Raw genomic sequence first — 72089 nt, 5'->3', positions numbered from 1 at the left:
TCCCTTGGCTTGGGCATCGTCCCAATATTGCATCACTGTTTACTTTTATTCTTGATGAAAAAATTTGGAAAATGGACAACTATAGACTATTTGAATCTTCTAGGCCTCAAAGAGAATCTGGTTTATCACTTCTCTCTTTTCCAATGTATATAGAATCTTGCCACTGGCAGAATACATTTGAGAGTGGTCATTTACATTAACTAGGGCTGGGTCTACAAGTCTTAAGTCTTGTTTAATTGCTTTAAAATGTTTTCTGACAAAAAGAAAAATTAACTCATACCATCTTCTCCACAGTTTTAATTAAGATGACTTTCCCCTTGAATTTTTTTCATAAACCCTTTTGACTTAAAAAGCAATAGGAATAAATCATCACCACTTCAAAAATTTCACTAGTAAGCAAAATGTGAAATGCAATTATATATTTAGTTATTTGTGAAAATTATTCTCTGAGGTTCAGTTACTTTATTTTGGGAAATATATCTTGTTTTATAGGATTAGGAGATCACTCTAGTATATGTCATGGGCCACATCAATATTTTGAAACAAATATATAAATGTAAAATGCTGTCCTTCAAAAAGCTTACCATGTGAATCCCACAGACCCATAAATCCAAATTGATCAAGTAATTTAACAAAATTAAAATATGATTTTCCAATTATGAATACTCATCACACATAATACAATAACACTTTGAAAAAACTTTATATTATGGAAACTTCAAACATACCCCCAAATAAAAAAAATAAGACAGTGAACCCCCATATACACACCACTCAGCTTCAATAATTATCAGCATTTTGTCCATTTTGCTTTATTCTCCAGCCCTACTTCGGGCAATTTTAAGAGCTGAAAAAAATTATATGCGTAAACTGGTAGTTATTTTGACGTTAACTGTAAGATTGCTCTCATTTCTAACACTATTTACCTTTTTATAGTTCTCTTATTTTTATCACAAGTATTAGATCTAGACTTCTGGAGTAAAAATTTAGGTCAATTTAAGTAAAAATTTACCATATTTTTTTCACAGCATCACATCTTTGAGTGCCTTGTGGGAATTCAAAAAGAAGTAAGTACTAGTTGTTTTGATGTTTCCAGATTTTCTATTTCAGAATCCTAGTGGTAAGAGGTTGGGGTGGGGGGCGGTGGGTGGACGAATGTGCAAAGGAGTAAGATAATGCTGATAAGGACAGAACAGGAACTACTTTATTGTTTGATGATACTTGATGGATTTAGATTGAATGATGTTAATGATAGGAGAGGAATTTCAGGATCTGGGAATCACTGTATAAGAATAAAATTCTTCATGGGCTTGTGTCTAATGAATAATCTTAGATTTGTTTCCCCTACCATAGAATCCAGTCTTACCAATCTCCATATCTATGGCCATTCTTCTGTTTAAGGTTTTTACTTCCCCCATACATTTCTGTGACTTCCTCTTCCTGACTCTCCTAACTCCAGTACATTTTCCACTTCATCTACCCACAGTCAGGGAAATATTTCTAAATATGAACATGTTGGAATTCTCCAGTGGTTCCTCACTGACTTCAGGATAAGGCTATCTCTCTTTTTTTTTTTTTAAGATTTTTATTTATTTATTTGACAGAGAGAGAGAGATAGCGAGAGCAGGAACACAAGCAGGGGGAGTGGGAGAGGGAGAAGCAGGCTTCCCGCCGAGCAGGGAGCCCGATGTGGGACTCGATCCCAGGACCCTGGGATCATGACCTGAGCCCAAGGCAGACGCTTAACGACTGAGCCACCCAGGAGCCCAAGGCTATCTCTTTAGTAGGAGAACTTAGGAGAACATTATAAACCTGACTCCAGGTTACCTCTTTGCCACCACAGTATTCTGAACTTGTTACATGAACTAGGATGACTGGCCAAGGTGTCACTTCCTGGTGAAAACTAACTTCACACCATCTATTTATTCTTCAAATTGTCCTCTCATTAGAGTCCTGAGCTTCATCTGTATGAAGTGCTTCTCCCCTGCTCCCATAGCACTGATGTTGTAAAGTTTGTTGACATCTTAATTTCCCAACTAGACAAAAATTCCCTGAGGCCAGCAACCATGCTTTGCTCATCACTGCACCCTCAGTGTGTTTCCCATTGCTCAGCACATACCAAGTGTTTAATAAGTGTTTGTTCTAGAAATGGCTGAGTGAGTGAATGAAAAATACACAATTCTGCTTTTTTTTTTTTGTAAAATGATTCTGCCAGAAAGAAAATGAAAGAATTATCATTTGGAGTGTAATTTGCTATATAAACCATGGTAGAAAATTACTTCTAGTCAAGTATAAAATTCTAGAGCTATTTGCATAAATATATTAATATTCTTCCTATATTCTTAATTTTTAAATCTATTTTCTTAAGTAGGTGTATTCTAGATCTATAATCTTTTTTTTTTTAAAGATTTTATTTATTTATTTGACAGAGAGACACAGCGAGAGAGGGAACACAAGCAGGGGGAGTGGGAGAGGGAGAAGCAGACTTCCCACCGAGCAGGGAGCCCAGTGCGGGGCTCGATCCCAGGACCCTGGGATCATGACCTGAGCCGAAGGCAGACACTTAACGACTGAACCACCCAGGCACCCCAAGTGTATTCTAGATCTATAATCTTAAAATATTATTATTCCTTGTTATCAAATCCACATTAACAATATGCCTCAGTGGGGTTTCAATGGCACATTGTCATGGTGAGCTAAATGTGGGTCCTCCACCTTTCCACCCCACATGGGTTACTATCCTTTATTAGCAGCAACCTGAATAGCTCTGTGTTCCCTAAGAGACTCCAAGGGAATAAGAATGGATGAGAAGAAGTTGAATCTATTTTTCGCCTCAAGAAAACAAACAGACATTCCCCCAGAAACTGATAAGCACAGGTTACTTAGGTTTTTGATGGGATTTATTGATTTATTTGTATAATGTTTCAGTGTTTTATTGCAACTTTAATCCATTTGTATTCTATACACCGAAGTCCTTCAGAAACAGATGGAACATAAATTTAAAATAAATAAAAGTACAATTTAATCTATATATAACTACAGAATTGTCAACACTTATGCCACATAATATGTTGGTCTATTTGTTTTATGTTTATGAAATGAAATAATTGATTTTGTTACCTATAGGATGAATTTAAACCTTATTACCTTATTACCTTATGGAGAATGTGCCTGACTGTTCATTTAAATAGCTCTGATCTTAATGCAGTGTATAATAAAAAAAAGAAATAAAAAATTATGCCCCTTTTAAGTGCCTGGGGAACATACAGTCCTTTCAAATACACTTAAGAATGATTTGTCTAAGAAGTTGTAATTCAAGCTATGATTTATTTTTACTTTCAGCATTTTGCTATCATTTTTTTTAATATTGGTTCTTCTGCCAAAAAAAAAGTTTGTGTCTGTCTCTAACAACATGTATTTTTAATGAGACTACGGAAGAACTTTCGGCTTTAAAGCACATAAGATTTTGTAAAGGTCCTCCAGTCTTATTTAAAAATTATAGGGAAAATTATGTGATTCAGATTCAACAAACATTTACTGAAAAGCTACTATATGCTGACCATAAGCCAAGTGCTTTATCATGATATCTCATTTGATCTCTATAACAAGGTGGGGAACGTGGTATTATTAGCATCTCTGTTTTACAGATGGGCAACTGAGACCCATGGAGATTGAGTAAATTACTTACTATTACGCAAATAGAATGGAAAGTCTCTCTAAACAGTTTGATACATGGTAGACATTCAGTAAATGCTTGCTGAACCTGAAACAATACAGCCTTTTAAGACAAATGCTGTTTCTTTTCAGCATTCTTAGATCCTACCATACGAAATGAGTAAACATGAGGCTTGGCAAGCATTCTAGCTTATTTATGTATTCATTTTTTAAGTAACCTGTTCCTTTATCTGAACAGAATATTGAACTGTCTGCCATTTTTTTAAAAACTCTTTAAGCATGATTGAGGCCAAGCTTCTCAAATTATATTGTATTATTAGCTCAACACATTTCTCCCCTTTATTATTTTATTGAGGTATCGAAGAGAAAGTTTTTTCAGTGGAAGTAGTTTGAGATTCTTTTAGTCAATCTAGAAAACCATCTCCTATGTTTAATCAATGCTTATATGTACTAACATTGAAATTTGGGCTTTGCAAATGACAAATTGCTTTAAAGTCAAGCTTTATGTTTTCTTGATCATTTTCCCCCAGCACCAGATAATGCCTTGTACATCAGAGATACTCAGTAAATATCAGATCAATGAAATAACAGATGAACAATTTCTACCTTGAATGCCTCACACATATAAAACAAATAATTCTTCCCTGAAATGTTTCTTTGGGTTGATTCAATATGGCTAGTTAGGACAGTGTTCAAACTCCCATCACTTGCTTGCTGTGAGAACTTGATCTAATCATACAACAACCTAAGCCTCAGTTTTCTTCTTTTTTAAGACAGTAACAGTGAATTCTATTCACAGAGCAAATTATTAAGGGATAAAGGTGGTTCTTGAAGTTTATACCCAATATGGGTTGGATCATGCCTCTCCTCATTATCTCAAAATGTGACTCTACTTGGACAGAGGCAATCAAGTTAAAATGAAGTCATTAGCGTGGCCCCAAATCCAATATGACTGGTGTCCTTATAAAAAGGGGAAGTTTAGAGAGACACACACGGGGAGAAGGAACACCACATGGAGGCAGAGATTGAAGTGATGCTTCTACGTAACAAGGAATACCAAAGATTGCCAGCAAACCACTAGAAGCTAGGAGTGAGGCATGGAACAGATTCTCTCCCATGACCCTAAGAAGAAATCAGCTCTGCTGACACCTTGATTTTGGACTTCTAGTCTCCAGAACCATGAAACAACAAATTTTTGTTGGTTTAAGTCACTCAGTTTGTGGTATTTTGTTATGGCAGCTCTAGAAAACTAAAGTAATGCCTGTAATTATTTCCTCCATTAAGAAGAAGTTCAAATCATGTTTTGTGGGGAAAGAGTTGGCATGGAGTGGAAAGCTTGAGAAGAGAGAGAAATTTCTTCATTCATTCCACCTATAATGTGGTGGAATTCCATGTATCAGCTATTGTGCTTATCAGCAGAGATATCACCGTGAGTAGACCTTCACAACCACTACCCTCATGAAGCCAAATGACTAGTAAAGGTTTGGAAATGCTGTGGGGGAGAACAGATAATGGAGGCAACTTAGGATGACTGAACTGATTATCTCACTTGATAAAGAAGATCATTTATTATGGATTTTGCCTGCTTCTTTGCCTTTAATTTTAACTTCCAACCTCCTTTTTCTTCCTCTCCACCCCCACTGCCCATGTACTGTGTATACACACACACACACAGACACACGTACACAAACACACACACACCCCATGCTCCAGCCATACTCACTTGTGTTTTCCACAAACTCCAATATTATTCTTTATTTCATGAATTTATGACTTTACACATTCCATTCTCTCTGCCTGAAAATCCCCTGCTCCGCTGTATTTATGTAGTAGGCCCCCAGGTCTTCTAGGAGTCTAAACTCAAGCATTACCTTCACATTTTTAAGACTTTCCCAACCAAGTTTAAGTTGGAAGTGCCTCCTCTGCTCCCACAGTACCAGATACTCATTACCATGCTGGACTATAATTGGCTGTGGACTTGCTTGAGAGCAGAGACTGTGAGTCTTTCATCTCTTTCCCTCATGCTGAGCCAAGTTACTAGAATAAAGTGGATGTACAATACATGTATCTTGGATCAAATATGTTAATTAATGTAGAGAAACATCACATGCAAAAACATTCAACAACCTATACAGGCATGGCAAAGTGGCCTAAGAGCTGATTTTTGGTATCACATGCACCTGCTACCTGGCCATATGTTACTGTGTTCTATAAGACAATGCTTTCCACCACCACCCTGCACATCCTCACCCACCATGAAGACACCACCCACTAGCAGCCCAGCTTGCTATGTGACGCTAACTGTAGGTTTACACTCAGTAGGAAGTCTTTGGAATATTGGCATTTATCTTTAGAACACAATCCTAAAGCTGTGTTGTATTTTCCTACTGCATAAATTTTATTTAAAAATGTATAACATGGACACCCTGAGAAGTCACTTAGCATTGAGTCCCTCTACAGTGATATATCAATCTTTTTGGAAATAAGTAAATACATAAAAGGGAAATTAAGGTAGTTGAAAAGTCTTAATTTTTATGCAACCATGTAACTCCAATGGTATGGATAAATGAACAAGTACTATTTAATATATTCTTATAAGAATTAATAATAATAAATCCCAATTTTTACTGAACATCTGCATTGAATTAATCTGCCATTAATCTTGGTTTTAATTTAGAATTTCTCCTGTTTATAAAATGGAAATGATTTAGGTGTTTCTACTATAACACATGTTCACTTTCTGCAAAATAGCAGACCAAAAATAAGAGAGCTCATGGGAAGAATAGGATAGGGGCAGATCATTCAAAAGCTGTAGAACTTCATAACCAGAGCCCTACCAAGAGCAATTAATAATCCTAATACAAATATAAGCACAGTTAAATCTCTACTGGTATTTATACTTAATCAGTAAATCTTTGCAGCCTTAACTCCTGTTGCTGGTGCTTCCCTGTGAGGTAGATATGCTGGAGACAAATCATTCTAATAGATCATTTAATGAAAATTTACAATCTAATTCATAGTGTAACATTTTCTAACTTTCCATTGTTTTAATACAAGAGAGCTGTCTTTGCACCTTCTTCGTCTACACTCACGGCTTCTCAAGGAAACTCTATACAGTAGAAAGTACAGCAGTTCTTGAAGCCATTAAACCAACCCTACCTGAGATCCTTAGATCTCCATGGTTCTTCCTAAGGCCTCTGCAGATTGCTAAGGCTGCCCCTGCTGACTTCAAAACATTAACCTGATGAGAAAAATCATATAAGAACCAATACGTGACTAACATGTTAAATAGACATTGTTCTTCCATTTACCATGAGCAAATGGGATGATTAGTATCAAGAAAGCACATTTTGAAGTTGATCAGAGTGTAGTTTTAAACTTTAATTGATGAACAAAATAATGAGATGATGTCAGAAAACTTGTTGAATTCCATGGGGCAAATGCATTATGTAGCAATATCCAATATCTCTTTGGAGCCTTACAAATACTTGTTGCAATCACTTTCACTTTTACATTTAAAGGGAATGTGTTGTTAGTTAGGGAAACTCCTACCCTGGCTACCTTCCCAGAAAGTTGTGTGCTAAATATACTCAGGAAAAAACAATGAAGACTTGCTCAAATTTTGCTGTTGGAGTTCTTTTGTGGTTTTCGATGAACACCTTACTGACCAAATGATTTGGAGGACATACAAATCACCCCTTTCCAAAGCTACCAACTTGAATCAAAAACTGTTGGAATATAAGTAAGTGTGATACTAGAGTGTATTGGAAAAAAAAATAAAAAGGGGTGTTCCATTACAACCAGAATACCTGTAATTTTACTTTTTAATACAAAACTATGTTTTCCGGAGTTGGATGACAACTATGTAGCAATTATGCAGTATTCTTATGTGAAGTTATTGTTTTGCAATAGATATTTGGAATTCTTATCCTTCTGGATTGGTCCTAGATAAATTTCTATTGTATTGATGTTATATGCTCTTAATCCAACTACTCATAAAGTTATAGATTTGTAGAATGTTAGGATGGATTGAACCTCAGAAATCAATTAGATCATCTGTGGTTTCTTTCCATGGATCACAAATTTGATGGGAGAAATGAATGGTGAGCTATCACAGGGTATTGCAGGAGCTATTTTAACTAGGACAGTAAGGCGAAGTCTTTATAAAATGACATCATTTTAGCTGAGACTTCAAATGAGAGGAAGTAGCCATTTGAAAATCACAGAGAAAAGTATTCCAAGGGTATGGAATAGCAAGTGTAAAGTCCCTGAAGCACACACAAAAAGGGAAGTATCCTGGAATGAAGTGAAATGGAAAAAGAAGGCAATGAGTTCAAAAGGGAAGGCTGAAACCAGACCACAAAGGGCCTTGAGAACAGGGTAAAGAGTTTGGATTTCCTTGTCAATTCTATGGGAAGCCATTTGAGGGTTTCATGGAGGGGAGTAATATGACCTGATGTATACTTTATTTATTTTTTTTAAGGATTTATTTATTTATTTTAGAGAGGGAGGGAGAGAGTGAGCAGGGGCAGAGGCAGAGGCAAAGGGAGAGAGAATCCTTAAGCAGACTCCCTGCTGAGCAAGGGAGCCCAACGTGGGGCTTGATCCCAGGATCCTGAGATCATGACCTGAGCTGAAATCAAGAGTCGGATGCTTAACCAACTGAGCCACCCAGGTGCCCCCTGATTTATGCTTTAGATCGAGAACTCTGGTATCCATGTGGACAATAAACAGCAGGGTAGCCAGAACAGAGGCAGAAAGACAGGTTTGAGATGTTATTGCAGTAGTTCAGGAAAGATAAAATAATGGCTTGGACAAGGGTGCATGGAAAGTACTGGGGAAATAGAGGAATCAGATGAGATATCTAAATGTTTGGTTTGAGCAACTGGGCGGGAGGTGATGCCATTTGCTGATCTAGAGAAAGCTAAGAACAGAGAAGATTGAAGGGACAAGCTCAAATGGTCTTGTTGATCATATTAAAGTGTAAGGTGCCTCTTGGACATCCAAGTGGCAAAGCTGAATAGAGAGGAAATGCCATGCTTCAAGGTAGAGGTCTGGAGTGGGGATAAAAAATTGGGGTTCTTTATCATGTGGGTAGCCTTTAAAGCTGAAATCCTGAATGAGATCACATAGGTAGAAAGTATAGCTAGAGGAGAAATGGACAATGATTAGGTCTTTTGGGGACTCGGTAGGAGGTCTCGTAGAGAAAAAGTAGCCAGCAGATGAGGCAGATATGGGATAGGCAGTGAACTGGGAAGAAAACGGAGTGTGATATCATTGCAGCTAACTGAACTAAGCATTAAATCCAACAAAAGAAAAAACAAAAAGAAAGAGCAATCAATTATATCAAATGTATCAAGATGCCAAGTAAGATGAGAACAGAAAACAGAGAGTTTGCTTTGTTTATACCATATCTTTGTAGTCTTAAACAGTGTCATTTCAATGGTACAGTGGAGACAAAAAGTTGATTGGAGACCACCAAGGAGAGAAGGGAATGAGGAAGTGGAGACAGCAAATATAGACAACCCTTTGAGAGATCTTTTACGAATAAAGACATAGATTTGTAGCTGATCTGGTTGACATAACTTGCCCAAGTGTACACAGATAGTAAGCAAGCAAATCCTTGCTTTGATCCTCAGATGTTCTGACCCCAAATAGGACAACCTCTTAACCAAATATACTGTCTTAATTTTTACCTAAAGAGCATTTTTAAAAGTATTTTCTTCTTCTTTTTTTAAATGATGACTTTGTTAAAGCTTTTTTTTCTTTTTAGTCAAATCTATACCCAACATGGGGCTCGAACTTATGACACCAAGATCAGGAGTCACGTGCTCTTCCAACTGAACCAGGCAGGCGCCCCTGGAAGTATTTTCTTAACATTTTTTTTTTAATTTTCATCTTTAATTAAATGTTGCTACAGTCAATTAGACAGTTGCCTAGTACTGAGATGCTGTGAGAGCCAATTCTTAGATAAGAGGTCTGAGAAGACTAGATAGTTGGAAGGGGCCCAAAGAACGTTGAAATGGAGCACAGATTTTATCACTGAAGAGATCCGTACCTGTCACAGGGGAGAAGTAACTCTTTATTGCATACTTTTGGGGTCCCATTTCAGAGGAGAAGTATTTCCTGTTTCCCAACAGCTATATTGTGTAGAAAGAGTAGAGCCAAAAGTGATTTCATCATGGATTCACCTGAAAGCCTATATATGACACACCAAGAAAATGATTTCTCTTTGGTTTGTATTTAAGGTCAGCCAACATGTATAATATAGGAAATGAAAGTCACATGAGGTAGGACTGACTCAGAATAATAAAATATATTGTTATTTAAGTTTGGGAATATGGTTCTTGAGGTAAAATTTAAAAGCAGGCTTTTAAAGACTGCATGTGATGTTATTGATAATAGGAACTGGAAAGGAAGAAGGGAAGGGAGGAAGGAAACCAAAGAAATGAGCAATTATTGATCAGTCCTGTGCTAAGCACTATGCTAAGTACTTTAAAATGCATTATCTTTTTTGATTCTCACAAGGTCTTTTAAAGTTATTACCTAGCTTTTTCAAGGTGGCAAGAAATTGAGGCTCAGGGAAGTTAGTTCCCTAATATAATGTATCAGGGAACCAATGCATAGTCTAACCAAATTCCAGCTCCAGCAGTTAAATATAATATCACTATCCATGCTAACAAACACTTCATCACAGAACTATAATGTATCACTTTATTTCTTATTTCAGTTTATTTTGAAGAAGAAAAGCAATGACATGGTGTGGGAATTCTTAGAATTCTGGTAAATACCGTTCCGTTCCTTCTTAGCTGTGACTGTATGTCTCATGTCACTCATGTGAGCATGACACACGAGGGAAGAAATCCTTGCACCTCTCATTCAAAATGTATTTGTAATCCATTTACAAAGCCTTTTAGGAATACAAAAATCAAAACTACATAGTTTTGCTCCTATATTCATGGAAGAAACACATTTAAGTGGTCTCTTGTTTAGATTTTGAAAAAAGAACAATCCATAAAAGGTTTCTTCTGTGCACTCCTGGAAGACTGGAAGCTTTTAACTGAGAGCTCAGCACCTAATAGGAGGGGCTTGATAAATATTCACAGATAAATCAATTTCTGTGTATGTCAGACACTTTGGATTATAAGAAGGAAAGAATAACTTAGGCTGTCTGAAGAATAGGGAAGCTAAGAACAGGACAGAGACAGAGATCCAGCTCTGGGGACCAGCTTCTCCCTCTTCTCTTTTGGGCTTCCAGAACTTTGTGTCATAGACCCTGTGTGCTGTTTTCTTCCCCTTTCTCTATCAGACAATCCTCTTGTAGTCTCTAGTCTAGTTTGTAAAGAAGTCTGCCTGATAGGTTCACCTACTCCCTATTATCTCTTTTGGGCAGAAATCTTTATTCCAGGGCATTTCTTGGTCCAAATTTGAGTGGGTCCCCTCCTCCATCCAGTAAGTGCTCATTGGTAACTCAGAATACAACCAAGAGCTTCTTTTTTGACCAGTACATTAGTTCCTATGATCTTTAACCTAAGGATCTAGTTTGATTTGTATCAACAGCATGGAGTTTGGCTAAGCCTCTGCCCAGGTCATTTCAGGATAAGCCTAATGCTTAGCTGCTTGTCCTTGAAGAACAAAGGAAAATTATATGAAGTGTTGATTGAGAATTCTTTTTTTAAAGATTTTATTTTTAAATAATCGCTATACCCAATATAGGGCTTGAACTTACAGCCCTGAGATCAAGAGTCACATGCTCTACTGACTGAGCCAGCCAGACACCTCGATTGAGAATTCTTTTTAAAAGAAACATAACTGAAATCCAGATTGCCAGCACATTGGACACTGAATAAAGAAGTTTGCTCAACACCAAAAAATTAAATAACCCAATTAAAAATGGGTAGAAGACCTGAATAGACATTTAAAAAAAAATACATATGGATGGCCAATAGATGCATAAAAAGATGTTCAGCATCAGTAGTCATTAGAGAAATGCAAGTCAAAACCACACCAGTCAGCATGGCTTATATCGAAAAGTCAAGAAATTACAAATGTTGGCAAGGATGAAAAAGGAGCACTGGTTCACTCTTGGTGGGAATGTGAACTGGTGCAGCCACTATGGAAAACAAGATGAAGGTTGGTTTTTCAAAAAATTAAAAATAGGAATATCATACAACCCGAGTATTTTTGACAGCTAACAAAGCTGTTAGAGCTTTATTTTACCCAATGATTTCAGGGGTGCCCGGGTGGCTCACTTAGTTAAACATCTGACTCTTGATTTTGGCTCAGGTCATGGTCTCAGGGTTGTGGGATCGAGCCCCACATCAGGCTCTGTGCTGGGCATGGAGCCTGCTTAAGATTCTCTCTCTCTTCCCACCCACACAGGCACTCGCATGCACTCTCTCTCTCTGAAAAAAAAAAAGAGAGATTACAAAAATTTGACACACTGGTGGTAGTAGGTCATATTTTGAGGCGTATAGAAGTAGCTTTGCCCTCGTAAAAGAATATGTCTTGTAATTAAGACCCTAGAATGACAAAACATGCTGGTAAAACACAGAATATGGGCAAGAAATTCGTTGTTTCCCCCCAAAAATGAAGCTGTTAATAAAATACAGTTTAAGACATCAGGGACATGAGTATAGCTTGATAAGTGGGTTTTTTTTTTCAGTTTGGCACCTACACAAATATGCTGTAAAAATTTCTGCTTCTTGTCAAAGACAGATTTACATACAATATAAACACATGGGGAATGTAGATTGTGCATTTTCTCCCTTCTTTTAAGGTGATGAAAACTTGTCATATATATTCCATAAAATCCTTTAGCAGGAAGTAATAATAAATAAAGTATAGGCCCAAGATATTCAGGAATTTCTGAAGAATATAATTTTGCTTTGCCATATAACACAAATCTTATATAAAAGGATATTTGAATGGCGTTATGGGTTGAATTGTGTCCCTCCCCCTCAAAAAAAGATATGTTGGAGTCTTAACCCTCCATTCCTCAGAATGTGACCTTATTTGGAAATAGGGTAGGTACAGATATAATTAGTTAAGATGAGGTCATCCTGGAGTAGTGTGGGCCCCTAATCCGATATGACTAATGTCCTCATAAAAAGGGGAAATTTGGACACAGACACACAGGAAGAACCCCTGTGGAGATTGGAGTTATACCAGCACAAATCAAGGAACTACCAGAAGCTAAGAGAGGTCCTGGAATAGATCCTTCGCTAGCTCCTTTAGCGGCCCAGACAACACCCTGATCTTGGATCTCCAACTGCTGGAACTGTGAGGCAACAAAGTGTTGTTTAAGCCACTCAGTTTGTGGTACTGTGTTACATTCAAAGAATCCGTAAGAATGCTAGGCTTGCATGCTCTGGAGGAGCAGAGCTGGACAATACCCAACATGTCGGTTAAAATAAATTAGTTTATATAAGAGCTGAAAATCTCCTGTTGAAAAAGACACAGGAACACTGACTCCATTGGGATTCAAGTCTATAAAAACTTGTAAAGTGAGTGGCACATGACTAAAACCAGACTGAACCATGAAAGGGAAGGTACCACAAGGTAACACAGTCTGGACCTTAAGCTGCCCATAGTTTGAGGGCCAAATGGCCCCAGTGCTGAGGAAGCATTCTAGAAATGTGTGTGTACGTGTACGTGTACGTATACGTATACGTGTGTGTGTGTGTGTGTGTTAAAAAAAAAAAACAAAGGGCGCCTGGGTGGCTCAGTCGTTAAGCGTCTGCCTTCGGCTCAGGTCATGATCCCAGGGTCCTGGGATCGAGTCCCACATCGGGCTCCCTCCTCGGGGGGAGGCCTGCTTCTCCCTCTCCCCCTCCCGCTGCTTGTGTTCCTGCTCTCGCTATCTCTGTCTCTGTCAAATAAATAAATAAAATCTTTAAAAAAAAACAAACAAAAAAACAAAACTGTGCCTCTCAGCATTTTGGAGTACCGAAAGCTCTTGGGTGGGTGGGGCACCCCAAGGAAGTATAATATGTAAGAAAAAGTGATCACCCCACCTCTTTTTCCTAAGAGCATCACAACCTGTGTGAGTTGAAGAAGGCCCACGCTAAGGCCATGCAAGTATCAGAGCTTAAGCTGAAAGCCCTGGCAAGGTTAATACTCCAGTTATGTGAGTGGGTTCCCAGCCCCAGTTGCAATGGCGGCTCTCCCGTTTCCTCACTGGTAGCAGCGTGATAGAGGGACAGAGTCAGAGCCCCAGGGGTCCCTTACCTGTGGAGTCTGCCCACAAGGGATGTCTGGTTTCCTCTCCATCAGCAAGCAAAAATAGCCAATTATGTCTAAGGAACTTTTTTTTAAAATAAATTTTTGTACTCAGATCTGAAGAAATACTTGGAGAGAAAGAACCTATCTCAAACCAACTTTCTGCAATTCTGTCAGGTAAGATTGGAATATCACAAATTTCAATGTTAATATATATGTTTCCTAATTTGTATACAAATTTGGATATAGCAATCTTACTAGTATACATTTAAAGTCAATCTATTGTCTTTTATACAGATATAAAATTAACTATTTCAAGGACAATGGCATTTTTTAAAAATGTGTTGCAACTATTTTGTAATTACTCAGTACATTTACCTGAAAGACAAGTAAATGAAAGCAAAGCGTATAAATACACTGAAGACTTGCTCACTGGTGTAGTGGAAAAGGCTCTGGAAATGCTTGAGAATGCTCTTCAAACAGTGTTGCTTGAGCTCTATTGGACCAGTTGTAAAAACACAAAAAACTGGTGAGCCTGTCAGCCCTGACAGCTCTATCTCTACAGAAGGAAGCATCAAATACTTGTGTCTTCATAAACTCATTCCAGGACTGTCATTCCACGGGTGATGGACCGTTTATCTGAATGGTGCCCATCTTGGAGATGTCACTGTGGGTGTTCCTCAAGTTACACCTAGAAGAATCAGACATTCCACTGGGCTTACAGCATGACCTAAGCAACTTTTTCAGAGTCACACAGTTGGACCATAAGTCTTTCAGCCCAACTCTGATGGCTGTATTTCCTGCTCTAAACGTCCTTCTTTGATACAAAAAAAAATTATTTTTATTTGTTTGATACGTTACCTGTTAATCCCTGCTGGTAGTAATGATGTATATGAAATACCTTTTTCCTCACAGCTGATAGTTATATTTTCATGTCACATCAAGACTAAGCTAAGCTAAGAACGTGCTCTCAGTAGTAATTTCCCGCAGAATGGTCTTATATTAAGTAAAACAAGTAAAAAATGTCAGTCTGAAACAGATACATCATCTCCCTTTCAAAAAAATAAAAATGAAGGCCAAAAGGAGAGAAAAGGAGACGAAATCTTGAATGCTTGAAGCTTGTCTCTGATACCACCTTGCCTAGGAACTGTGGAATCATTCTGCTGGTTCCAATGGGAGAAACTCAAGTGGGACTTACTTGACCAATAACCACTTTTAAAATATACCATTCGAGGTATTTTGCAGAAGGCACTGCAATAAGAAAGCAACTGGATTTTATTTTCTGGTTACATAAGGGTTTTCTAGACGTTGAAGCAAATAGGAAAAATGCTTGTTCTTCATCCATCTAGTCTTTATTGGTTTCTGTACATAAAAAGACTTCACAGAAGGATCACAGCATAAATTCTTGGGGGGCTTTATCCAAGAGTGCAATGTAGAAATACAGCTGCTACCTAGGCACCAGAGATCAGAAAGAGAGGAAAAATGATAGATGAATTCAGCCACTGCTGTGTGAAAGCAGCGGCCTGATCTGAATTGGACTCATACAGAAGACTCTTCATTTTTAGTCTCTTTTGGGGTCCACAGCTCTTCCTACTCGTCGTAGCTGATTGTTGGGGGTGCTTTCTAAGCATGGTAGTATTTGTTTGACCTGGATTAGCTCGCAAGAATCTTCTGTGATGGCTGGCATTCCAATCCTCATTTGACAAAGGAGGAAATGGGGATATAAAGAGATTAAATAAAGAGATTAAATGTCCCAGTTCATGCAGCTAAGAGACAAGAGGCCAGGCATTGAATATAAACAGCCTAATTCCACACCCCCTTATGATCAACTGCAGCGTTTGCTACCCCTTCTATCTGGCTCATGCTAGTGCCACAGGCTGGTATAAGGCCCTGTCCAGCTTTTAAGTGGGATTTGTAAGTATCCAGTGTGTGCAAACCATGCCTCTATTCAACTGACAGGGAAGAAGTTAGTAACACAACAGTGGATAATGTAAAAGTAATTTACATTGGAGTTTTTTAAAAAACTGTGACAAAATTTTCCATTTTAATCATTTTTAAGTTTACCGTTCAGTGCTCTTAAGCACATTCACATCATTGTACAACTGTCACCAGTGATACGTCTCTAGGACTTTGCATTACATTGGACATTAAAATATATTTATTCATTCATTCAGTAATATCTATTCAAAGTGTAGCTGAGCTTCTGCCCTGAACCAGGCGCTGTGCTGGACAAAGCCTGGCTCACTTTGCATTCTCAAATTCTCCCCCAAGTCTAACCAGCTGAGCCTGGTGAGCCCTATTCCTTGTGGAATGGCCCCTGAGCCAAGCAGTTTAGAGAAAGCGCAGGGCTGGGGCTGGGGAGTCGATATGGTTAGAGAGCAGCACCATCAAGGATCACCCTTTACATTGTATCCTGGAGGGCAGGAACGCAAAACTTGCATCTGCATCCTCTTTTTGCCACATTTGCTGTGGGGACTTCAAGATGTTTCCTAGTCCCTCTGATTCCCCAAGGCTTCATCTGTAAAGTGGAAATAACTTTTACTTTATTCTGTTGAGAACATGAAAGAAAATACAGGTAGGGTAGAAGAATTAAAAATACTAGTGACAAACTCAATCTCAGGAAACAAACTGAGGGTTGCTGGAGTGGTGGGGGCTGGGAGGGATGGGGTGGCTGGGTGATAGACACTGGGGAGGGTAGGTGCTATGGTGAGCGCTGTGAATTGTGTAAGACTGTTGAATCACAGACCTGTACCCCTGAGACAAATAAGACATTATATGTTAATAAAAAAAAATTAAAAAGAAAAATAAATATTTATAGGGGCGCCTGGGTGGCTCAGTCGATGGAGCGTCCAACTTGGTTGCCGCTCAGGTCATGATCTCAGGGTTGCGACGTAGAGCCCTGCATCAGGCTCCACACTCAGGAGGGAGTCTGCATGACATTCTCTCTCCCTCTGCCCCTCCCCCTGCTTGCACACACACAGGCGCGCTCTCTCTCTCTTTCTAAAATAAATAAATCTTTAAAAATAAATGAATAAATACATAAATAAATATTTATAATTCTCCTGCTACTTCTATGAAAAGGAGATCTTAAAACTGGAGGCACTTTCCTTTGCTGGCCTTTAGCATGCTTAAGTGTAATACACTATCAAGGGCTGGATATGTGTGCGTGTGTGTGCAAGTGTGTGTTCATGTTCATGTGTTCGTGTGTGTGCATACACTTGTGAGTGTGCACATGTGTGTACTAGAAGGGAGGAGGAGGGGAAGATGGAAACTAAATTACTCAGTTAGAAAGAGAAGAGAAAATGAGGCCCCAGGGAGGCTCCAGGGACAAGGGACCACAGTCCAGGGAGATAGAGTCCTTGAGGGGAAAGAGGATAGAGTTGATGAGTCCCTTTTTTCTTGCTATGCACTATCTGATAAAAACTACACTTCTGTTCTCTCTGTGATAACTTCAGTCCACATTGCTCAGCAATACTTGAATTTTCTCTTTGCTTTTGAGGTTATAGACCAGGGGAGTGACATGGAAAAGCTGTAGCACTAAATTCTACTGCATTATTGGCTCCTGAAAGAACCAGGTGGCTCTTTAGCTCTATAGCTCACTAAAAGAGCTATAAATAAAATATATTATATTTACTATCATAAACATACACATTGCCAGCCAGCCAGTGTGTGTGTGTGTGTGTGTGTGTAAAACAGAAAATTGTTTTGGCGCTCTACATATGTGTTGCATGCAGAGATCTCAGGGCTGAAAGGCATCATTCTTCCTGCCAGAACTCTCTGAGAATAGACTCCAGGCAAAGCCTGCAGACTTGAAACCTTTTAGAAAGTGGAAACCCAGGTGGAGTGAAGGGAGGGAGAGAATGGACTGGTGACAGAGCGCTGGGGAGACCTGCCCTGGGCGAGCATGTTGACTCCTGCCAAACAAGCCAGGAACATCCTCCTAGGAGGAGGACCAGGAACAATACTTCTCTAAAAACATCAGGGACATTTCTCTTTCCAAAGACAGGGTGTGTGGAGAAAACCTTCAGACGCCTGGAGCCACAGGTTTGGACGGCAGAGGCGGGCGGTTCCAGCCACCATAAAGGTGAGTGTGCAGGGGGCCCAGTGTGCACTGGACCCACTCTCTCCTAAGGCAACTGCAGGCCCCTGTCAGCTGAGGGCTGAAAGTTTGTTCCTAAACCTTTTCCAAGCATCTCTACTTATAAAACAAGTCCTTGATAATGAGGCCATCATGAGGCTCTGCAGAATATAATTCCATCAGAGGTGCTGGATGTGGTCTACAAGCCAATATGGTATGGTTCTCCCCCCAAATCCCATAGAAGCCCCATCCTGACCCATCCTAAAGGAAATTGAATAATTCTCTTTTTGTGGAACATGAACTTTTCAGTATCAGAGGCTTCAGGGTTCTCTTTGGTTCATTTCACCAAACTGGTAAAAATATTAGATGAGAGGTAATGATACTACTTTTTTTTTTTTTTTTTTACATATTTAAGCTCTATATTCCCTCGTAATGAAGGTAGGGATCAGGGGCAGAGAGAAGATGAGGAGAAAAGGGGAAGAAACACAATTTAAATTTCTTCCTTTCTATTAGATTTTACCAGACTAAAGAAACCCTCTGAAGCCTTCAGGGGCGACCTATTGCCAGGTGTAATGTATATAGGAATTTAAAAATATTTTCCAATGGACCTTCCCTTATCATGAAACCAATTTCCTTTCTGGGCAGTTTGTCAGCTGTTGTGACCCTAGAGCACGTGGCCTCCCGAAGGAAGTGGAGTATAAGGGAAGCTCCTGTCACACAGGAAGAAGGGACAGCTGCCTTTTCTGAGCAGCATAAAGTGTCGAGGGGAGCCGAAGCAAAGATGTCAGGTGCTGATGCTGTCATTCCCTTCCCCCTCCACACATGCAGTCTTTTAGGGCCAAATCTGGGTGGTGAGGGAAATCTAGAACTCCAGGAGCTAGGATCAGAAGAGGTAGGCTGTCCCTGTGTCCTCCTGTGTAATAGGCGAGGTCAGGACTGTGCAACCCGAGGCAATGGTAGGGAGCAGTTCAGCTAGAGGCATCTCCAAAGACCCAGTGAAACATGTCAGTAGATGCAGATTGGTACAGGGCCAGCCTAGGCCAGCCCCTCCATGGCAGAGGCCAACAAGGATCTAGGGGACAACTTACCCATCCAGGCCTGCTCACCTGTCACCGAGGCATCATCTGTGTGGGCTGGGGTGGGAGTAGAGATAAGAAATCTTAGGGGTGCCTGGGTGGCTCAGTCAGGGAGTCTGCTTCTCCCTCTCCCTCTGTCCCTTCCTTCCACCCCACTCATGCTCTGTCTCTCTCTCACTCAAATAAATAAAATCTTTAAAAAAAATCTAAAAAACCTGCTTAAGCCAGAGTATATTGAGATGACGTTTAGTGACAGGTTTGAGTTTTCAACCACCCTGCCCCACTACATGTAGGATTAGAGATGAGAGTGATCCTAGGGAAGAGGAGATGAACCGCAGTAAATAGAACTACATTGTCTATGCCCACGAAGCATGGAGTGCATGTAGGAAACAAGGTTTCTCTTCCCCCTTCACCCACTCCACTTATTTCAGATCTAAGACGAAGTTTACTCCCCTCAGAAGGCTTTTCCTAATGCCGCCCAATGCACACATACCAAACACCAGCTACATACACAGCGCCCTGGGGTGAAAGACAAGCTGCCTTCCAGGAGCTCCCAGGACCAATAGGGAAACGGCCCCCGTCACAATTATAGCACCAAGTCGAGGAGGTCATGGATGTCAGAAGCCACAAAAGCACAAACTCTCCCAAATGAGAGGTTGGGGTCAGTGGTAAGAGCTGATATTCGAGCTTGGCATCCAGGAATGGTTAAGATTTCACAATTAGGGATGGAGAGAAAGGACATTCTGGGCAAAGGGAATAATCACAACCAGGGCCCAGAGGCTGGGCCGGTAAACTTCTGGCTACCCACAGCTTATTCTCATGTGGATTTCCCATGTTAACCCAGGATATCTATGACTATCCCATTGTTGCTGTAACAAATTAGCCACAAACTTTGGGGTTTAAAATAATACAGGTTTATTATGCTACCTTTCTAGAGGTCAGAAGTCCAAAAGGAGTCTTGTGAGCCTAAAATTAAGGTGTCAGTGGGGCTGGTTCTTTCTAGATGCTCCAGCGGGGAATCTGGTTTTCTAGAAGCTGCAAGAATTCCTTGCTCGTGGCCACATCACTCCGGTCTCTGCTTCTGTCGTCCCATCTCCTTCTGCTTTTGACCTTTTTCCTCCCTCTTCTAAGAACCTTTGTAATTAATTTGGACCCACAGGATAATCTCCTCATCTCAAGATCTTTAACTGAATCACACCTGGAAAGTCCCTTTTACCAGCTAAGGTAATGTAGTCCCAAATTCTAGGGACAAGGATATAGGCGTCTCCAGAAGGCCATCATTCTGCCTACGACAGTATCCTTTATTTCCCCTCCCTTCTAACTGAGTGTGAATAACTGACATGGGACCCTTTCAGTGAAAGTCAAAAGAGGAATTCAAATACATTTCTTAAAAGATTTTATTTATTTATTTGTCAGAGAGAGAGAGAGAAAGAGAGAGAGCACAAGCAGGGGGAACAGCAGAGGGAGAGGGAGAAGCAGGCTCCCCGCTGAGCAAGGAGCCCAACCCCAGGACCCCGGGATCATGACCTGAACCGAAGGCAGACGCTTAACCGACTGAGCCACTCAGGTGTCCCTCAAATACATTTTCTAAACATGCTAATACCAGTTATGATATCCATTAAGGTGGTACACACTTTATTTAAAGGTGGTACGATTGTCCTTGAAGAACAAACATAATCAAAATCCTCAATATTTATTATTAGGTTACACTTCTCAAATTGGGACTTCCAGGGTCTCAGCAGGTACACCTGATGACCAGAAGTAATAAGTTGCAGGATAAACATTCCCAGAGTGCCAATTTCAGTTATAATAAGCCAGTTGAAGCATTTTATAATAAAGATGAATGTGGTTATAATATAGAGTAGAATGTAAAATTTGAAAACATTTAGTAAAAAAAAATGAGACTTTAAAGAAGCAATGGTTTGTTTCAAACTGTGCCTGAGTACTAAGACTATACTTCTCTGCTTCAAGGAATATTTTGATGGAACATTTGAAAAGCACTTATATAAATTAGAGTAGTTTGTGGCACATTACAAATATGACAAAAACTTTCTCAAAAAACTCAGAAAATAGTATCTCCTGGTTAAAATTAATTTTAGCTAAGAGTGAAATAAATGTTTTCATTGCAGTATTTGGAGATCATCTGTTATGTGCCAAGCACATAATAATTCATTTATATATAGAACTCAGTTGTTGATAAATTTCTGGTTCAGTATATAACTGAAAGCCAATATGTAAAAATATGCACAAATTAAACTCTTCGTTTTATGTTTAGAAGAGATCCTCAGCAATTCACCTGAAGTAGGTTTACTTTTAGTTTACAAACAATTCTAGTCAAGGTTGGTTATATGGGTTCCATACCCAAGGTAATAAAAAGTGAATCAGAGGGGGCGCCTGGGTGGCTCAGTTGGTTAAGCGACTGCCTTCGGCTCAGGTCATGATCCTGGAGTCCCGGGATCGAGTCCCACGTCGGGCTCCCTGCTCAGCAGGGAGTCTGCCTCTCTCTCTGACCCTCCCCCCTCTCATGCTCTCTATCTCATTCTCTCTCTCAAATAAATAAATAAATAAATCTTAAAAAAAAAAAGTGAATCAGAGGAGAAGCCTCATTCCAGGAAACTAAGAAAAATTGATGGTACAGTTAACAGAATAACACACACACACAAAGTTTAAAAAGTATTTTGACCACCTCCAATACACCAGACATTACCTCATATAATTATCACAATCCTCGGTGTTATCCTCTTTTTTTTTTTTAAGATTTTATTTATTTATTTATTTATTTGACAGAGAGAGAGAGAGAGAGAGAGAGAGAGGGGGAACACGTCGGGGGGAGTGTGAGAGGGGAAGCAGGCTTCCCGCTGCGCAGGGAGCCCTATTCGGGGCTCTATCCCAGGACCCCGGGACCCCGGGATCATGACCCTAGCCAAAGGCAGACGCCCAACGACTGAGCCACCCAGGTACCCCGTTGTTATCCTCTTTTTATAGCTAGGATCAGAGAGGTTGAGAAGAGCTGGGATTCAAAACAAATCAAGCTCCAAAGCTTGTGATCTTTCTCTTACGCAAAACTCAGCATAGTTCTTTAATAAAGCAAGTGAGGGGTATAAATGAGTTTAAGAGACTTTTTTTTTTTTTTGAGAGAGAGAGAGATAAAGTGAGTAGAGCAGAGGGAGAGAGAATCTTATAAGCAGTCTCCACATTCAGCACAGAGCCCGATGCAGGACTCAGTCTCATGACCCTGAGATTATGACCTGAACCAAAATCAAAAGTCAGACATTTAACCGACTGAGCCACCTTGAGTTTAGAGACCTTTTTTTTTTAATTTCAAGTAACAAAGAGGTTTTATTTTTTCTTAAGGGTAGAACTTGAGTTATGTGTTAAACTTGGCTTTCCAGAATAACTCATCAGCCAAAAATTCATTCTATGGTCTAGGCACACAGCTAAATCCAGAACAGTCATAATAGTGGGAGATATTGATTTCATGGATTCTTTTTTCTTCCTATCTGTAAAGGGTATAATTTACCTTTCTAAGACTCAAATTATTCTTTTACTTGTGGGTACCACTTGAATTCCCTTCTTTAAACAAAATGGACTTTTATTTGTTCTATTTCCAAGGAGTATATATTGATTCCGCATGTACACCTTTCTCTACCTTGCTTCTTTTAGTCTAACCAGTTCCTCTCTCCCTTGCAGGATTCATTCTTGTAGGGTTCTCATGAAGGTCACATGAGTGAGTGCTCAGAAAGCACTTAAAACAGCTCTTGGCAAATAGTACATGACCTTCAAGGTTTTTCCTTTTATGGAAACTCCTACAATTATGAGTCCCCAATTATGATGGCTTATTATTAATAATGAATTAATAGGAGTTATAAAAGTACACATTTTGCTCTTCCATTATTACCCAATGCCCAGCATAGAATAAAATAAGCCAAAATAAAAGTCTAAATTTTATTAAAGAATATATCTAAAATACAATATTTATTAAGTTATATATTATTGGAATGGAAATATACTCTGTATCACAACTATAACAATTTTTACAGATAATACTTCATATACATCTCTGTAATTCGAAAGACACTAAATTACAACATAATTCATTTTCAAGATAACATTGCTACAAATATATAAGAATTTAAAATTTTTTTCTTTAATATAACATCTCAGAATCATGAACATTTATTTCATCTGATTTACATTACATAGAATCATGACTATTTCACCTGATTTACATTACAGAGCTCAATTTATCTCATGGCATGGATTTGCACTCAATCATCCTACTTTCCTATGTTTTAAAGTTAGCATTTTTGTGAACAACTGTCAGTGCTCATCACCCCATGTGCTACGAACAAAGTCAAGATGTTTTTTTTGCCTACTCCTTATATTATATTCTCTAGTACAGAAAGGCTATTACCATAAGCAAAGCTCTAGTCACAGCAATTCGGTCAAGCTCGACAACTGGTCAAGTTTTTCACATTTTACTAATAAGCACAACAGGTGAGAGATAAAGGATCTAGAAAAACAGATGCAAAGCAGCCAAGGTCCATTCACCAAGGTAGATTTGTGCTTAGCTAAGGGGAAGCCCAAAGATCCACTCTTGGGCCGTGGGCTCTGGGGCCATCTTATTTGAAGGATGCTTTAATCTGTCTGTTGTGCAGTGGCTGAGCCGGGCGCCAATTGTCCACCATCAGTTCCTCAGGCTCGCCCTCCTTATTGAAATTAAGCCTACGGAATTTCAGCATCTAAAAGGCAAAATAAAAGATTAAAAAATTAAAAAATACAAGTTTCCCAATAGTATTCATTTATGTGCTTATTCTCCAATATTCACCAATATTCACCATACTATGTATGTATCAATGTTCAAAGTTCACTTTGGTTCCCAAGAAATATACAATCACATAAACATTATATATGTATGCTTTTATTTATTTTTTATTTTTTTTAATGTTTTATTTATTTATTCATTAGAGTCAAAGAGAGAGAGAGAGGCAGAGGGAGAAGCAGGCTTCCCACGGAGCAGGGAGCCCGATGCAGCACTCGATCCCAGGACCCTGGGATCATGACCTGAGCCGAAGGCAGACGCTTAACCATCTGAGCCACCCAGGCGCCCCTATGTATGTATGCTTTTAGATAACAAATCAATTTCTGGAAAATACACACAAGATTGTTGGTGTCATTGGAAGGAAATTGTCAGTGAACTTGTTTTTTTCCCTCTTTTAATTTTAAAATCAAACATCAAAAGCCTATGAAATGCTTCTGAGATATAAAATAATAATAAAAATTTTAGATCCAAATTATCGAGTTTTGTTTTCTGCCCCAGGAAGATAAACTACTGTGTCTATACTATTGGATAAAGTGGTCCCAGATCCACTAAGGGATAAGGGATTGGAGGGCATCTCTGCTTCAATGTGTAGAAACACATAAATGAATCTGCCCAAACTGGGATTTCAAATCCTTGACATTGGCTGATTTTATTCCCCTTTAATCTCGTTTTAGCTCTCTGGCCCAATGATGTGACACAGACAGTCCTCAGTCAGTCTCCTACTTCTTTGAGGTTCTTTTTGCAAAGTGGTCCTTCCCTTTCCCTTCGAAAATCTTGATCTAAATGAAGAAGGGTGGTTTGGGCAGTAATAAAGCAACCCACAAATCAATAGCTTTTAATGATCTCTTTGGTCCAGTAATATTCCCTCAGTCTCAACCCTCAAAGTCAATTCCAATGTCAGTCAGCTACTGTAACATTAGTTGAATTATCCGGGATCCAAGTTCTTGTGGATCCTACTGAGGACTGTCCATTTTCTACATTTCAATTGTGGGGGGAATAGAGACAGTCGGTGGCAGCTTCTCAGTCACTGACAGTGAGCATTAATAACTTGAACTCATAAACTGTATTGTATGGGAAAGGTAAGGGTCTGTGGTCTGGGCTGTTAAAGCGATTTGGAGTGAGTTTTGATGATACTTTTTCTCCAAGGGATGGCTTTTACTTTTGTCAGAACTCAGAAATGTATTCTGATAGAAATAAAACTGCCACAAGTTCTCATGTGAGTGAGCCTTTGGCTGTGAGTTACCACTGATATTTATGTAACCTTGAATGTGAAATCTCATTGTCCTGGGCCTCAGTTTCCTTGTAGGTTACATAAAAGCATTTATTAGGTGACAGACACCTATCTCACTTAATCCTCATGATTACTTGTTCCTTTACAGAGCAAACAAACTGCCTAAAGTTACAGCTAATCACCGCAAGTATTTCTTGAATGCTGCTTATCTGCTCAGCACTGTTATGGACGCTAGTTCCACAGCTAGAAGCTGCAGGAGGAGGGTTCAACCCCGGGTCTGTGCGAATCCAAAAGCCAAGCTCCGCTGCCTGGAGAAATGCTCTACCTCACTTTAGAAAACCGACCTGCTCACTGCTAACACTGATGGGCTCCTTGAGCACAATCCAGGTCACGCATTCCAGAAGGGGAGGAGTGGTCAGTGAGCCTAGGTAGGTCCAGTAGTCCAAACTTTCAGGAAGGAGGCCACTAGGGTCAAAGTTAGTGAAGTCAGCACTCTTACCCTGGAACAAGGCAAACACACGCGTTACAAATGCCACGTGATCAGAGCGGGAGGAAGGCAGGGGAGTGGGAAAGACATATTTCCTCTTTGGTTGCTAGAACTTTTTTTCTTTCTTTTAAACAGAGGTTCCATGTTTATCAGGAGACAAAGTAAAAAAGAAATTAACAGAGATATTTGACTTGGAAATATAGATGAGCAGATATGGGTGAGAGAGCCTGACTATAATTTTCACATGTCAAATTCTCATCTTGTCCTCTCAAATCATCCCTTATCATTTCCACTGTTACTAACTGATTGGGATCCAGTATTTAAAATGAAACTGCTGCCTCTGAAATAATGCAGTTTTAGGCCACAGTAACAAAAATATAGTATCTTTAATGAGGAGGTAATTGTCTTGCTATTCTATCTGATGACTCGGTCAGGACTAAAGAACCACCTTCCTTTCTGGACACCACACTTTTAAAGCCATAGATGCAAACAGTAAGAGTTACAAGTAGAGGGACGAGGTTGTTACAAAGAAAGAAAATTGTTGTATGGGAATAGTTAAAGGGCACTAAAGATAACTAGTCTGAGGGTACGTAAAATGCTGTTAGAGAATGGGGTCAAAAGAAAGAGGGATCACATTTTTTACTTTGTTTTGTTTTGTTTTACTGAGGTATAATTAACACATAATATTATATTACCTTCAGGCGCCCAACATAGTGATTTGATATTTGCATATATTGCAAAATGATCACCACAATAAGTGTACTTGTTAACACGTAACCATCTGTTACCATGCCTAGTTACTAATATTTTTTCTCTTATGATGAGAACTTTGAAAATCTACTCATAGCAACTTTCAAATATACAATGCAATATTATTAATAGTCACCATGCTGTACATTATATCCCCATGACTTATTTATTTATTATTATTATTTTTAAAGATTTTATTTATTTATTTAAAGAGAGTGAGAGAGAGAAAGCACGAGAGGGGGTAGGGTCAGAAGGGGAAGCAGACTCCCTGCAGAGCAGGGAGCCCAATGTGGGACTCGATCCCAGGACTCCAGGATCATGACCTGAGCCGAAGGCAGAAGCTTAACTTACTGAGCCACCCAGGTGCCTGATTTATTTATTTTATAACTGGAAGCTTGTACCTTTTGATCCCCCTCAGCCAACTCCCCCCGCCCCACCTCTGATAACCACCAATCTGTTTTCTGCATCTAGGAGCTCACTTTTTTGTGTTTTTGTTTTTGTTGTCTGTTTTTTAGATTCCACAAATAAGTGAGATCATATGGTATTTGTCTTTTTCTGTCTGACTTATGTCATTTATCCTAATGCCCTCAAGATCCATCCACATTGTCATAAATGGCAAGACTTCCTTCTTTTTTATGACTGGACAATATTCCATTGTACATATATATGTGTGTATATATATATATATATATATATATATATATATATATATAGCACATTTCTTTATCCATTCATCCATTTTTGGACAGTTAGACTATTTCTGTATCTCGGCTATTGTAAATAATGCTGCAATGAACACATCTTTTTAAATTAGTGTTTTTGAATCAGGTTTATTCCACATGATTCAAAGGGGTCAGCTAGGAGTAATGAGTGAGACTTTCAGAAGATAAATGTGACTTCAGTTTGAGAATGAGCATTATAAAGCCAGGGCTGCCTTTGGTGATTGTATTTAGCAGATGTTCAATGACCTAAATGTGGGTCTGCCGTAGAGAGAATTTAAACATGGGGATGGATTATTCTTCATGCTCACCATTGCATCTCCTACGTTAACAAAGTGACTGGCACAGAGTAAGTACTCAACAAATATCTGTTGCATGAATGAGTGAATAATTTGACCAGATGATCTTTCAGTTTTCCTTGCAGTTATGAGAATTCTTTGACTCTTATAATATGAATGTTCAAATGATGGGGAAGCAAGATTAAATAAATGTAAGTCTTAAAATTATACTAGCATTAGGATCAACTTTTGGATATAGAAAAGTTAAATGAATATATAAGCAACATCTTACTTCTATTAACTCCTCATCGAAACATCACATGTCAAACCAAGACTATTCATTTTGATCCAAAAAATTTCCTAAAACCAGTGGGATAAAAAAAAAAATAGGTACTCTACTGAGGTGGCAAAAAATTCAACTGTACCTTTGTTTTTATAGAATCCAGTGCATCGAGGACTTTTTGTAGGCCTGGTCTGGCATCACCAATCTATAGGAAGACACAACATACAAGGTACTGTAATCCGGTTGGTACTACATCAGTTTTGATTTGAGCAGCTCTACCATAAAATGTTTCCAAGTAGTGCACCAAAGTCTCCCACTTGCTATCTGCCACCCAGCCAGCCATCTTACTCTGATTACATTGGCACCATAAACTTCCCCACTTTCACTGAGAACTTCCTTCCCAGTCCTGCCCACCCCCTGACCCCACCCCATGGTTCCCCTGATCTACCCTCTCAAAATCACCAGTGACCTCCATCTGACCTCCAACTGCCAAAACAAAGAACACTGTTCAAGTGCTTACCTTAATCTTGCAGGACTTTACACTACTGACTTCTCTCCTTTTTGAAATTCTCTCCTCCTTTGGCTTTCCTTCTGCCCTCCAGCCTCGGCACTCTCCCTTAATTCTTGTATTCCTTTTTAGTCTTTTCATTATGAACACCTTTACCACTGTCTTAAATGTCTTACATTTTGCAGTTTCTCAGGACTGCATGCTCAGCAGCTTTATCATCTCCCTCTTCATGCTTTCCTTGGATGATTTCATATTCACGTGTAGCTCCCACCTTGACATTTGACGTCAGGCCCCATGAATCTCCAGCCTTTCTTCACTTGCTTTACAACTGTCTGGAGGGCAGCTCAACCTGTATGTCCCACTGTTGCCTGAAATTCTCCAATATTGAGTCACTGCCTCTGAGCCCTCCAAAACTTGATCTTAATTTAGCAGTCTATCACGGAACAGTACTATCCAGTTAAGGATGAATTTTAAAACAAAAACCAGTAGTCATCTGAAGTATACCTCTTCTTCCTTTCACATTTCCCATGTATACACCCTTCACATTTACATATAAATAACACCTAATGAATACCTCTCAGATTGTTTCTTTGTCCTCCATCTCCTCAATCTAGCAGATATGGAGGGGGACAGAAGCCTGAAAATATTTTGGAGCCAAAGGCATTTCCTCGGCTCTTTGTAGAATGTCCTGTCTATTATGAATGTTCTGTTTGGTTAATCTTTCTCAAAAACAGGGAAAAAAAGAATTTGGGCCATCAACTAACCTTCAAAAAAATACCTAAAACAGCAAGTCCATCAGGTTGCTGCACAGCTTTTCCAAAATCCCCATATTTGGTGTTCCAATGAACCAAGTGAAGCTAAAGAAGTAGGAGACAAAACCACAATGAATGAGACACATAATAAATCCTACAGATTTTGTCCAGTGATCTTTTCTTCATAGCTAGAGGTTACTAAAGAAAGTGAATGTGTGGATAATTTAAAATATAAACTTTTATTTCATTTTAATTCTAATTATCCACTATTTGGCATAATAGCAGGTGACTTCATCAACTCTAAGACAAAGAGTTACATATTCTTGCGGGAAGACACAAAGTTTATTTCTAGATTTATATTAAAACAGGATCCTCCAATTTGAATTCATTTTACTTTTTGCAAATGATGTCCTTGGAAGTAATAGGGAATGTTTTGCACTATTAATTGTAATATCACAAATAAAAGCTATAAGAAGCAAATGTGAAGGTCCTTTGTAAAAAAAAATGGTTCACTTAGATTGAGTCAAATTTACAAAATTAAGGTTTTGAAATTAATGCTGAATATCAACTTATATCTTTCCCTGGAAAGCAAAAAAGCATATCTTACCTCTGCAGCATATTTCTTTTTATCCACAGTATGCTCAGAACCTTGCCCATCAGATGAACCCCAGTGAAAGTGAAACTGAATCAATCTGTAAGTGCCAGTGAGGGGTCCTCCTTTCAGCACTAAAATTAAAAAAAATATATATATATAATATATGTATATGTATATTATACATGTGCATATGTGTGTATGAGTGTATATATGCATATGAATGTATATACATACACATAATCACGTGTGTACACACATACACATACATATGCACATGAAACACACACAGTACCAAATATTACCATCTAATTTAATCCTGTTTCAGAGTTCTAAATTTATGCTTGTAGCAACATTTTCGCTCTGTGAAAATTAAATCCAGACTCAAGTTTAGTCTCAGTGCTGAACAAAATCATTTCAGCTGGCTTTTCTCCTCACTTGTGTTGGCTGGAAGGATGGGTGCTTTTCCCATCTGTTTTCTGAGCACAGTGGTACTTCTCTTCTGGGTTTGGTTTGGAGTCATAGGTGCTAGTTCAGAGACAGGAAGTTTTAGGTGGAATGATTAAGTCCCCTGTGAACCACTGAGGAAGGGCCCGTGTGGCTGCTTGCCAGTGCGGTTCCGTGGCACACGCTGACAAACGTGGGAACCTCTGCTCTACACGGCCTGGCAGCTGTCCTACCACCTGCTTTGCTAACCTCTGAGGCCTGTTCTTAGGCGACAGAATTTGTGAAACCGTAAGCATTCCATTGATCTTAGTAGAATACCCAATTCTCCTTGCCCTGGCTTTCCAAATTCTTCAGAATTTGGCTTGTCACTGGTACTAACTAGTTTTGTCCCATTAAAAAATTTTTTTTAAAGATTTATTTATTTATTTGAGAGAGAGAGCTGATGCACAAGTAGGGGGAGGGGCAGAGGCCGAGGGAGAGGGAGAGAGAATCTCAAGCAGGGTCCCTTGGAGCCTGATGCTGGCTCGATCCCCGGACCCTGAGGTCATGACCTGAGCCAAAATCAAAAGTCAGGTGCCTAACCAACTGAGCCGCCCAGGCGCCCCTCCCAGTAAATTTTTTATTGAGTATTTCTGACCCTAATTTCCTCATCTGTAAAGTGGCTATGTTCAATTGTTTATTACTTCACTAAGAATTTGTTGATCATCTAATATATGCAGTATTCTGTTGTCTCCAAAATCTTAAAATTCTAACTTTAGTAACTGTCTTAAGATTCTATTATTCTGGTATTAATAGGACTTTGTTAGAGTAAAACACAAGACAGAAGAATATGACTAGTTGTCATCTTCTTAGACCACAGTCCATTTACAGATAATTAATGAGTTGTGTGTTACAGAGAATTAAACTAGTATGAAATCAGTTTCTCCCATCCTCCCCATAAAACTTGTTATTTAAGTTATATGTATTAATGAAATTTTACCAATATATTTAAAAGATTTTAAAATTTAGTTCTACAATCTGTTGTTATAAGTGTATTTTATTAGCTTTGGGTTATAATTCTATAAAATAATGAACCTAAAGTTACTTTGGCTTTGCAAAACAAAGCGATGAAGTCTATACAGTCAAGTTTGCTTAACTTCACCCAAATATGCATAGATGGTAGCAATACCCATTCATCTACCCAAAGTGAAAAATAGAGCTGGCTGGGAGACATTTAGGCCTTTCTTACGGCTCTTAATACAATCTCTGGTTGCCATCTCTTCCTTACAATAGGCCAGGGAAAAAAAGAAGGAATAAAAAAAAGAAAAAGAACCAATTATAAGTGGTGTTATATTATAGATCTGGTTAAGAAACATCAATTTGGATATATTCTGATAAGATCACATCTTTTGAAACTTAAAAACAAATTATTGTAAGTTTCTTTTAATCTAATTATTCTGTAAGGAAAGAATTAGCCTTATTTGCCTCCTCCTCTAGGCTTTTTCTTTTTTCTTTTTTTTTTTTTTTAAGATTTTATTTATTTGACAGAGAGAGCACAAGCAGAGGGAGAGAGAGGGAGAAGAAGGCTCCCTGCTGAGCAAGGAGCCCGATGTGGGACTCGATCCCAGGACCCTGGGATCATGACCCGGGCCGAAGGCAGCTGCTTAACCGACTGAGCCACCCAGGCGTCCCTCCTCTAGGCTTTTTCAAAAACGAGAGAATTCCCAGTTTTCATGATGATATACCCTCAAAACAAAATATATATTTATGAAATAAATTGGTACTGAAATAATTCCTTTATAATAACTTTAAAGCTACTAATTGGCTGATCCCCAAAAGCAAATATCCTCTGTAACATCATTAATTCTACCAAGTGGCAAAATAAATGAAATAACACCATATTAAGCATCCAAGATATAACTTACCTTTCTAAATGTATCTCCTTTCCCTTTTGAAGAATCATATCAGAATCTTAAATTTTAAAAATAATAAAGCTTATCTGCTGTTTCCTATTCTTATTCACTCCCTTACAGATCTTAAGATTCCAGCCTAATTTACTTATTTCAGAGAACATTTAGAATTAGGCAAGAATGTATATGAGTTTTTATTAAATAAGCTTTGCTAATATTTAAAAAATGCTCTAGGTTCAATGATTAAACTCACTCAGTGCCAATCTATTATTACCAGACACCTGTTTTAGCTCCTGTTAAAATAAAACTATGTCTCTAGGTAGATTAGAAGCCCATCATACCTAGGAGAGGTTATTAAATTCTTAAAATTAAGTTGCTACAAAAAGAAGCATTTCTCCTCTTCTTCAGCTAGTTAGTTATTTCTCAAAGTCTTAGCATGGAGTTTAGTCAATGAAGTCCTCCCAGAAACATTGTTATAATAATCACTACAAACTCTAATAAAGGTAGCATATATTTTTTTATTTGCAAAATAAAAAAAAAAACATTTGGTTGAAAGATAGGGAGCTTGGGCGCCTGGGTGGCTCAGTTGGTTAAGCGACTGCCTTTGGCTCAGGTCACGATCCTGGAGTCCCGGGATCGAGTCCCGCATCGGGCTCCCTGCTCGGCAGGGAGTCTGCTTCTCCCTCTGACCCTCCTCCCTCTCATGCTCTCTGTCTCTCATTCTCTCTGTCTCAAATAAATAAATAAAATCTTTAAAAAAAAAAAAAAGAAAGGGAGCTTGCACTTTTTGCAGAACTACTTATTTACTTATTTGGATGGCTACATGCCATTTCCAAACTGTCCCAGTTTAAAATGAAGTCTGTTTTTCTGATGCAAAAATAATTTGAAAAAATAGCAGAATCTGCAGACTGAGTATATGTTTCCTCTTTAAAATCCAGCCCTGCTAGTGGGGGCTCTGAAGAGTCAATGATTATTGTATCACAGAGATGTGTTCCACAGGGATAGAGAGATACAAATGGGGTTTTCTACCAGGATATCTTTTTCAAGATTCCTGAAACTTAATTTAAATCCAAATCTCAACACCAAGAGCTCCAGCTAATTTTAATTTCGATGGTCTGCCATCAGTTATACGTACTGCATACGTAACACACAGAATAAGCACTAACTATATTATAATCTGTCTTCCTATACATATTACTTAGGGAAATTATGTAAATTATATTAATTGTGAAAATTAAGACATTCACTCCAATAAGACTATCTACACAAATTAAAAACTGAAAATTTAACTTTTTCTTCCTAATCACTTTATTATTACTTAACGTAAGATGTATCCAAATAACAAACTAAAGACCTTAACGAATATCAAATATTTCTCTTAAATCCAAAATACAAATAAGCCATTTCCAATAATCTTCAGTTTAAAATTCAAATCGAAGGGATTTCTTATTAATGAAGTAAAGGACTAAGTCTACTAAAAATGTGGCATTTTTCAGCAGGTAAACAATCTTCTTTTATGAATAAGTTGAAAATTATTAAATCATGCATTGCTGTTTTGCTTTTTTAGCAGTAGCCAATAATCCTAGGGTTGACGTACTGAAATCAAGAAAATGAATGAGGAAAAGATGTCCATAATCCATTTCTTTTAAATAGTGAAATGTTTAGCTGTCACTTTCACTAGGGTAAACAACAATTAAAAATCAAGAGAACAGAAGTTTTTAGTTTCAGGTATATGGAAATTATATGAGAGTAAAAAAAAAGAAAAAAGAAACTCTTTTGACATGAACATAATTAAATACAGTATTTCGAATGCTTTGGTCAGTTTTATAAATACTTAGGTTTCTGCTTACACCATTAACAGTATGCACAGCAAACCCTTTCACTTGCTGCTATTATGTTTCCTTTTAACTGAAAATTATTCATGGAAGGATAATTTTAAAGTTTCAAAAGCAAGTCCTTGAAAATCAAGCAAGATTCATGTATGAAGTTCTATTATGTCATACAGGCAGTGGTCTGCTTGAAATGAGCATAGGTAAACTGTCTGTTTCCTTCCTTTTTTTCTTGAAATAATATAAACAGATAAAAATATTTCCATTTCTAAAGAACAGAAATGATATGAGAGTTGTATATGGATGGGCTCAATAATTTCGGGCATTGGTTTTTCAATATTTGCCTCTAAGATTGCAATAAAGCAGGAGAGTTTTAAATTCATTAAAAGTTAATGAGTTAGCAGAAGTTAATAATTTGACTAGTATTCTTTTCTCCCAGATAAAGCTAGTAATAAAGGAACTCAAGCAGAGTTATTTTTTAATAATTTTTTTGAAAACCTAGCAGGATTAGCAATTTTTCATTATTTAAAGGTGGTTTATTTTTAAAGGAATTTAGAAGATTGATGAGAGCTTCCAGTTAAAGTCTATTACCCCCACATTTTTTTTTTTTTATTAACTCCGCACTTAAAAAGAATTCTCTCAAGCGTACATATACTAATAAACTCAACCAGCTCAGTTCCTGATACCTTAGTACTCAAGTTCTAGTCTAAGATAATATTTAGGATATATTTGAAAACTTAAATCTATGAGAAGTCCTAGAAGGCTGAAATCTCACTGAAATAAAAGTCAATAAATCAATAAAATGAACTGAAGCACTTAAGTGTATAAAACAAGACATAACAGATATCTAAAAATGTTAATGCCACAAGAATAACTCCTAACAAAAGGAGATGTTAAGTTGTTGATTTAAAATATCGAGTGACCAAAGTGAAAAAGCTATTTTTAGACTTAAGTGTATAGAAAAGCATATCAATTTTTAAAAACATGGTATGTACACATTAAATATTAACTATGGTTATCATTCAAAGATCCTCATTCAACTTCTATTTTTAAGTGACGGGCATTGAGTCTCACAGCGACAAACCAGAAAGGAGATGACTAGCAAGTTATTTAAACTCCTTAGCATTCTGTTTCCTCATGTTTATTTTAAATGAATTTGACTGGAGTATCTCCATCATTTGTTTTAATCTGAGAGTCTAGGATTCTTTTAAAAAAAAGTCTAAAGGGTGTTTCTCTGCATGGTATGATTGTTTTATTCTATAGATGGGTTTTTCCTTAATGCCAACATTTTAATATAGTCTGCATCCTAGGAAAAAAAATGCTTCCTTGTTTAACCAAAACAACTGACAATGTTGAAGAGGTTTGGGCAAAGTTACAAAGGGATCTTTCTTACATAAAAGACAGCAGGTCATTCTAACATTAACTCTTCCTTGTTTGACAGAGTAAATACTGCACTCTCTCAAATCCCCGGGTCTTTCCTACTTCTCTTTGCCTCGAGTCTCCTCCAAGACACCAAAATCCTTCAAGCCTCAGCACAAGTTTTATTGACCCTGGAAAGTCTTTGCTGACTTACACAGGACGACTCCTAAGTCTCTTTCAGGTTTCCATTGTTCCTTGGAATGGAACAATGTATGTCTTTGTGGCCAAAAGTCACTGTCTGCATCTGTAATTCCTGTGTCTTTCTACTGGATGTTTCCCCAGCACGAGTTCTAGGGACACAGGAAAGAGACCAGGTCTCTATCCTGCCTTCATGGTACCTAGCTGACCTTGCATTTAATTGGTGTTAGGAAGGGTTTTCTTGTGGTTGTTGTTGTTTTATAAGAACTGAGTGAATAACACATGTGTCTTTAAAGACATGGGTTTGAGACTCCACTTGGAACCACTTTTTTCACAATCTAAACATGGCTTTAATGAGATATGTGTTACTCACCAGGAGAAGTAGTTAGAAAAGTGTGGCTAGCTCTAATCAGTTACTGCTTGTGTAGAAATCCATCAGAACTTGATATATTCATGCTAAAACATAACTATATAATAACATCACATATAACATCAGTACACACTTTAATATGATAAATGAGATGTTCAGGAACATATAAAAATAAAATTTTTAAATCCCATCAAGGGATGGCAGGTAATCTCACAGCTCATTAGAAACTTTCTTCAGAAATCTTATCACAGGTGCAATCGCTAGGGCAATTGCTTAATAAAAGCAGTCAAATGATATGAAGACATGGAAACAGTAATGGTCACTTAGTGTGGAGTTATTCTGTGCCAGGTGCTGGGCTAGGTGCTTTATATCTCTCCCATTTAATCCTTCCTCTGTGGTAAATATTACTGTTACCCCAATTTTACAGGTAAGGAAGTTAAAAATTAGAGAGATTAAGTTGCTATTGTTCCCAGGGCCACTAAGCTAGTTAGTGGCAGGGCTGGAACTTAATCCCTGACTATCCGACCCCATTCTAAGCTTACAGTTGCTTTACTAAATGCTGAAATCCGCTTTCCAGGAATAATATACTACTGGAACAATTATTTCATGATCAGATTTGTAAGGAACATAGGGAATTTTCTCATCTGGTTCTATTTGTTAGACATTTGTTTCCTCATTGTTCCAAAAAAGTATTCAATTTCTATGTAGCATCCAATGAGGTATATAACTGGTGGACATAACACTCACTGAAAACAATGATCTCACTGGCAACATTGAAACATACATTCACTGTATCTCTTTTTGTAGAAGTTGATAGCTAAAGACTAAAAGAGCTCACTTTTTTGGTCTTTAAATAACTAAACGTGAAATTTTATAGCATCCTTTCTATACGTACAATACCACCAAGACCTGTGGTCTTGTCCTATTGTAATCAAAATATACAGTATCCTTAACAGGAAAGAAAGATATTTGTTTCCCTTATCTTTAGCCTAATCACTTGAGCATTGTTTCTTTGGAGTGGGAGGCTTACTTGGGAAGACAGTGTAGCAGAATGATTGCAGGAGTGTCTTCAGTGAACATCCTCTACTAAATCTAATCAAAGTCTAATTAGTCATTATACTATGCCAGAATATGTGTGTGTGCATGTGTGTGTGCTGGGGGGGAGGTGCTCACAGGGCACCAGTAGGTTGAAAACATTTCTTAGATGATCTCCACATCATCCTCCATCAAACTGTCGTCCAGAATCACTGTTTCAGAAATCCAAGTGTCAAAAAAAATTTTTTTAAAGGGGAGAGGAGGGATTTTTTTCCAAACTGGACCTAATACATTGGATAGCTACTAAATAAGAATGGTCAACTTGGCTATAGTGGTTATAATTACACATTATATATTAGTACTATCGGTCATTACTCCAAAATTTTGACAGCATTATTGAATGCGTCCCTGTTTGTGTTCTCTTTTTGCCCCATGCTCTCCCCGCTCCCATACCAACACCACTCATCATGTGTTTGCAACGACCTTCAGAGGAAAGCACTCAGGAAAATAGGGCACTGGCAATTAAACCAACCAGTGGGCAAAGAAAGCTGCTACCATGTCTGAATGGGATTGTTCTCCTGTTTCTAAATAAGAAAAAAGAAGCTTTCAATGGGCATCCTGTAAACAGCTCCAATACAGATAAATTACGATAACTGGTTTTGTCAGCAATGAGCCAGGTGGGCCAATGCCCACCAACTCTAAAACATCTTCATTTGTGGAATGTATTTCCGGGTGCATATCAAAATATACTGCCACCTCTTATCACATTTGTATCCATAAATGTAATGTTTCAAAAAATTTCACTATTTTAAATAGTGAGGTTTTCATCACTCCCCTCACTGCTGCCTTGAAGAGAGCACTAAGGTGTACTTTTATTGGATAAGACCAATTCCGGAAAGCAAATATTTTAGAAAGAATCTTAAAAGTTCAGTTTTTGCAAATCTCATCCTTGCTGATCTTCACTTCCTGGCGACCTTGATTTCTGTGACTTTTCACAAGCAGGTCACAGTTATTCAATGCCCTATATAGAAACCAGGAATTTTATAGGGGAGCAACAGTCCCAGGCCACTTCAAAATAATTAGCCTACTTCTCAGAGCCTGGGACCTAATGAAGATTAGCAAAGTTGCATCTTAGAGTACTGAGATAAACAGTACTAAGCCACTGCTCCTGATTCCTCCCATTAAGCTGGGAAAATAGTCACTGGGTAAAAGGCACAAGTTATTTTTTAAACACTGACCTGCTTTGTCCTGGGAATCATCAAATTCCACATTGAAAGAGTGACCATTGTTGAGGATCCTCCGAGAAACCGCTTGCTCGTAGGAAGGACACAAAGACTTCAGGGCAGGGTCATGAAGGGCTGCTTTGGTGTCAATGTCAACAGGGGACTGGCGCTCTCCCTTGGCAATGGGGAAGTCCTTATGCCAGTTCTCCGGTCCTAGCGTTCAGAAGAGACCTGTGAATCCCCCAGTGTTGGGAAGGGCACACCCAGCACCTAGAAAGGGGCAGTGATTCTGGAGCCAATCTGCTCCGTTCCAATTTTGGTGGCACCACTTAGCTGAATACCTCTGGCAAAGCCCTTAATTCGTGCCTCAGTTTCATCATTTGTATTATGGGGTAATAACATCTGTATCGTAGAAGTTGTGAGAATGGGAATCAATACATGAAAGGTCATTGAACAAAGACTGAGTGCCGTATAAATATTACCTTTGTTTACCCTCATTTTATTGAATTCAGCGACTGAAATTGCGCACACACTACCGTCAGGGCTTGTGGGTAGCATTTAGGATATTCAAGCTCATTTAAGATTAGAGCAGGTTGGGATTTCTCCCTAGTGTCCTACTGAATGTAAAGGCCGAGTCACTGCTCAGGCCCAGGCACCTCTCTTGTAATCATCAGGATCCTCACTACCTGGGAAGCCCCACGCCACCCCCAGACACGCAAGGTGCTCCAGACGCATCTTCCTCTTGCGTCGGTTGGCTCTGGAGAACCCAGATCGGTAGCCATGATAAAGCCGGGTTTCTGGTGACCCCCTAATATGAGGAGATAAGAGATGATGGGGAAACCCAGAAATCACCGCAATGGATTCAAACCAGCCCACGAAAATGCCCCGGGACAGTTCGTGTTGAGCGCCTTAGCCACAGGTGGTGCTGAGAATGAAGTGTGTAGGGGGGAGGGGGTCCCCTAATTCTTCTGCAAGCAACAACTAAAATTTTCCCGTTACAAGCCTTCCTCGCTTCCTCCTAGGTCGGGTCAGGGTAGTCTCCGGCTCGGGGCCCGGGGCAACTGTCCTCCAGTCCCGACGCTGAGGCTGCGCTCCTCCTCCCTCGGGCCCTGCGCGCCTCCGCTGGATGCGGGGATTCCTCGACAGTGGCCTCGGGGGCTGGGGCACCGGGGGCATCCCAGGGCCGGGGAGCGGCGGGCGGCGCAGGCTCGGGCGCCCACCTTGTCTCGGGTGCCTCGACTCGCCGCGGTCAACGGCAGGTGCGGGCGTCGCGGGGCCGGGGCCGAGACCGGGGCCCGGGGCGCCGCCGCCGCGCCGCCCTCCGCCTGCACTGCACTCACCGTTGTGCTTGCCGTATCCCCAGTGGTGGGCCATGGTCGCGCCGCTGGTCGAGGCAGGGCAGGAGTTGGCGCCGTTCTAGCGGCGGCGGCTCGGGCGCCTGCACCGTGTGTCCGCGGGTCGCGCCGTCACCGGCTTTTATAGGCTCCCGCCAACTTCGTGTTCGGGGGCGGCCCGGGGGAGGGAGCCCCGGGTGGACCTGGATGAGGGGAGGAGGAGGTGACGGGCGGAGGTGATCTCCCAGGGCTTGGGGAGGGTCAGGCGGGCGAGGCACCGGGGGCGGGGAGAACGCCCTCTCGGGCGGGCGCTCCGCTGGGCTCGGGACCTCCTCTCCCGCCCCCCGGCTCCCCTCGGCCCCGCGGTCCGGGCCGCAAGTCCCTGGGCTGGCGACGAGGCTCCAACCGCTCGGCGCGCGTGGTGGCGGCGGCGGCGGCGGCGGCTCCCGGGCTCCTGGGTGGGACTGGGGCCGGCAAGCGTCTAGGAGCACCCCATCCCCCTCCTGGGCGCGGAGTCTGGCGGCCGCGCTGACTGCTCGGGCCCCGGGCCCCTGGTGCCTTTCATCCGTCGTCCGCATTGTCCTCGCATCCCTGGCCTCAGAGCCCTCCCGCCCCACCCTATTGGCCCCACCCGCGCCGGGGTCTCCAGCCCCGCGGGCTTACTCCCTGGTGTCCCCGGCCCGGGACTGGCAAGCTAGGTTAGGAGCTATGACCTTGGGGCAAATAGGGATACGGTCCCTGAGGCTCTGGGGAGCCAGCAGCTTCGGCTACTGAGAGCCACGCGCCCCCTGCTGGACGGCCGTGGAGTAAAGCGCGCAAGAGGGGCGAGAGTCTGTTCTGCCCTTAGTCCACACTGAGGCGAGCATGGGAGATTGCATTTCCTTGCATGCTGTCAGGGTATCATATGAAGTGCTCATCTCCTCCTACCTTCCTCCTTCTCCTTAAAAAATTAACTTTGGGGAGAGGCTTCCTCGCTGAATACATATTAATTTAAAACTTGTTCCCCAAAACTTCTAAAACAAATTACTTTTCTCAGAGAAATTAGGTAAAAGAAAGTATTTCTTGCAAAGGGTGAGAACTTGCCCTGGCTGAGAAAGGAAACTTGGCGTCTGGGATACGTAAGAAATAATTCCAAAAAAAAAAAAAAACAAAACAATTGAGAGGACTTTGTGGGGCAAAATGGGCCCCCTTCTTCATATACATACACACATATATTTATGGTTGTATTGATATGAAGATTAATATTTTAACATTATATATTTCAACATTTTCTTTGACTTTTTTTTTTTTTTTTACCTTCTGACTTGAAAAGAAAACATTTCTATTGACATCCTAAAGTGCTTTGGGCTTGAAACACTGTCCTTACTGTACCCAATAGATAAGTCAGGACTGTTTTTAGGTGGGGACAGAAGTCATTTGCTTCAAGGGACTTTGCCACAAAAATGGGAGGAGGATTTTCTGTCTTGTGATCTTTGAGAGCTTGTATTAAAGTTAAAATTGAAGAAGCAGAAACAGTTTTATACAATTCTATCAGCCTTGACTTCATATTACTTTTACAGATAAAGGAATAAATTATAACATTAGTATAAATTTCTGTAATGTTGATCTCAAAATCTTTATTTACTATATATTTCAGTCACAAATATGATTCATGTTTAGATTTATTTGTTTTTGTTCTAAGATTCTAGAAAAGTGTGTACCTCTGGTTTTGGGAGGAAGGGAGGTCTTTTCATTATGTCACAGTGAATTCTTAGGCAAAAGGAACAATGAACTATTTTTGGTTTCTAGGACCATCACAAAATGTAGTTTGTAGTTAAGAAAAACTTTTTATTTGTGCCTCTCTAACTACATAGTCTTTTATGGGGCTCAGTGTAATAATTTTGATTCTTTGCACAATTTCAGGATATTTATTTAACTCAAAAGGAGAGGGCTTGGCAGTTGCTATGAGACTCTTCTCTAGGCCCTGGTGATGTACAATTGACAAGTACCAGGAGTTGAGAGTTGAGTAAAGTGAGTTCTAAAGATTCTGTGAAGGTATCCAGGCTATTAGATAGGCTGGCATCCTTGCCTCTCAGTTTCTGCAAAGCTGGATTGTGGCTTTACTAACAGAGGTAATAGGAGCATATTTTGATTATTAATATCTCCAAAACTTCAAACACCACCAAATTGCAGTTAACCAAATAGAGTCTTAGTATTCAAGTTTCCCCTTTCTCTTTCACTTCTAGAGAATGAACTAATTTTCAATGGAGCAGGCCCTCCCCACAGAGCTGCTACTGGGGAGAATGTCACGCTCACTGCAGGGCAAAAGTGGCTCACCTTTGTATACTCAGCAGAGATCTAAAAAATGTTTTTTAATATTTTTTGTGTTACAGTGATTGTGTTAGCATTTATTTCTATCAGTTTTTTACTATCTTTCTTTATTTGTATTTATTTTATGATGGTGATGGCTTTATGCCTTCGTGTAGATCATTCAGAATCTAACTTTATTTTACTGAGAGCATTCTTAGAAGACAGTTGTGATTTAGTAACATGTAAAAAGACTAATACTGGATTTTTAAAACAAAATTAATAATTATCTTATACACCCACGTTTCTACTAGAGGGAAGGACTGGTTCATTTAAGAATACTTCTAAGTAAACCGTATAGTACTTGAATAAAGGTGCTTTTTTTCCACCCCAGGAGGAAAAAAAAAAATGGCAGGCTGTATATCAGGAAAATATAATACAAAAATCTTTAAGTCTGCATTCTAATTATTATAATAAAAAAGCTTCTAATATATTAATCTTGGTAAACATATAAAATAAAATGGAAAAGTGCTTTTCCCTCCAAAAGTAAAGATATTGTTAATATATTCTAACAAAGTGAGATATGCATGGTTTATTAATGTTTAACCATAAAACCAATAAGATAATAAGAACCAGATAGTCTCATGTTTGTTACAATTATAGTATCAAAGTGAATATGGAGGCTAAGAGCCACTCCCTTCTTGGGGCTCTTATAGGTCTTTACACACACATCCCTCTATCTTAGTATTTGTGACACAGCATTCTAATCGGACACTGTATCGTAATCACCAAGTTGTAATCCACCACCCCAATGAGCTGTTGGCTGCTCATTTGTAAAGCAGAAATGATGACACCCACCCAGCTCAGAGTTGTTGTGAGCATTCAGTTAGTGACTACTATAAATGACCTGCTACATGAAGGCATTCAGTAACTAACTGGTGGCTATTCAGTTCCTCCCAGACAGTGCTAAACTGTTAGAATATAATGTAATGAATGTAGAATTAAATACCTGGGCAAGGTTCAAGGGAATAACTAAGGAGAATGATCTTCCAGAGATACAAGTGTTTTTGTTGGGGGGTTGGAAGAGTGCTTGGGTCATGGAGACGTCCACGCTAGCACACTTGCATTTTTTTTTTTTTTTTTTTTAATTAAACTGAGCGCCCTGAGGTTGGGAACTGTATCCCATTATTCACTTCTGGATCCTAGGTACCTACCATGTTTTTGTAACCTGAGCCCCAGGACACAAGTAATAACTACCCAAGAATTCTCTTTGAAATTATGTAGTCATTAATCCAAATGGAGGTAATTTCAGTTTCTCTTTGCAGAAATCGGTCACTTAACGAATAATGTTGTGCTGAAATTATACTTGCTTTTGAATCTGGGCTAATTCACTAGTCCTCTGACCTCAGGCCAATTGCTTGGTCTTGCAGAGATTCCGTTTTCTCATGTGTAAAGCTAGGATATTAATAATGTCTACCTCATAAAGGTGTGGTGAAGACTGTAGGAGATAATTCATATAAAGGATTTAGCACAGTGCCAATAATTAGAGATTGATAAATGTTGGTTATCATTATTACTATTATACATTTCTGAGCTCCAGTTACGTGCTTAACATTTTTAGGTAGTACATAAGCTGTAAAAGCTTTAGTCATCTATCCATTCATTCATTCAACAAATCTGTGAAGTACTATAATGTGCCAGGCATCAGCCCAGGGGGTATAGCCATGAACCAGATCAATAGGATCCTTGCCCTAGTGGAGCTTACATAGGGATGGATGGGGGTAGTATACAATAAATAAATAAGCAACAAAAAAGTTAATTTCCAACAGTGGTAATTACTACAAAGAAAATAAAGCAGGATGGGTAGAAAATTATGAGAGGGAGATGTTACTGTAGACACAGTCAGTGGTTATGGGAACTCTGGGGAAGGAAGTGCCATTTCAGGAAAGATCTAAGGAAAGACATTTCCGGCAGAGGAAACAGTAAGTGTAGAGGCCCTGACTGAAGACATTTCTAGAACAGAAAAGCTTGTGCCTGGAGCGTTGTGAATGAAGAAGAGACAAGTAGGTGTAGGCGGAAGCAAGCAGGGGCTACAGGCTGCAAAGCCTTGCAGACCGAGATACCAGGAATGATTTTATACCAATTACATAGCGGAGCCACCAGGAGGCTGTAAGAAAAGGAATGATACAAACTGCAACATATAGCATTTCAGAAGGAAAAGCAGTTGAGAGATTTATGTGGTCCAAGTCTTTATTCTATGGATGAGGAAATTAGCAGAAGTTCCCAGAATGCCTTTGATCATTTGACAATGACCTTTCACAAAAAGATCCAAACTCCTCTTCCTGACATATAAAGCCACTTTAATCCAACCTCTGGCTTTCCTCTCAGCCTCTGAGTTTCTTGACATTCGTCTGCCATGGGATGGGAGGCGATATCACACAGTCACCAAGAGCTAAGGTTTTGTGAGTTTGGATTCAGCTTCTAGGACTTATCTTTTATATAACCTTGGATGACTTACTTCAGAAGCTCCCCAAGCCTCAGTTTCCACATCTGAAATGTAAAAAGGGTACCCTGGACTGTTGAAATGTTAAATGGACTAATTCGTGGGATTTTGTCATGTAAATTAGCCTGATGTCTGGTATACTACTAGGTGCTCCTTTAGGATTCTTGTTCTTGCAGCAGAGACATAGAATTGTGTGATGGGAATCAACTTTGCAAGAAGACAGACCTGAGTTCAGATTCTACTTCAGCACTCACTTGCATCACCTTAGGCAAGCTAAGTAGTCTCTCTGAACTTCACTTCCTTATTTGTAAATTAGGGGGCAAATTCAAGCTCTGGATCATTATGATGAGAACTAATGTCTGGAAGATACCATTTACGGTTCTGGCACTTTTTAAAAATTGAATAAATAATATAATTATCATTATAGTACTTTCCACTGTAAAATAATAGATTGGCTTTTCTGTTTCTCTAACTCACATAAAAAAAAATCACATTTACTTTGTGAACATTTTTGGAGTTCCTACTCTTACAAAAATAGCACTTACTGAAAACTGATTATGCTTCAGGCATGGTTCTAAATGCCTCACATAGGCCTACTTTATAGCCAGGGATGCTGAGGCATAGATGAAAGTCAGTTTACCCCAGTATCCACTAGGAAGCCATGGAGCCAGGTGTGAAACCAAGTAGTCCTACTTCAGAGTTTGAGCTCTTAGCAATGAGCCTCACTGAGGGCTGGCTACGTGTCTCTAAGGAGTGTATAAAGGCTCCTTCTCCTGCCATTGTAGTAAAAATGCCTTAGGATTATGTCTGCAATTCTACTCTGTAAAACAGAAAAGTTATATCAACATACTGCTCATCTTCAAGGTTTCCTACCAAACCCCCTCTAACCATAAAGTGGCAGGAAAGAGCATTAACTCCACATCTAATGAACAGATGAGTTCACTTCCCTGAGTAAACTGCTTTGCAGACTTAAAAAATTTAGTTCCTCAATGTGTCTTTGTTTTTTCATGACAACTAGTAGCATTTAAACTTTTCTATAAGTAATTAAATTCATTTAGGTTTTAAGAGTCGTTGGGGAATTCAAACATTGCTACCAAGTTTCAGTTTCAACCAGAACTAGAATGGAAATAATAAGTGGGACAATTACATGAAAGAAATGTAAATTCTGCTTTTTAAATATTTTGTGTTCCGTGATAGCTACCACACGCAGTACCAAGAAATCTTCAGTTTAATAAGAATAAAAGTCTATCTCCTCTTAGAGCATTGGTTCTCGGCGAGGGGGCAATTTTGCTCCCCAGAGGATACGGACGATGTCTGGAGACATTTTGATTGTCACAGCAGGGGTGCCCTTGATCCAGGAAAGCTGCTAACCATCTTACAGTGCACAGGACAGCCCCTTATAAAACAAAGAATTATTCCACCTAAAATGTTAATAGTACCAAGATCACAAAGCCCTGCCTTAAGAGTATCTATAAGGTTATGCTTTTGTGGAAGGTCTGAAAAAAGAGCTATATATGTGGCCAGCCACACAGGAGCCCTGGGACCGTGCCTTGCCCATAATACGTCCTCGCTGATTTTTTTGTTGGTTAGACAAGGCAGAAAAGAATAAAATCCCACCTCTGTACCTTAAGATCATTGTTTATTCACTTTGCTTCAGCATATTTCCAAAGATGGCTTTCCTACCAAAATCGTGATAGTTTGATTTTGTTAATAGTAGCTTCATCACAAGATTGAACTTCTCGTTTGCTTATACATCGCCATGTTGTATGTGGAATTTTTTACTTCTTCTAGAAACAAGAACAATTGAACATTTTCCATGCAAGGGGAATTTACAAGTAAGTTTTTCCTCCTGATCAAGGGCAAGCATCAGGATTCACCAGTGTCATAAACTAGAAGCAAAACATACTTTGCCTCCCCAAATTATCCTCTTCTACTTCCACCCTCAGCTAATCCCCACTCGGTGAGACAGTGGGTAAAACAGTGGCCCAGCTCAGCGTGGAACCATAGAACAGAAGAGAGTTGCCAGCTGGTCAGAGACTGTATAACTTGATCTTGTCAGCAGAAGCTTCCAAACCAGCTATCTCCACGGCGTAACGCATCTACCCCCGGGGTGCACATGTGAGGCCACTCCACGGCAGGAGGACAGTGTGAGCACTACAATTTATGGTTATTTTTTCACCCTCTAAGAATGTCTACTTTGCTTAGATTTTATAATATATAAAATAGTGCAATACTGTGTGTATATAATATATTTTTAGAAATCCTATGTTGGGGGTTCATGCCCTAAAACTATGCCCTAGTGGCCTACATCATCCAAAAGAAGTATGGAGGGGTGCCTGGGTGGCTCAGTCAGTTAAGTGTCTGCCTTCGGCTCAGGTCATGATCCCAGGGTCCTGGGATCGAGCCCCACATCAGGCTCCCTGCTCAGCGGGGAGTCTGCTTCTCCCTCTGGCTCTGCCCCTCCCCCTGCCCATGCTTACTCTCTCGTCTCTCTCAAATAAATAAATAAAATCTTTAAAAACAAACAAACAAACAAAAGGAGTGTGGAGTCCATTGTTGGCCTAGAGGCCCAGGTGCCCCAGAGCCTTGTTTTGTGGGTGACCTATACCCTTGGCTCCTTCTTTCAAATGGCACTGATATCGCCATTGAACATATATTTCGTGCCCAGTGTGCTGGGTACCGTGGTCATGCCTGATAAGCCCTTCCCTTCCATGGTCACAGCCATGTTTAGTACAATTTCTTTTCAGTAATGTTTAGACATTGCCCATTTCTATTTTTTTCTTCTCCTTGATGCTTCTCGGTAGTTCCTTGACTTACTTTTCTTTAGTTCTAACTGGACACACTTCTGAAAAGCATGAAACCCTTTCAAAAAGAGAGTTTCTTTAGTCATTTGCATATACTTGTAAAATGATATCTCAGATACGGAATGTTTTTGCCCGGCTAAAAGCACTATCCTCTTAGCAAGTTGCAAACTTTGTTCTTTACTCCTTGTGGTTATTTCATAATTCCTCTGAAACTCCTCTACCCCTCTGAGGGCCTAATCAATGCTTCATACCAATTAAGCTGCTAAGGACAAGAGGCTTTTTAGCACACCTCGCAATCTTGACAACAGGACCTTAATTTTTAGAGAAACGAAATCAGAAGGAAGAAATGAGACCTTCTCTGATGAAATACCATGAAAATAACTTTAAATAAAAAAAATTTATAATAGACAGCCAGAAATTTACATATCAAATTATGAGTTGAGCCATAATATACCGCCCATCCCCAACCACAACCAACAACCAAAATAGACCCTGAGTCTGATCTGGTAAATTCACTGTCTGAGTAAATGTTTTTCTCAAAGAATTCTCAACTATACTATGAAGTAAGCTCTGGGAAGTAATTACAAGTACATGAGTACATATGTGGTATATAGATCTGTGTTGTTTGTATAGGGCAGGAAATTTACCTGAGTTGACCATCTACTGATTAAGGTGGAGCAGAATGTGTCAGTTGAAAATGTTTATTGAATTTTTAGAAGTATCACACTTTGCTTATCTCTGGCCAGGCCACAAAGATTTGAGTCAGAGAGAGTTATCTTTATTACGTATGTACAATTACTATGAGTATCTTCACACCAAGCCGAATGATATGGAGAACTGAAGTCACTAGTGAGAAAATGAAGGCAAGCTCATAAAAGTTCAAGCACTAGTATGAATCGTGCCAATCAGTATCACCAGAGGCCAGTACCACAGGCTCATTGCCAACCTACCTCTTCGATTTGCACATTAGAAGCACGAGTGCTAAAAGAGATAAATAACCGGGTAGAGGATCTCCTTTTATATCTCTTAAAACATGTCTCCTCTACATTAAGTTCATTTTTAAAATTTAAATTTTCAAATGATAAGTTCTGAATATATGTGATGTGAAACTGCTTCTCTTCTCCCATTGTTACTCTCTCTCTCTTTTAAGGTTTTATTTATTTATTTCACAGAGAGAGGGAAAGCGAGAAGGCACAAGCAGGGGGAGCTGCAGGCAGAGGGAGAGGGAGAGGCAGAGTCTCCACTGAGCAGGGAGCCTGATGCGGGGCTTGATCCCAGGACCCCAGGATCATGACCTGAGCCGAAGGCAGGTGCTTAACGACTGAGCCACCCAGGCACCTCCATTGTTACTCTCTTCAGAGACAAGCCTGGGTTGCAACAAAGGAACTTCTGCATTCCTCCAAGAAGTCTTTGAGATGCCAGTTTCTGACATTCCCAGGATGAGAGCATAGGTCCCATCAACTCAAGGTCTTAAACTGACATTCAGTATTTTAAAATTCTTACTGCCCCATCCATCCATCTGTCCATTCCTCCCCCTATCAACAAATACTTTTTGAGCACTGACTAGGCTCCAGATACTGTGTTAGTGCGGGGGCCTCAATTGTATAACAAGACGGATAAAGTTCTTATCCTTTTAAAACCTCCCCACCCCCATTGCTCATCTCTCACACACACTCACGTACACATACGCGTACACACACACGAGGCCTACGTTACAGGTAGAATGTAAAAATATTCTTGTTACTCCTAAGATTGGCTCCTGGTGCAAGAACCAGACCCCTCGATGTTCACTGAGCAGCAGGCTCCTTGTTGCTAACTTTCTGCTTGCTCCTTTTCCCACTTAGTTGTCAGTTCTTCCCCTTGGCTGGGCCCTGACTTATGCCTGCTCTTCTTGGCTTGTTTCATTTTCCTACCCTTGCCAGGCCCACTCTTTGGGGTCTCCAGCGAATGCCTTAGGCCCTCCATTAAACCAATCACACAGAGGAGCAGAGTGTGAATTTTACAAGCCAAAGTTGCATAATATTTTCAAACACTTCCATTTGTAATATACTTTCTTGGGAGTCAAGTGTCCTTGGGGGGATGACTTCCCTTGAACAAATGTGTTTGGAACCATCCAAATTTCAGATGAGTTGAGTGAGTATGATAGAAATTTATGGACATGTTTGAAACAGAGAATATGTGCATTTAATGGTCTAAATGTTTTCCCTGAGTTTCCAGCCTTCTCTACCTGGAAATGACTTAACTACAAGGGAGAATCTAATTCTCTGTTTACTGCACAGAGTTGATTCTCACCGCGCTAAAATTAGCTTTCAAATCACTGGGTTTCATGCCTCTCCAGCATACTTGATCCCCTGTGACTGCACAGTTAGATTCGCTCTTACTCCTGCTGATTACCTGTGATTATCTACCTGGTCAAGTTGTCAGGTGGCTGCCATTAAACACCTTTGAATCTAAAGTAGTTCATCAGCTCTCTAGTCATTCATTCCCTTGATCCTAGATTTTATGCCTACCCTGTTTTATTTCCTTTTGTATAATTGGAGTTGAGTCACCCCCAAATGGATAAACTCTTCTCCCAGGTTAACTTAAGCACCTCATTCAGGATCCTGACTTTATGACATGCCCAGACAAGACCCAAATTAATTTCATGGCAGGAGACTTTCTATATTTACAATTAGGATAGATTTTCCACTTCATGCAGCACTCCAAGGGACTCTATCCTGCCCACATTTGAAAGTCAGTTAAGCAGAATGAATGTGATGGTTTTCCCACCTCTCCTCTTTGGTTTATATTCTGGATGTTTTCCTAACCAATACACTTCCTCAGGGAAGGTACAGAGCTCCTGGAACAGAATCTTCTTCAGGAAAAATTCTCTGGTCTTCCTCCAAATCACCCCTTCTAGCATCATGCTAGTTTCTAACATGGCCACATCTTGATTTTCTGCTGCCTAGTATGGGGCAAGAGTGCCAAGCACAGAAATCCATTAGGGGAACCCTTTACAGTAACTCCTTTACCATCATCTGAATTAAGATGTGAATTCATGATGTTACTAATAGATACGTAAAGAAAAAACATGATTTTACAACTTTTTTTTTTTAAGATTTTATTTATGTATTTGAGAGAGAGAGAATGAGAGACAGAGAGCACGAGAGGGAAGAGGGCAGAGGGAGAAGCAGACCCCCTGCTGTGCAGGGAGCCCAATGTGGGACTCGATCCCGGGACTCCAGGATCATGACCTGAGCCGAAGGCAGTCGCTTAACCAACTGAGCCACCCAGGCGCCCAGAAAAAACATGATTTTAGGTATCGAATAAGCCATTAGAGTTTTTCCTGGTTAAAGTAAAATTAGTTTTCAGGAGAGAATTAACTCCTATTGAGAGTTTCATTACATGCTACAATAACTATTCTAAGAAGTTATATGTACTAACTCATCTAATTCTTTAAAAAAAAAAAAAAAAAACCCTCTGAGCAAGTATCATTATCATTCCTATTCACAGATGAGGAGATTGAGGCCGGAGAAATTAACTTGCCCGAGAGGACATATGCAGCAAGAGCTGCGTAACTTGCACCCAGGCCTCCAGAAGACTGAACAGGGCTATAAAATGCTTGCCTCTCATTTATTTAAGTTTTGGTTCAACAACTACTAAACTCTAATCTCTAAGGCCTCACTTTTGGCTATTAAAATGCTCAAAAATAAGAATCCCTCGCCATCTTTTCTTTTGTAGATAGATATTAGTGGTTAATATTAAACATCTGAGAAAAGGAAAAGGAGTGTTCTGGATTTTAAAAAACAAGCAAACAAACAAAAACCCTCATTGCTCTGCAACTAACAGCCTGGCTTTTCATTTCATCGTCATTTTTGTAATTGTTTTGCTGCCATCTAGTGACCCAAATGAAAATTAAATACGAACATAATTTTGCCTTCTCCTTTTCATTTTAAATCTGTAAGTGCTAGCTTAGGGGTAGTTTTTAAAAATCATTAAATTTTCACATTAAATCTGAAAAATTTTACAGTTCTCGTTTTTTTACAGTTTTCATTATTTGTAAGATTTATTTCTTTATTCGAGAGAGAGTGAGTGGGAGGAGGGGCAGAGGGAAGAGGGAGAGAGAATCCCAAGTGTGAGCCAGATTATCCCACCACCCTGAGGATCAGGACCTAAGCCGAAACCAAGAGTCCAACGTTTAACTAACTGCGTCCTAGATGCCCCAGTTTTCATTCTTACCTCTTCTCACTTGTTCTTCCTCTACTAAGATAATATTTTTACTCATATCCAGAATTCCTCTTTAATATCAAACAAGAAGTCGTTAGAAGAGAAACTAAAATCTAATTTATTTATGTGTGGTCTCTGATGTGGTTTTGGACTATAGGTATTTGTTTTACAACAACTTTATTTGTGGCAACTTTTTACATGTATCCAAGCCAGTTAATAGCTGATCAATTTCACCCATATTTATTTGATTACATAAATGAGTACAGTTAGATGTTGAAACCTACATGTCCTACGTAGAACACTTCCCGTTCACCTATATAAATATTCACTAATTGCACATAAAGAGTTTTGGATCAGTGGCCATGAATATTTACCTTTTCATAAGTATATTGTCTCCCCGTTAAAGGGGTAGGATTATAATATATTTGCACTCTCAAATCTAACAGTACCTTATATTCAGTAAATTCTTACTGATTATGTGCCATTCATTGACTTTTAAGGATATAGTTATCTGAATATTCCGACACACTTAATTCGAATTAGTTTCTGTTCTGTGTTGAAGTTTAAAAATATCTACAATGATTACATCCTAAAGAACAAACGTTGGCAGATGCCGAAACATGTTCCACACAGCCCCTAGCCACGTCTCCCGCGTAGGCTGCGTATGTCGGAAGTGCAATTGTTTGGAATCATGCGTGATCATAAAAATGATCCCTCCACTGAATAAGGACATATGTGTGGTTTCAATATTCTAATGAGCATATATAATAACTCAGCATTTTGAGTGCAGAGAGAAATTGGAAGTCTTAAGTTGGCTGATAATTGTGAGCTTTGACAATGACCCTGGTTGGAGGGGAAAATATGTTCCAACAGGGAAGCTGTCATCTGAAGCTAAAGAGAACATTTCCCAAGGAGGTCTAAACTAAATAAGGTGAGCAAAAAAGCCAGTATTAGTCTTAATTATGTGGAGTAATTGGTTGTTCAAGAAGATGAGTATTCGTCCTGGGGTCATCTGTGTTCATCACATCATTTATTCACCAGATATTTATTGAGTGCTTATTAAGTGCCACACACACCTACTAAGGCAATAAGGGGAGTTTCAGTTTATAAGATTCACATCTGTGCATGGAACTCACGGTCGAGGGAGATAGCCTTTCTTGATTGGACCTTTTTCCCTTAAAACGGTTCCAGCCTTGCATAGCCTGTGTTCTTGAATAAGGACCACTGTAGCTGGTGGTAAGTTATAAGTTCCTCTCCTACGTAGAGTGTATGTTGGATGCATTTTAACAGTGCTTTAAGCATTACTAAGTAAGTACCCTGAGAGAATCAGCTTGTGTATTACCACTAATTGATGAAAGCTCCACACCTCCTAATTTCAAGGGATTTAATTAACACATCCACTTCGCACTGACCAACCTGGTTTTACTTCACCGAAGTGGTAATCTATTAAATAACTTGAGTCTCCTAGGGCTTTGTCACCTGACTTGACTTCCAGCATCACAGGACTCTCCTGACCCAATACCATTTTCATTCCTTGGGGTGATGAAATTATTGCTGTCATTTTCTAAGGTAAGTTAGTATATTAGCCAGTGATGTGATGAAAGACATATCAAAGCCACTAACTGCAAAATTAGACTTTATGTCTAAACATATTAAATGTTTTGAAGGTCTCAATGTATGGGCTTTTGTAGTATTAGACTAGGGTCATCCCAATGCACATTAAAAAATATAAAGATGTAAAAGCTACAGTTTGACTTGATTCCATGCCCCTAAGTAGCAATCATGGTACTGGTATGGACCTCAGAGTCCTAAACCAACTTCGAGGCTTCTGGAAACTAGTCCACACTCTCAAATATATGGCCACACATTCCTCTTCTTGTCTGCGATTTTCTCTGAGGGCCCTCACTGATTCTTAGCCGTTCCGTGAGGAATGTAACATCCAATTAAAATCAGAACCTGAGTTTGTCATCATCACCGTTCAGTTATGAAAACAAATTTTGCTATTCTTAGTTTTACTCCATGTCTGTCATTTATGACCGTTTTCTTCACTAAAAAACACAACAAGATTTTTCTCATTCATGTCTTTATTAGTTTTGACGATCAATACAACTGCTTTTACTTCAAGTGCAGTCATTAACTCCTTCATGTTCTAGGAATTATATTATTCTACCCTCAAATTAGAAAGATATCAGAGGCAATTTTTATTTTAATAAGCATGCAAAGAGAAAAGTAGTAAAATTAAAAATAAATGGCCCTCCTTCAGGTAAAGAAAAATGTTAGGATAAAGTTAGCTATCTTTATGAAGAAGAAATTCAAATACAGGATCAAATTTTTTAAGCTCCTGGTTGGATGTGTTTTCCTTTCATTGATAATCAAAACCAGGTAATCTCTACAGTAGCTAGAATTATAATAAATAATGGACCTCTTACTGGTTTTATTTAAGGGTTAAAACGCATCATTTCATTGCTTGGTGTGCATAGTCATTTTAATTTCTGGCTTATGTTTAATTGCTCTACGATCTTCATACACATCTACTCCTACATATAGAATTATTCATTATTTCTTTAAGATGGACAACTCAAAATATGAAAATGATAAAACTGAAGTTCTGTGAAATTTAAGAAGACAGAAAAATGGTACCCAATACCCATTTTTCTATATCTTTACTCTCCCACTTGTTTCTTCTTTGAAACCTTACTAACAATGCTACTTTTATAGGAAAGATGATTATTACAAAGGCCAAAAGCTTTCATATTACATCTTGTCAAAAGTAACTTTGGTTTCTCGGTTATTGCACCCTTGCATTCTTTGCTCGGTGTGGAAAGCTGAAATATACTTGGAGTAAGGAGCACCAAAAGGAACCAAGCTCTCCAATGGCAGGTTTCCTTTCCTGAAGAGGGCAAGCTCCAGCGGCCTCATTTGAAGGAGGCTCTCACCACCCTGCCCTTGATCGGCTGCGGAGGACGCCAGTTCCCCACCAGGGGCACTGGGGGCTCGTTCTCAGCGCTGGAGAAAAGGCTCCGCAGCTTTGCCATCTGCAAGGGGCAAGGGAAGACTGTCAGCGTGACATTCAGACCAAGTGCACATATTTGTACGTGACAGAAATTTCTGGCTTTTGGGGCGCCTGGGTGGCTCAGTTGGTTAAGCGACTGCCTTCGGCTCAGGTCACGATCCTGGAGTCCCTGGATCGAGTCCCGCATCGGGCTCCCTGCTCGGCAGGGAGCCTGCTTCTCCCTCTGACCCTCCCCCTTCTCATGTACTCTCTCTCATTCTCGCTCTCTCAAATAAATAAATAAAATCTTAAAAAAAAAAAAAAAAGAAAGAAATTTCTGGCTTTTAAAACAAGACAAACCAGAAAACCTGTTGGTCCAGAGTTATTTGGCTACCAGCTCCTGCATAATAGAAGCCTTTTCTGTATTTGTAAAAACACTTTTCTTTTCTTCATTTTATATAGGATCACCATGCCCTCTGGTCCAAGTGTTACCTCCTGAATTCTGAAGCAATTATTTTAATTTGACTGGTCAGTATGAAGCATATACTTTATGTAGGAGGGGATGACAATATCAGCGCAAATAATAAGCGTAATTGGCTCTTCGTTGTATACGTTTATGGAGTCTCTTCTTTTTTAAAGAACACAAAGAAATTAGTCATGCTATATTTAAAATTTCAAGAACATTTTTAAAGATTTTTTTTTCTTAAGGGAGAAGAATTTAGGAAACTATCATCAGTACTGTATTTCTACATGAAAATGTTTTTAGCTTTCTCCTTAAGAAAATTTCATTCCTCTTTCAGAATATGTATATGAGTGAAACTGACCATTAAATCTGATCTTTTGACAAAAGAGATCGTATATACTTGAGTCTGTAACTGGCAGAAATATGAAAACTCTTGTCTTAAGTAAGGGAAATGTACCGGTAAACTACGATTAAAGTAGATATTCATGATCTATTGTGTGAGTTTCTGTGTTGTCTACTTGCTTTAATTTATTCTTCTCCATATCACTGCCTACATATTTTTTCCCAGTCTTTCCTTGAAAGTCTCTTTGATCAATGTTGCAAGGACATTCTTTAGATGAACACTAAGAACAAAGGCCTCAGCAAAGGAGTGAAGAGGTATTGGAAGCAGACAGACATTGAAATCTCAGCTCCTGCATTTGGCTGGGTGATCATGGACTAACTAGTTAACCTTTTAACCATATCTGTAGAACTGGAAAAATTGCATACAGCTCACAAGGATGTTAAATCGCTTCCATTAGTATCCTTCTCCCCAGGCCTGTATTTACAATCTCCTAACCAGTACTTAGTAGAGGGAGCTCCAACTTAACAAAGGTGAACTCATATTAATAATCTAAACCCTTAAGTGTTTTTAGAGCATAAGCTCAGTCATTGTTCAGTATCACAACCACCGTTAAATGATCTGTGTTCATCCTGGTACTTTTGGGAGCCAAGTTTTAGAAAGTTGAACAAACTGACTGTAATTAACCTGAGCAAACTCAGAAATGCCTAGTCAGACAGCTGGTCTGTAAGCATCCTTGTAGCAGCTGTACATTTTCCATTCAGCATCTGTATCTTATACAGCCACTCAGCGATGTAAGTTCACATGTTCTCAAGGCTCTGCCTGGAGCTGCCATTTACCTGGTTGGAGCTCACGGTGATGGGCTCCTTCAGCAGGAGCCACACGATGCACTCCTCACAGGGCGGCGTGGTGAAGGAGCCGTGGTAGGTCCAGTAGTCCCGGCAGGTGGGGAACAGAGAGGACGGGTCAAAATGTGTGAAGGGCGCCTCCTTGCCCTGGGAGAGAGCAGGGCACAGGCCCGATCAACAGGTGCACTCACACCACCCACCCCAAGGGTCTCACCATTTTCTAAGAATGGATTTCAAATGCACTAAAGAAAACAGAATTATTATTATTATTATTATTTTTTAGTAGCCTCCACGCCCAGTGTGGAGCCCAACTCGGGGCTTGAACTCAAGACCCTGAGATCAAGACCTGAGCTGCCATCAAGAGTGGGATGCTTCACTGACTGAGCCACCCAGGCACCCCAAGAAAATGGAACTTTTATTTTTTTTATTATTTATTTTTGGAACTTTTATTTTTTATTTTTTAAAAGATTTTATTTATTTATTTGACAGAGAGAGACACAGCAAGAGAGGGAACACAAGCAGGGGGAGTGGGAGAGGGAGAAGCAGGCTTCCCGCCGAGCAGGAAGCCCGATGCGGGGCTCGATCCCAGGACCCTGGGACTATGACCTGAGATGAAGGCAGACGCTTAACAACTGAGCCACCCAGGTGCCCCGAAAATGGAACTTTTAAACAAAGTTCATGCCTTTCAGAAATAAAGGTCAAAGAGGGGAAGCCGGTTTATATTATGACTTTGGCACAGTTGTTGTAACATTTTATTCCCTATTATCTGTCAGTAGAACTATAATTCCTCACTTCTCAAGAAAAAGAAGAAAACTCACACTTAACTGTAACAAAAATATTTCATATTAAGTTAATGCTTACGTTCTCAATGATAAAAAATAAAACCAGGCTTGCTTGAGTATTATATTTGGAATACTTTCTCTGGTGGTAAAACTTAATAGCATTTGATTAGAACAGTTGCAAAGGCAATGAAAATGAGTTTGTTAATTCGAAGATTCTACTGTTAAGATTTAAAATATGTAGGTGTCACCCAGGAGAGAAAGGGCAACACCAGGACCCAAATATTTAGTACCTCTGCAAGTGTGTGCATCTATGCATGTGTGTGTGTGTGTGTTGGGGGGCAAGGGGTGACCATTCAACTTCTCTTACATCCACTTCAGTAAGAAAGTCATTATCTGACAGACTGAGAATTTAATAAGGTGATGTATGTAAAATTGAACTAAAAATTATAAGCCATACAAATATAATAGCATTTGTTTGTATACATATGCTTAGCATATTCATCAGACTTAGTAACAGACTTTGGGTGGAACAAATGCACTTGAAAATGTAATAATAGGGGCGCCTGGGTGACTCAGTCATTAAGCGTCTGCCTTCAGCTCAGGTCATGATCCCAGGGTCCTGGGATCGAGCCTCGCATCGATCCCCTCATTGGGCTCCCTGCTCAGCGGGGAGTCTGCTTCTCCCTCTCCCACTCCCCCTGCTTGTGTTCCCTCTCTCGCTGTCTCTCTCTCTCTGTCAAATAAATAAATAAAATCTTAAAAAAAATAACAGACAATTATTCCCTCAGAATTGCCTAGCTTGGGGCACCTGGGAGGCTCAGTCGGTTAAGCGTCTGCCTTCTGCTCAGGTCCTGATCCCAGAGTCCTGGGATCGAGCCCCGTGTCGGGCTCCCTGCTCGGCGGGGAGCCTGCTTCTCCCTCTGCCCCTCCCCCTGCTTGTTCCCCCCCCCGACAAATAAATAAATAAAGTCTTTTTTTAAAAAAAAAGAAAGAAAGAAAATGTAATAATAAAAAACTGCCATACCCTGCTTTATGTTCTAGGAGGGAACATGATTTATTTTTACCTTTGTCTTAATTTTGTCCAGTGCGTCCAGAAACAGCTGGAACTCGCCTTTCTCACGTCCTATCTGTCAGAAAATCGAAAACCAATGGTTACATTTTTCCCTTCTCCATAATCTACAATTATCTTGAAAACTAACTTTGATCCATCCACCCGCAACTAGTGTTCATAAATCTGCCAGACTATCTGGTACTAAGCAAAAACATAAGTTTATTTCTTCTTCAAGATTTTAGGGTATATATTATCTGGACTAAATTTAGACCCTAGGCCTCTGAAGTACAAAACCACAAAGTTATACTTTGATTTATTTCTATGTCCTCGACCTTCTAGGCAGTCAGTCTACTTTTTTTCTTTTTTATAGAACTCAAGCTAGGATGTATTCAATGTATGCAAAGCTAAATCTACTCTCTCGCAGCAGAGACCCACTCCACTTCCTGTTGCGTTGCATTCAATCACTAAAAATGACCCAATGAGCTCATGACATAAAACAAATTAGGTCATTCAAAAAGAAAGAAGCTAGATTTTCACCTCTGGCTTAAAATCTAGATTGTGTTACCACTAAATTCATGTGTTAATGACACTAAGTCCACTTTAAACCAAAGCTGGCCCAACAACACACACATTCCATGTGCTATCTTAGCCTGGGATCATGTGAATGGCAGCCACCCTGAGCTGAAGGGATGTCCAGCCAGGGACTTGGCAACCCAGCGATTTCCAACATTGGCTTTTCTGGTTTCCAGTGCAACTGAGGTAGAGTGACAGGAAAGGATAATGAAACAAGGCTGCTTTTGCCCCCCCCCCCCCAATAAGCTCCTTCCAAGGCTTTGTCTCCATTGCCCCTCCACAGGCCCACACAACTCATTCTTGAGAGAATGTAGAAGTGTTAGGGGGACTGAAATATGGCAAAAGGTACACTTTTAAGGGAGAGCTAAATATTTTGAGCTGATCTTACCAGAAATGTCTTGCTCAGTTGAATGAATAATGAAATTCATTCCTCTCTCCCCTTTAAATAAAAGGAAGGAGGGAGACACTTGCTATCCTAACCATTGACAAGGAACTAAATTTTGAAAGAAGATAGCCAATTTTTACCTCACCTTCAGAAAAATGCCAACCACAGCTATCCCGTCGGGTTGCTTGAGAGCTTCTCCAAAAGTGTTATACTTTGGATTCCAGTGAACCAAATGAAGCTGAAAGCATAGAATACAGGTTATGAGGTAAATTTCTAGAGTAAGAAAATAAGTATAAAATTATTCACAATAAATCCAATAATTTTACTAATCTAAAGTTGCTGAACACTCTCATAGAAAGTCGATAGAATTCTAAATATCAACATGCAATATTTTGGTAAAATTTTTAGTGGTTTAAATAAAAAGTGTATAAAATTATTATAAATAGATTCAGAAATTTATAATAAGCAATGAGTGAAAGTTGAACTTTGGTTAAACTAATTCAAAATATTTAGTTTTGTGCAACATCACTCCCTTTTCTAATAAATCAAAGAGTGAAACACAGAGCTATAAGCAAGAAGCTGATAACATTCTAAAGTTACAGTTAATTAGGAAGTGGGGAGAACAAACAATAGGGAAGTTCTTGGGCATTTTCATATTTTCATATCTACCCCCTTTTTAGCAGGCAGTGTTCAACAACCTGGTGGGAACCTTATCTTAATTTAGAACATAGGCACCAGTTAAATTAGTCAAATTTCCCATATCGAGTTACACAGAATGGTACGGGAATACAAGAGTTCAGAGCAGTTAAAAATATTGTATTCAAGACCAAAAGTGTTGAGATCATCCCATGTGTAAAGGCCAAACGGCAAGCCGTGCCCACAGTTGTAAGAAATACACTAAACTTTCCCCATTTTCAGGGGGAAGGTATCTAGAAGACATTCTCAATAATTTATTTATCCTGTCACTGACTTTCTAGATGGGCTGTGGAGAAATGGAATGATCATAGTGAAGTACTTTGGGTCTCCCAGAGTTTAGTTTAACCGACAATTAAGCTGCCTAAGGATTCTGCCCAAGAGAGTGTCCACAGTGCCTCCAAGGTTCTGTCCTAGCTCCTGCGTTGGCCAGAGCCTACCCGTGGAAGACTGTGCCCGTAAAAATGGAATGATCCTCACCTCTAGGGCATTTGTCACCCCTCATAGCCTTAGCTTTACAAAAACAATATGTGGAAGGCTTGTCTTATTTCCTTGTAATTTGCTGCCTTGATCGGAGCTACAAATCATGCTTTTCTTTAATGGGTTAACTGACACAGTAGTATTTGCTCATATTAAATTGTAGATGTATCTGTATTTACCTATTCATCTATGTGCGTGTGTGTGTAAATATATACATATATATATAATCTTGTACACATACATATGCACACCCTTCATTAAGACACTAGAACACAAGCATTAGCCAGAATTACTAAAGGCTATTTTTAGAGCCCTACATTCTTATAAAAGAGGCAGCCGAGGGCATTGGACAAGATGATAGATTCTGGGGGCGCCTGGGTGGATCAGTCAGTTAGGCAGCCAGCTTTTGGTTTTGGCTCAGGTCATGATCTCAGGGTCCTGGGATGGAGCCCTTTGTCCCTTGTTGGGCTCCCCGCTCAGCGGGGAATCTGCTTCAGGATTCTCTCCCTCTACCCCTCCCCTCCACACTCTCTCAAATAAATAAATAAACCCTTTAAAAAGAGATGGTAGATTCTAAAGCCCATCTACATAAGGTAGAGCACCAGGCTTAGCACTCTTCAGCTCTGTAACTTTGTCATGTAACTTTCCTGTGCCTCAGTTTCCTCATCTGTAACCTATCTCATAGAGTTGCTGAAAGGATCAAATGAGTTAATATTTGTAAGCACTTCATGAATGCTAGCTATCCTTATCTTTTCTGTTCCATTCAGGAACTTGGCCCTTTTTTTTTTAATTATTAAACCGCTCTTCAATTTCTTAATATAACCTTGAAAATTTTCATGCATGACACCAATTCATCTGCACTCTCTTAACCATCCAGCCTAGACTGTTTGGCAGCTTCAGCTTATGCTAAAACTACTCCAGGTCTTTTTACAACCTCAGGCTTAAAGGAAGGGCAGTGGATGCTATTTTGTTGTTATTTTTCACTTTTCAGTTTTCACTTTGGGAGACAGTTGTTCCTACCTCTGCTGCATACTTGACTCCATCCACGGTGTGCTCAGAGCCATGATCATCAGCGGCACCCCAGTGAAGATGAAACTGGCGAAGTCGATAGGGTCCAGTGAGAGGACCACCCCTCAGCACTGCGATTCAGAGAAGCTGGGTCAACAGTGAACTTATGCTTCGCTTACAGAGTCCTACCTTAAACAAGTGCTCTTACAGCCAAAGTTCGATGGGCAAAGGTTGTCAGTCTGCTCGGTAGATGATACTGCTCTCAAGCACACTGGTCTCTTTCCTACAAAGTCTTGGGATACATCAAAATAAATGAATTCTCTTTTCTGTCTTGTTTCGTTTGCTTGTTTTATTATGTGTAAAATGTCAATTTAACATTTATGACAATAAAGTTAAAACAAAAGATGGACAATAAGGATGTAGACAGTCAACAAATGAGTCGGTTGTGTGGTGCGGTGGGAAGAACAGGACAGTCGAGAGCCAGACTGATGTAGGTTCAAATCCTAGCTAATTGTGTGATCTCAGGCAAGTTGCTAAACTTCTCTGAACCTGTTTTTGCATCTCAGTGAAGGTGGTAATAATATCAACCTTTCCGAGCTGCCGTGAGGATTAAATGAGATTAAGGACTTTAAAGTGTTCATCACACTGCCCAGCACACCAATCACTGAGCAAATGTGAATTCCTTCTCCATGTCTTGCTTCCAGCCCCACTTTTCTTTAAGACTACTCTCATTCACATCTAACATAAACTGTGTCTATTCAAATAAGATAAAAAGGAAAATTCAGAAATCTCCTAGGGAATCAATCAATGTGGACAGCCAAACTAGGTAATTCTCAGTGGCATTAATTTTTGAGTTTTTTTGCCCAAATACCTCACCACAACACATTACTTTGATCTCATTTCATTCACCTGAGGAATGATTTAGAGGTTCAAATATTTTCTGCAGGACACTGGAAATTATGCCAAAAAAAAACCCCCAAATCAAGATCTAGCAATATAAGAAAGATCAAAATAGAATTCAGAGTAGCTATTTTAGAAAGGACTGACCAATTCCTGGAGCTGAAATGGCACACTGGAAGCCACATAATGTAAATCTAAAACAATAGAGCTAGACTCGGATGAGCTTAGTCATGTAGATATAAGTGGTTTGATTCATAGCATTTTTCCTGTCCAAGCACTAGAACAGTTGCTCCCGACATAGGAGTCCAATTGATTAGGATAACTCATATGGAATTGTCAATATTTCACCACTTTGCTTACAAGAATGTGGTTTGGCTTACAAAAATTTTCATGTGGTTCCACATAATAGGTACTGTTTAATTTTGTTTATCCTTCAGAACGGAACTTGATTTAAATGGAGAAGGGGAAAAAAGTAATAGCAGTATGAAATAATGGCTTAAGAAAATATAAACTTCTATGATACCCGTTAATTGGAGCCTCCTCGTAGGTAGGAATTATGACACTATTGCTCTTTCCTATAACATCATTGAGGATATTTATTTATGTATATCAATAAGGATCATTTTAACTCGTTTTACAAATGTGGTTATAAGAAAAGGTATTATTGTACATCAAGCACCAAAATATTAAAGGTGGATTCTTTCTTACTTCATTTACTTTGAAATTGAGTATTTCTAAGTAGTCTGTTTTTATTTCACTGATTTGCTTAATAGTGTAGTAAAATAGAGTTTTTGGAACATGTGATTTTTCATTTTCATGGCACACAAATCACTACTCACAAAATTGTCAGGAACTTCAAAAACACTCACTAAAATAGAGTTTTTGGAACATGTGATTTTTCATTTTCATGGCACACAAATCACTACTCACAAAATTGTCAGGAACTTCAAAAACACGAATCCAAAAAAGATTAATCAGATGAACCCCACTGAAGCACTGAAGGCAATGTTCCTGACTCAGATAATGACCTTATTCTCTCCCCTGGATTGGGCCCCACCCACACACCACAGGGAGAAAGTGCCTACTTTGTTTCTTTGCCATGCCTTGCTTTGTAGAATGGAATCTCTGCCACACGTGGGAATGGGAGCCTTGCCCTCCAGACTGTGGTCAGTGACCTCAGGTGTAGGCCATCCAAAAGGACACTCATTTGGACTCATTGCCATCACCTCCCTATCAAGCTGCATTTCAAGAACGCATTGCCTGGACGCCTGGGTGGCTCGGTCGGTTGGGCGGCTGCCTTCGGCTCGGGTCGTGGTCTCGGGTCCTGGGATTGAGCCCCACATGGAGCTCCCTGTTGGGCGGGGACCCTGCTTCTCCTTCTCCCCACTTGTGCTCTCTCTCGCTGTCTCTCTCTCAAATAAAGAGAAAAAAAAAGAACGCATTGCCAACTATTGGCTTGGGTATGGGCCCATTTTGCAGCAGCCAAGTTGACTAAGGTTTGAGAGTGAGGCATTCTTATTCCGTGCATAAATATAATTCTTCATGACAAGAGCAAAATGGAATGTCCTCTCCATTTTCAGAGATGAAGTGACCCGTCTTCCCACTAATTCTCTTACTGTGTCATCAACCTCATTTTTGCCAATATGGGCATTGAAAATGTCCATGTGCCTCTACCTGAGTGTCATACTTACTTGACCTATCATAGGTATCATCAAACACAACCCTGCAGGTCTTCCCATTGTTCAGGATGGTCTTGCAAGAGGCAGGATCATAAGATGCTGACCATGGCAGCAGAGAAGGGTCGTGCCTGATGTCTTTAGTATGCAGTTCGATGGGCGACTGGTTGTCTCCCTTGGCAATGGGATAAAGTTCATGCCAGCGGTCAGGACCTAGGAAATCAAGTTGAGGGGATTTATTTATTTGGTGGCACATTCCAAGCCCTCTTTCTAATCGACTATATCTGCAAAATACACGGAGGCTAGTCAGTGATTATGAAAAGGCCTTGGATTTCAGTTTGGGCAACACAAGGCTTAGCATTTAAGACCTTCTCATAGTTTCATTAATAGTGTACCTAGAAATTATATTTAACTCAGAGTATTCCCCCTGCTTGCTCAAGAATATAGCCTCAAAAGCTAATTTTTGAAATGCACTTCATCACACGTTTTACCAATGCTATCTTCCACCATATCACTGGAATAAATAACACTGACCACATGAGGTTTTCAAAGCACACCCCTAATTTTTGTTTGTTTGTTTGTTTGTTTACTATGGGTTAGGCAGAAGCCAGCAGGCAGAGCAAGGATTCTTAAACCAACACCAGGCTCAGAGAGGTTAAGCGCTTGCCCAGGATCTTGGAGTAAGGGACAATCGGTACTGGACCTCGGGTGGTCTGACTTCTCAGTCAGAGGCAGTGTGATCTTGGGCAAGTTACCCAGCCTCTCTCTGCACTTGAGTTTCCTCCAGCGCAAGTAATAACGGCTCCATATCAGGGACAACTAAATGAGATAAAGGTAAAAGGGTCAGCAGCTTTTGGCACTTGGTAAGTGTTCAGTAAATGTTAGTTTCCATCGACTCCTCCGCCCATATTTCCCCACGCACTCCCTAGAGTTGCCCACTTTCTGCGCAATGCCAGGGGATCCTCTGGCCCCATCCCGGACCAGAGTGGGGGGGGGGGGGCGGCTGCTCAGACTCACCGTTGTGGCTGGCGTAGCCCCACTCCTTGGCCATGGTAGTCTTTGTAGGCACTGGACCGCAGCTGACGTCTCTCCCCGTTGTCATGCAGCGTGCCTATGAGCCCCTGCCTTTTATATAGGTCCCCCACACACTGCACGGCCTTATTAGGTCAGCGAGGGTGGGGCAGGGGGGCTAAACTGGATTGGGGTGGTATTTGGGAGGCGGGGTGGGGAAAGCCAATGAATTCCAAGGGCTAGACAGCTGTCCGGCGTGGGGGGTGGGGTGGCGCGGGAGATGGGCGGAAGGAGGCCCCTACCCCCTCCCTACCCTCTCCCTGAAACCTCGGCTCCTGGCTCTCCTACCTCTCCCTCCCGCCTAGCAAAGCTGCCTGTCTTTCTAAGGAGCGGCGCCGACGTGCAAAAATGCGGGCGACTTTTGCCTCATCCTCCCTCCCTCTTCCAGGCTTTTCGCTGTTGTTTTTGCGGGAGATGGGGGATCGTAACTGCTTAGCCACCAACTAAAATCTGCAGCCCGGCGGCACTTGCAGCCTCAATTCGAAGTTGCTTTGAGCGCAGGCTGGTTGTCTGGCTGCGGTCTCTGGACGCTCCTGCGAGTTTATTTCGCTCCAGCGATCCGATTACGGTAGCTGGAAAGAACACGTCTCTTTGCCTGACCCATGTTTGACTCCCTGGCAGGCAACTTGTAAAATCTTAGGAGCAGAGGATGGGAAGAAAGAAGCCGGGAGGGCAAGTTCTGTAACTCCGCTACCCTTAAAGAGATTGACAACACCCTGGTCTTGGAACCGCACCAGGCAGCATTTCCCAACCTAGTGGGTTCCTTTGGTCTGCAGGACGCTGAGGGCTAGATCTCTCGGAGAGCTCGGGGAATCCGGGACAGGTCCGCATCCCAGGTTAACCGAGAGCAGGAGCCTGGGACTGACTTACCCGTGTTGTGTGAGCTGTACGTCTGCTCACGAAAAGTCGAGAATATTCTGGAGTCTTGGAAGGCCACAAACATAAAATGAGTCATATTGTTTAAAACGTAGGGCCTCATTCCTCAAGGCATAATGAGAGATTAGAAGAAAAGGAAAAGGAAAGTCTTCCAGAATACTTTGTATTTTTTCTCCCCCTCCCAAATTGTTTTATAATATGATGACCCATGCAAAAGGAGAATAGAACGGGCATATCCAATGCGCACATGTCAGAGATATATTTTTAAAGGTCTGGTTATTGTTTAAACTGAAGAAGCCCGTGTAGAAGATATTTATAACTCTAAGAGTATGTTGTAAATTTCTTCTTTATTCTAGGTCAGTAATAATTTTATTTATAAAAAAGACAGCAAAGAGACATAAGCCTAATTTCTGTGTTATCTTGAACAAGGTTGCAATATATATTTCCTTAATTACTTTGACTTTTATTGATGCAAGTAGTTTGTATTTGGGGATTACTAAACTTGAAAAGGAAATCTCTCATCATGGTAAAGATAGCTCATCCCCAAGGCATGTGGAATGACTGACCACACTCATAACCTGGACGCCAGGGGAGTCACTCCCCAGCGTATTTTTGTGAGCAGGGATCATTTGATCCACACAGTAGCAATGTGGAATCAAGAACTGAGATAGGTCGGAAAATCCAAGCAAACAGCAAAGCAAACGCCCTTAGACTCTGAGCTCAAATATGTCAGTGTTGGATCAGAAAGCCTGCAGATTTGGGACATCTGGAGTCAATTTTCTGCTTTACTATGGTGTGGTGCTATAGTTTGTGGTTAATGGAGGTGTTTTCTATTTCTTATTGAATGCATAATTATTTATATCAGTAAACTATGATCTTTGTTTCAATACATCAAATCATTATAATCTCTTTTTCTGGTATGTTTGGTTAAAGGTTGGTAGCTACATTTCATGTTATTGGTATAGTAGTAATACAGGTAAAGTGACTTTTTATTGGAGTAGAGTTGGCATACAATATAATATTAGTTTTGGGTGTACAACATAGCGATTGGACATTTATAGACATTATGAAATGACCACCCTGTAAGTCTAGCTACCATCTGTCCCCATACAAAGCTATTACAATATTAGTGACTATATCCCCTATGCTGTACTGTTCATGCCAATGATTTATTTATTTTTTTTAAGATTTTATTTATTTATTTGACAGAGAGAGACACAGCGAGAAAGGGAACACAAGCAGGGGGAGTGGGAGAGGGAGAAGCAGGCCTCCCGCTGAGCAGGGAGCCCGATGCGGGGCTCGATCCTAGGACCCTGGGATCATGACCTGAGCCAAAGGCAGACGCTTAACGACTGAGCCACTGAGGCACCCCTCATTTTTTTATTTTATAACTGGAAGTGCATACCTCTTAATCCCCTTAGCCTATTTCAGCCATCCATTCCCTTATCCCTCAACACCAGTAAACACTGGTTCGTTCTCTGTATTTATGAGTTGTTTCTGTTTGTTTTTGTTTGTTCATTTGTTTTGTTTTTAAAATTCCACAATAAATAAAATCATACAGTATTTGTCTTTCTTTGTCTGACTTAATTCACTTAGTATATACCCTCTAGGTCTACCATGCTGTCACAAATGGCAAGATTTCATTCTTTTTTATGGCTGCATAATATTTCACTACATATATCTCCCATATTTTCTTTATCCATTCATCTATTGATGGACACTTAGAATGTTTTTGTGTCTTGGCTATTGTAAATAATGTTGCAGTAAATATAGGAATATATATATCTTTTCGAACTAATGCTTTTTCTTTCTTCAGGTAAATACCCAAAGTGGAATTGCTGGATCATAAATTTTTTGAGGAATCTTCATACTGTTTTCCATAGTGGATGCACCAATTCACATTCCCAACAACAGTACACAAGAGCTTCTTTTTCTCCACATCCTCAACAGCACTTGTTACTTCTTGTCTTTTTAATACTAGCCATTCTAAATGGTGCAAAGTTGTATCTCACTTTTGCTTTGCATTTCCCTGAGGATTAGTGATATTGAGCATCTTTTCATGCATCTGTTGGCCATTTGTATAGCTTCTTTGGAAAAATGTCTATTCTGGTCCAGATAAAGTGTTTAATAAAATCTCTATACCGAGCAAGGCCAACAATCTGGGGATTCATCATATTGTTATTGTTTATGTGTAGAAGAAATTTTATTTTATTTTTTTTTAAAGATTTTATTTACTTATTTGAGAGAGAGAGTGAGAGAGCATGAGCAGGAGGAGGGGCAGAGGGAGAGGGAGAAGCAGACTCCTTGCTGAGCAGGGAGCCTGAAGCAGGCTTGATCCCAGGAACCTGAGATCACAACCTGAACCAGCAGACACTTGACTGAGTCACCCAGGCTCAGGGAATTTTATTTTATTTTATTTTATTTTTTATTATTTTATTTTATTTTTTTAAATTTAAATTCAATCAATTAACATATAGTGTATTATTAGTTTCAGAGGTAGAGGTCAGTGATTCATCAGTTGTATATAACACCCAGTGCGCATTACGTCATGTGCTCTTCTTAATGCCCATCACCCAGTTACCACATCCCCCCACTCACGTCCTCTCCAGCAACCTTCAGTTTGTTCCCTATGATTTAGAGTCTCTTATGGTGTGTCTCCCTCTCTGATTTTATCTTATTTTATTTTTCCCTCCCTTCCCCTATGATCCTCTGTTTTGTTTCTTAAATTCCACATATGAGTGAGATCATATGATAATTGTCTTTCTCTGATTGACTTATTTTGCTTAACATAATACCCTCTAGTCCCATCTACATCCTTGCAAATGGTAAGATATCATTTTTTCTGATGGCTGAATAGTATTCCATTGTATGTATACATATATATACCACATCTTCTTTATCCATTCATCTGTTGATGGACATCTGGGCTCTTTCCATAGTTTGGCTATTGTGGACATTGCTGCTATAAACACTGGGGTGCAGGTGCCCCTTCAGATCACTATGTTTATATCCTTTGGGTTAATACCCAGTAGTGCAATTGCTGTGTCGTAGGTAGCTCTATTTTCAACTTTTTGAGGAACCTCCATACTGTTTTCCAGAGTGGCTGCACCAGCTTGCATTCCCACTAACAGTGTAGGAGGGTTCCCCTTTCTCCGTATCCTCACCAACATCTGCTGTTTCCTGACTTGTTAATTTTAGCCATTCTGACCAGTGTGAGGTGGTATTTAATTGTGGTTTTGATTTGTATTTCCCTGATGCCGAGTGATGTGGAGCATTTTTTCATGTGTTGGTTGCCCATTTGTATGTTGTAATGAAGGAATTTTAAGAATGGGTTGCCATTAATTAAAATAAATAAAATTCTCTCCACAATGAGTAAATAATAAAGACTGTACACAAGGCCATATAATTTCACATAAACACTAGGTAGAATTTGCAAAGTGAAATATTTAATAGTTTTAGGTGTATGGTCTCAAAAAATGATGGCTGGTGTTTTCAATGTATTTTTCTATGAGAAAGTTAATAAAAATCAGAATTTCAAAACAGTTAATATCAAATCATGTCATTTTGACCGTAATATATTTTTCAGAAACCACAAATTAATCATCTGCACTTTAATTGATTTACTCCAGTATGTTTGCTTTTAAATTTCAAAATTCCCTGTCAACAGTGCAAAGAAATAATTTAAATTATGTTGAAGATGTTGAGATTTCTGGAGTTGGCTTTAAAAAGAAAACTGTTAGGTATACACTGAGATAAATAATGCTGGAAAAAGAGCTAGGAATGATTAACTACAAATTATCTTCCTAGCATAATGACAGCATTTCTCCCAGCACTATTATTGGAAAGTTGATGGAGTGAGCAATTTGTAGGATTTTTCCCCAAAAAATGAATGTGCTTATACAAAAAAAAAGAAGAGGGAGGTCAGAGAAAGAGAGTAAAAGAGAAACAGAGAAAGACAGACAGACAACAGAGCAACCAAGAAAGATAATTCGGGTAAACAAAAGTTTTTTTGGGGTGGAATGTCTGAATGTGGAAGTTTCAACTAAGCCAAAATGGCTAATAAAAATCAAAACTTTAAATAGAACTTTCATACATAACATAACTTTTACCTTCTTCCCTGAGAATGCTTTTTGGTTTTCTTTTTTTCCCAAAAGGCTATCAGGAAGCTTGACTCACCACATTATAGAGGAACATGATAGACCTAGTTCCTGAGTTTGTCACCAGTAACAACTGAACCTCTTGGATTTGATCCTAAATTTTAATCCTGTTCATGGCAAGTTTGTAAGAGGCCTTATCCCAACAGGTGTCCCTTACTAAAATATATCAATCTGAGATAGTTACTTTGAGAGGGAGAAGCATGAATTCAAAGGTGAGGACCCTCAAAATCTATGCACTGAGATTTGATCAGCAGGGTTTATAAATTTAAACTATTTTCTTTTAAATTCAAATTCTTCTTGTAAAATGCAGTAATAGGGGTGCCTGAGTGGCTCAGTCGTTAAGCATCTGCCTTCAGCTCAGGTCATGATCCCAGGTGGGATCGAGCCCCACATCGGGCTCCCTGCTTGGTGGGGAGCCTGCTTCTCCCTCTCCCACTGCCCCCGCTTGTGTTCCCTCTCTCGCTGTGTCTCTCTCTGTCAAATACATAAATAAAAAAAAAATCTTAAAAAAAAATAAATAAAATGCAGTAATAACACCTTAAGCAGAGGAAAACTCATTAAACTTTATGGTATCTTTCTTAGGATCAAATTTAGATTGTCAAATCCAGTTTTCAATAACTTAATGATACTATTTGCTTATAAAATTAACAAGTGGAACTGTATTTTGTTTTGCCATTTCATAACACTTAGGTGGCCATTTCCCTGAATTTTTTTTTGGCCTCAAGCACCTCATCATGTGTGAAACAGAGAGAATAATGCCTGCCTTACAGGAGTCTTATGAGGCTTAAATGAGATAATATGGTAAAGTACTTATTACAGTATAGGCCAGTGTATTTTATACTCAGCAAAGTTAATACCCTTCTCTGACCTTTTTCATTTGTCCAGTTTCTCTTTGGGCAAGCACTTACTCTAAGGAACCCTTGTTTCGTGTTGGTCATAAACAGTGCGTTCTGTGCTGTTGTAGAACACAGGTGTCAAACCACAGACATCATCCAGATGAACTGGTGTAAGATTAAGTTGATACCCACAGCATTCACCTTCTTCTTGAATTACTTTGACCTGCTCAGTCTAATGCCCAGTTGACCCTTCCAAGGGTGGGAGTCAAAGTAAACCTTCTCAACCATATGTGACCAATTATGTACAAAATGTATTAATCTAATATAACAAAATTAACTGAAACTCTAAATACTGTGATAAGAACTAAAAATAATATAATTCCTATAAGGCTTAATACTTCTTTGGTATTTTTTTTACATTTTTAAATGCTGTTGCATTGCATTAGAATAAAACTTACATGCTTTTCTTTTTATTTTTTTAAATGTGAATTCTTTTTATTTATTTATTTATTAAGATTTTATTTATTTATTTGACAGAGAGAGACACAGCGAGAGGGAACACAAGCAGGGGCAGTGGGAGAGGGAGAAGCAGATCCCGGCTGAGCAGGGAGCCCGATGTGGGGCTCGATCCCAGGACCCTGGGATCATGACCTGAGCTGAAGGCAGACGCCTAACGACTGAGCCACCCAGGCGCCCCTCTTTTTATTTATTCTTATTTTTTTAATTTAAATTCAATTAATTAACAGATAGTATATTATTAGTTTCAGAGGTAGAGGTCAGTGATTCATCAGTTGCATACAACACCCAGTGCTCATTTCATCATGTGCTCTCCTTAATGCCCTTCACCCAGTTACCCCATTCCCCCCACTCACCTCCCCTCCAGCAACCCTCAGTTTGTTCCCTATGATTAAGAGTCTCTTATGGTTTGTCTCCCTCTCTGATTTCATCTTATTTTTCCCTCCCTTCCTCTATGATCCTGTTTTGTTTCTTAAGTTCCACATATGAGTGAGACCGTATGATAATTGTCTTTCTCTGACTTATTTTGCTCTAGTTCCACCCACCTCATTGCAAATGGTAAAATTTCATTTTTTTGATGGCTGAGTAGTATTCCATTGTGTGTGTGTATATATATATGTATATACATATATATATATTACATCTTCTTTATCCATTCTTCTGTTGATTGACATCTGGGCTCTTTCTATAGTTTGGCTATTGTGGACATTGCTGCTATAAACATTGGGGTGCACCTACCCCTTCAGATCCCTACATTTGTAGCTTTGGGGTAAATACCCAGTAGTGCAATTGCTGGATCATATGGTAGCTCTATTTTCAACTTTTTGAGGAACCTCCATACTGTTTTCCAGAGTGGCTGTACCAGCTTGCATTCCCACCAACAGTGTAGGAGGGTTCCCCTTTCTCCAAATCCTCACCATCTGTTGTTTCCTGACTTGTTAATTTTAGCCATTCTGACCAGTGTGAGGTGATATCTCATTGTGGTTTTGATTTGTATCTTATTTTTTGATAAACACATTTTTAAAAATGAAATTCAAACTCCTCTATATGATATTCAGGGATCTTCAGAAGTCCACCCTCCCTACTTTTTAGCTCTATCTTAGGCTTTCCTTCCAGATTTATCCACCCTCCAATTCAAGACCACACCACTGTTAGAGTTGTGTTGTTTTGTTTTTTTGTATTATTTTAATTTTTTCAGGGGGAGGTTCAGGATATTGTTTCCAGTGGGATGTAAATTATATTTTGCTGGGAAAAATCAAACATCAGCCTCACCTCTATAGGAGCTAGAAAAACCCAATCCCACTTATGGCTCTTCCTGTAAAGCTTTGCTCCCCTAGGCTGGTCAGGTAACATCTCAGAATAATAATAACTGCCCTGTACACTTTACTGGGTTATTAGCAGCAAACAAAGTAATAGATGTGCAAGCACTTGAAACTAACATTTCACATTTATCATTATTCTCACTTTAAAAATTTAATTGAAAATGT

At 39.6% G+C, this 72089-nt stretch overlaps 2 protein-coding genes across 2 annotated transcripts; both read right to left on the bottom strand.

The window, feature by feature from the left end:
• Positions 1–22984: 22984 nt before the first annotated feature.
• On the bottom strand, positions 22985–39732 carry CA2 (carbonic anhydrase 2). The gene is made up of 7 exons (XM_035011465.1): positions 39163–39732; positions 37838–38035; positions 29488–29606; positions 28893–28985; positions 27763–27825; positions 25448–25603; positions 22985–23792 (listed from the first exon to the last, which is right to left on the bottom strand). Exons 1-7 carry the CDS (start codon positions 39194–39196, stop codon positions 23673–23675), a joined length of 783 nt encoding a protein of 260 aa, XP_034867356.1. The 5' UTR covers positions 39197–39732; the 3' UTR covers positions 22985–23672.
• Positions 39733–53021: 13289 nt separating this feature from the next.
• Positions 53022–64273, bottom strand: CA3 (carbonic anhydrase 3). Its single transcript, XM_035011464.1, has 7 exons — positions 64164–64273; positions 63162–63359; positions 60583–60701; positions 58535–58627; positions 57445–57507; positions 55590–55745; positions 53022–53990 (listed from the first exon to the last, which is right to left on the bottom strand). Exons 1-7 carry the CDS (start codon positions 64246–64248, stop codon positions 53871–53873), a joined length of 834 nt encoding a protein of 277 aa, XP_034867355.1. The 5' UTR covers positions 64249–64273; the 3' UTR covers positions 53022–53870.
• Positions 64274–72089: the final 7816 nt, after the last annotated feature.

This window comes from Mirounga leonina, unplaced genomic scaffold, assembly GCF_011800145.1.
Source record: "Mirounga leonina isolate KUSES-001 unplaced genomic scaffold, KU_Mleo_1.0 Mir_165, whole genome shotgun sequence".
Taxonomy (NCBI): Eukaryota; Metazoa; Chordata; class Mammalia; order Carnivora; family Phocidae; genus Mirounga; species Mirounga leonina.
This window is presented reverse-complemented; position numbering and strand designations above follow the sequence as displayed.

Coding starts and splice junctions, on each gene's coding strand:
- CA2 (XM_035011465.1), bottom strand. CDS start 39,196: ATGGCCCACCACTGGGGATACGGCAAGCACAACG. Junction 27,826..28,892: donor TTTTAGGTATTTTTTTGAAG/GTTAGTTGATGG, acceptor GTCTTCCTATAG/ATTGGTGATGCCAGACCAGG. Junction 23,793..25,447: donor TCAGTGTTAGCAGTGAGCAG/GTCGGTTTTCTA, acceptor TTTGCCTTTTAG/ATGCTGAAATTCCGTAGGCT.
- CA3 (XM_035011464.1), bottom strand. CDS start 64,248: ATGACAACGGGGAGAGACGTCAGCTGCGGTCCAGTGCCTACAAAGACT. Junction 57,508..58,534: donor TGGTTGGCATTTTTCTGAAG/GTGAGGTAAAAA, acceptor ATTTTCTGACAG/ATAGGACGTGAGAAAGGCGA. Junction 53,991..55,589: donor TCACCGTGAGCTCCAACCAG/GTAAATGGCAGC, acceptor TGCCCCTTGCAG/ATGGCAAAGCTGCGGAGCCT.